Source organism: Haliotis rubra, unplaced genomic scaffold (genome assembly GCF_003918875.1).
Source record: "Haliotis rubra isolate DU_JTF1 unplaced genomic scaffold, ASM391887v1 Scf180, whole genome shotgun sequence".
In the NCBI taxonomy this organism is placed as follows: domain Eukaryota; kingdom Metazoa; phylum Mollusca; class Gastropoda; order Lepetellida; family Haliotidae; genus Haliotis; species Haliotis rubra.
In genome coordinates, this window is record NW_025765781.1 from 1,039,127 (window position 1) to 1,091,117 (window position 51,991).

Below are 51,991 nucleotides of genomic sequence, written 5' to 3' on the forward strand. Positions count from 1 at the left end.
TGGACTCATTGGAAGATAGTTTTGTAACATACTGCACGGAGAGTTTTAATACGGCGATGTTTTAGAGAAGGCTCATCGGCCTCCCCATTAAGACTGTCAACGGGAGAAGTTCGAAATGATCCAAGACAAAGTCTTAGACCTTGGTGATGGACAGAATCTAAAACTTTAAGGTTGCTTTTGCAGGCTCCACCAAATACAATGGAGCCGTAATCAAGCTTGGATCGTATAAGAGCTCGGTAAAGTTAAGGGAGGGTTTTCTGATCCCCTCCCATTTTGTATTAGAGACAATCTTCAGCAAATCAAGGGCCTTCAGGCATTTATTTTTTAAATATTTAATATTTGGTCGAAAAGTCAAATGCTCCTCAAAAACTATACCCAAAAAGTTCGCTTCTTTTACTACTTTAATAGGCGTGTTATCTAGATAGAATTCTGGGTCGTTATGAAGTTTATACTTTCGTCAAAAATGGATACAATTAGTGTTGGATTTTGAAAATTTAAATCCATTTTCCAAACACCATTTATCAATCTTATTTAAGCAAAGCTGCATTTGTCTTGCAATGGTGTGCATATATTTCCCACGACAAGAAATATTAAAATCATCCACAAAAAGTTATCCTTCAATTGAATCATTTAAAACCCTTGCTAAACTGTTTATTTTAATGCTAAATAAAGTGAAAGAAAAAATACTGCTTTGTGGGACACCCTGATCCTGATTATAATAATCAAACATGGTAGAACCCACGCGGACTTGAAATTGCCTGTCTTTTAAAAAGTTTGATATAAATTGAGGCAAACGCCCCTCAATCCGAAGTCGTGTAAATCTTATAAAATGCCGTATTTCCACGAAATGTCATAAACGCTCTCATTTATGAACAACACGAAGCATAATATGCTTTTTCAAGATAAAAAAAGATAGACACTGCGTGTTGATTATTAATGAGAGCGTTTTTGACAAAGGACTCCAAACGCACTAAGTGATCAACAGTACTTCTGTTTTTGCGGAAACCACATTGAACATCTGTAATTAATTTATTGGTTTCTAAGTACCAAACGAGTCGATTATTAATCATCCGTTCCATGGGTTTGCAAACGCAGCTGGTAAGCGAAATAAGTCGATAATTCGAAGGATCGGTATGATCACGTCCAGGTTTAGGGATAGGGATAATTATAGCATCACGCCATGAAGAAGGAAACTCTCCAGAAGTCCAAATATCGTCAAAAATAGTCAAAAGGGTCTCTAAACCTGATTCCGGTAAATGCTTCAGAAGTATGGACAAACGAAGTGTGACCAAGGTCTAGATAATTCTTTTAGTTAACACGAAAACATAAGTTTTGATCATAGTTGTTACGTTGATTGTCGTCTGTGGTTTTGAGCGGACTTAACAGTTGGTTCATATTAACCTCAGAGATTATCTGCAGATGTGAGTGAGTGAGTGAGTTTAATTTTACGCCACAGTCGGCAACATTCCAGCTATATGACGGCGGTCTGTAAATAATCGAGTCTGGACCAGACAATACAGTGAACAACAGCATGAGCATCGACCTGCGCAATTGGGAACCGATGGCATGTGTCAACCAAGCAAGCAAGCCACCCAATCCCGTTAGTCGCTTCTTACGACAGGCATTGGGTTACTGAAGGCCAATTCTAACCCGGACCTTCACAGGTATGTTTGTACATAAAGAATGATAAGACTTTATTCCCTTTTGTAAGCTTTTATTTCCACAAGACGGAAAGAAAGGAGAATAAGAACTTTTAATACATTCGATTCCAATAATAATGTATTGTATAGCAACACTCAGTCTCCCATTCACAATTTATACCCTTTTGGGGAATCGAACCTGGGTCTTTGGCATGACGAGTGAACGCTTTGCTTACTACGAACAGACAAACACGAGCGTCTGCCAAGGTATTGGTGCAAATTGAAAGATGGCATTTATCTCTGTGGTGGACTCTATATCTATCCACACGAAAGCCAAAGTCTCGAAACAGGCTTTGCTGACAACAGCAGTGAAGTGGGGTGACACTCACTAGTGACATAATCCTTTTTCAGATTCTTAACGTAGAACCATTAATACTTGACATAAAGCTCCATTCTCAGTAAGGAAACGGACTATATATCTATGTGGACTAAAGCTGTCCATGCGCAACGGGACTTTTCATAGGTCAGTTGTGAAGGAAATGGAATTGTCTTCCATTTACATGCGGGTATGAATAAATACGTCCGGGTATGATTATTCTTATTTTCCGATTTAACCTGGTATGAAACCGTAGGCATTTAACAAGTTTCGTGGACAAACTGTCATAAAATTGTCGGAAAATGACGAGAGTGTTTTTTGTGGAATACAGGAAACAAAATTCAACATAGGACAGGGGACATCAGACAGTGAATGATAGTTTACGTTACATTGTGTCCCTAGTGGAATGTGTATGAATACACCTTAGGGGATTTGAGTGAGTGAGTTAATACTTAACGCCACATCGGCAATATCTCAGCCACGTCATGACGAAAACAATTTATACAATAAAAAGTGAAAACATTTGGAGGATTAAAACCTGTCGACGATGGACAGTAAAATACTAGAGAATCACAGATGTGAATATGAAACTATCGAGCAAAGTTACAAAATTCAAATTATAAAAGACAATACAGGATAACACACGGGCTATAGATCGCCAACAACTGAAGGTAGATGACCATACTAGGAACCATGGGGACTTACATTTCTTTTGCTACCTACATAGACCCTATCTGGATATACACCATTTACACCGCTGGCGATTGTAGGAAAAGTATTAGGGCATTCGAAAGTCACGAGGATACTCTGTTGGTAACACTTTCTGCCAGAGTTTCCTTCCGGACAAGTTGTATCCTCCGGTTTTCCACCTAGGAATCTTGCATATGTCACACGTGTTGCTCTCAAAGATGAAGTGGGTACATACTGACGACTCTCTGCAGGCAATAGCGCAATAGAAGCCTGATTTAGCAGGGAAAGACTCTATGATCTGCAGAAAGATTGCCTGTGGAGAGTATCGGAATTGGTCGTATATCTTTTCCGCTGAAATACAAGTTTTTTTGATAATCAGTGAGTGAATGTTATCGAACAATTTTCAAGAAAGCAAAGACATCGTTATCGCCCACGATAATGCAGATTGGTAAGTCACCAACCAAGTAATAAGTCACGTTATAGCGTCAAATAGTACTCGTGGATTTCTCTCAGAGATTTCATGCAACCCCATGTTTGTAAGAAAATGTAATAAGTGAGTGAATGTTATTGAACAAAGTTCACGAAAGCAAGGACATTGTTATTGCCTACGATAATGTAGATTGGTAAGTCACTTAATAGCTTCAAAAAATACATGTGGATTTCTCTCAAGAGATTTCATGCACCCCCTTATTTGTAAGGAAAAACAATTGAAGACTAACATCACAGTGAGGTCGTCTATAAAAGACAGAGTTTATGTGATCCGAGAGTTATAACAACTATATATTGGTCTGTGTTCTAGAGGTCAAGAGCGTTTGTGTCATTGGCGCCACTTTGTTAGTGAGGTACATCTACCAGGTGTGCTTTCCCCGTAAGCTGAGATAATATACCCAGGAAATGGAAATAAAAGTTACTGTGACATGAAGCTTGTTTTATTAGCAATCTTGCGAATGACATTTACGATCTGGACCAGAAAAAGAGTGTGTTGAAATGGTCGAAGAAACGCAACCAAGCAGTTATTGTTTGAACTTTACGAACTTTGCAAGAAGCATGACATCTTCGAGAACAATGGTCAGCAATGTCCATTGCAAAAGACAACCTTACTCTCATCATTACCACTCAGTACAGCTTTACGAATTTCAGAATTAAACACAAACACCTCTATTAATCGTCCTAGGACATCCTAAATAGAATAACTGTAGAATATTATAATTGCCTGATACTTATGCCACAACTTAAAAACTACCATTTTCAAAATTGTGATGAATTTGAGTGTGGATGAGATCACTATCTATCAATCAAGTAAAGAAATTGATAGAGATTATAGATTACTCAACAATAATAAAATACAATTTTTATGCCGTTACCATCACAAGAAATTGTTTGTAAAGCGTACATGGAAAAAGAAATACATATTTAAATATTAAGTCTAGTCAATCGTCGGGGGAGTGGCGTCTTATCGTGTTAAGAGTTCGTGTCGCGATACATGGACCCAATATGGATCATCAGATGGAACAGGAACCATCTTGTTATTGACAGCACGTTAGTGGCCATGTTCAATACATCGCTGGCTGCATCTGAAGTACCAAGCACATTCAAAATGGCTCTTATTCGTCCACTTATCAAGAAAACATCACTTGATCCAAATGACATTAGAAATTATAGGCCGGTGTCTAACCTACCATTTCTATCAAAGGTACTTGAGAAGATTGTAGCAATCCAAATCAAAGAACATCTGGAAAAAAACAACCTGATGGAAGAGTTCCAGTCTGCCTATAGAGAACACCACAGTACAGAAACAGCACTCCTTCGTGTGCAAAATGACATCCTTTCTCATCTCGACAATCAGAGAGTAGTACTTCTTGTTCTACTAGACCTGTCAGCAGCCTTCGATACAATAGACCACAGTATCCTTCTGTCTCGACTTGAGAAGACTGTTGGTATCACCGGACCAGCATTGATGTGGTTTGAGTCATATCTAAAAAACAGAACTCAGTCAGTGAAAGTGGGTGAAGCCGTGTCAGAAGAAAGGTGGTTATCATATGGCGTTCCACAGGGTTCAGTCCTCGGACCACTCTTGTTTACCATCTATATGTTGCCACTAGGTGATGTTTTCCGGAACCACTGCATTGACTTCCAGTGCTTTGCAGATGACACCCAGAGCTGTATCGCCTCTAGGATTGTATCACTTCAGGACAAGATAACAAAGCTGGAAAGCTGCATCAGTGACATCAGAACTTGGATGAGAATTAACTTTCTCAAACTAAATGACAACAAAACGGAAGTATTCATTGCTGGGCCAAAGCACTTACAGGAACGTATGACAGAATTCTCAGTCAATATTGGACCTGTGAATGTGCCTGCCTCTTCCCAAGTGAAGAATCTAGGAGTTGTTTTTGACTCCCATATGACCATGAACAAGCAGGTCACCCAAATGTGCCAGTCTTCTCACTATCATCTTCATCAGATTGGTAAACTAAGACGATATCTTTCAGATGAAACCGCCAAAACTCTCACTCAAGCAACAGTCATATCTCGCATTGACTATGCCAATTCACTTTTGTTTGGGATAACAGCTTCCCTGGTTCATCGACTCCAGGTTATACAAAACACAGCCGCCAGGATAATAACTCGTTGTCCTCGAAGAGACCACATCACCCCCAGGTTAAGAGAACTGCATTGGCTACCCGTTGCCAGACGCATAAAATTCAAGTTGCTCACCATTATCTACAAGTGCCTGAAGACCAACACTGCTCCATCTTACTTGTCATCTCTTCTTAACAACCATAGACCAACAAGAACCCTTAGATCACAAGATAAAGATCTGCTTATCACCAGACCATCCAGGACCAAATACGGGGACCGCTGCTTTGAATGTGCAGCTCCCATGCTATGGAACAACCTCCCTATGTCGCTAAAATCCGCCCCAAGTCTACAAACTTTTCGAAAACATTTAAAGACACATCTATTTGAAATGAAATAGACTGAACTGCACAAGCGCCTGTGAGCAGCCTAGCTGGAACTCGGCGCTATAGAAGTAGATTATTATTATTATTATTATTATTATTATTGCGGTGCGGTGCGGTGCGGTGCGTTGCGGTGCGGTGCGGTGCGGTGCGGCCATCGTATAACATGCAACATGGACCACCGCGCCCAAGGGTATGCATTAAGTGGGGATATAGACTATCGTGTCAGGATTGAAATGGACCGTCTTGACAGAAAGGACGTCTAGTAATTAGTCAGGGAGAATATGAATTAACATTATGCCAGGGATGAAATTAGGCGTCGTGTCAAGGGGAACATGGACTACCTTGTCGGGGAGGACATGGACCATCGCGCCAGAGTTCAGGTTAGTTACTGAAGACATGCATCAATGCATCTACTGTCAACAGTTCTAAGAATAGAACATTGAGAATAACTTACGGACACAGTGAGGCACATTGTCCCTAAAATACAAAACCATCTCCCCCTTGATGTTACAGGCTATCCATGGAGGGTTGCCCATATTCATATAGCCTGGTTCGCATTTGAAAGATATCGTGTCCATCCAGTGGGGCGTCTGACGGGAGGCCACGGCGTGAGGGAAGAGAAGATTCGGATCGCCGCAGGTTATATCTGTAAATGTTACCAGAATTCGGTTAACGAAACGTAATTGCGCTGTGTGGTGGTGGAATTGAGTTTAACGTTGTGCTTGAGAATATTTCGCTCATATGACGACGTGCATGCGTATGTATGTGTATGTGCGGCTGCTTGAACTAGCCCAGACTGAAGCTGGTTTTATTGTGCTAGCCCACTGAGATACCATGCCGCAGTGAAGCATGAATACCCCACTCAGACACATTATACTGACTCCGAGTCGACCAGTCCTTGTTGTACCCATTAATGCCGAGCGCCAGCCAGGGACCAACAAGTACCATATTTTAACGTCTTTTGGGATGACCCGGTCGGGGATCGAACCCGCGACCTTCTGCACTCCAGGCGGATGCTCTAACCACTACACCACGGAGGCGGTCAATTGCGCTGTGTTAAATATTTAGGCGTGTGTGCTTAGATGTGTGGTGGTTGTGGTTGGCAAGGGGATGTGGATGTGACCGTTGGTGTGTGAGTGTGGATGTGAGTTTGGATTTAAGTGCGGTATTAGTATGCTTGTGTGTGTGAATGTGTATATGGTTGTGTGTATGGTGTTAGAATGATTGTGGTTGTAGACGTGTGCGTAGATATGTGGTGGTTGTGGTTGGCAAGAGGATGTGGATGTGACCGTTGGTTTGTGTGACTGTGGATGTGAGTTTGGGTGTAAGTGCGATGTAAGTATGGTTGTGGGTGGGGATGTGAAAATGGATGTGGGAGTCTATATGGTGTTAGTAGGATTGTGGGGTGGGTGTTGGAGCAGAAATTGGGTCAGCAAGTCATTTTCGGTCTGGAATGAGTATAAAATGTGGGCGTGAATATGGGTGTAGGGATGGATAATACTTGGTTGTCGGTTTGGATGTAACTATGGATGTGAGTATGGATGAGACATAGGAATTGGTGATGGTTTGAGTAACCATGTGGGATTGGGGCTTGGTTTGGCTGTTGGTGTGGGTATGAGATTGGGTATGAGTGTGGATTTGAGTATGTGTGTGGGACAGTGTGTTGCTATGGGTTGGCATTGATTGGAGTTTATGTTTGATTCTCGAAAAATGCTGAGACAGTGTCCTCCTTTGTACAATAAAACAAAATGAAAATGTTCTGGACATAAACACGTCAATAAACGAATATGGGCATGCCTCGCTATGCAGACTTATTGGGGATGCAATGTGGTAAAAATATGTATAAGAAAAACTCAAAGCATGATTGTTTTTGTCTGTCTGTTTTGTAAGCGAACCCGAAGGCTACTCACTGGCTCTGAGGGAGCAGGTGTATGGGCAGACAATTTCTCGGATGTTGGCCTCCTTTTCACATCGTCCTCTCCTGGCATACACACCGCACTGGCAGTCAGACTCTCCGGATTCTCCTTCAACAAGTATTGGTTTGCAGACTAAACATAGTATATGGTGATTACATTGTGTTATTGTATCCAGTTCTCTCTAGGAGAGGTCCTATTTGCCGTCACTGCTGTGGGAAAGGACCATGAGCTGATGATGAGCCTAACTAGCTGGACTTGGCGAAAATCTTCCGGATCCTCTTTGCTGCTTGTATGCATTATGATAGAAATAATAGTGACAAAGCTATTTCCAATATACATCCCAGCGCCACCAAACTTAATACAAACGTTAGATGATAGTTTTGCTATTTACTGACTGAATTATTAGTTTATGGAAATATTACTTTTTTTTGTGTGTTTTCCGTGACGCATTATTGAAGTGTCTCATGTTGCACACAATGAAGTGGACGTAGATGAAGATAACCATCAAACACATTTTGTACAAAGTCGTATTTCCATAGAAACAGCCAAACATAAAATTCTAATAAACTTTAGAATAGGAAAAGACACATCTGCTGGTTATGATTAACTTATGTGGTAAGTTTGGAGAGCCAAGCATGCATAGTTTCGGTGATATGATCCGGTCAAATTTTGCAGACGGACGGAAGGACAGAATGAACACCGTATGGTGATTTATAATGATGATTAAATACATATTTACATTCTGTCACAGGAACGTATCCAGTTCTTGATGTTTAGTCCACGACGATCTCTGTGGAAGAAGTGACCATTTCCCGTGCTAAGACCTAATCTGATGTTTCTCCATTATCAAGATGGAATTTTAGAAAGGCTAACTGTCTTGACCTGAACTTTTTAGTAATGTTCCAGATGTTATAAAAAAACAAACCCTTTCTGATGAACTGAATATCATAGCTGACAAGCGTATGCCAAAGTCTTCTGCAATTCCACATATTCGAAAAACATGGTTTAACGATAATTGCAAATAAGCTGGAAAGGAACAGAAAAGGGCTGAGCATCATTTCGGTCGACACCCTATGGTGCATAATTTAAACGAATTTAAGATTTGAAATGCTAAGGCACGGCATACTTTCAAACAAAGTAAATGCCAACCCTTGGCAAAGTTATGTATCCAAAATGAATTCGGGTATGCCAATGTCTTAGGTCTGGAGTAAGATCCAAAAACTCAAATGTAAGGGCTCACAATCTCGCATTTACCATCTTAAAGACGGAAACAATTTATTAACTGGTGAACCCGATATTGCCAATACACTTGTCGAAACTGTGTCGAAACATTCTTCCTCAATTAATTATGTACCCAAATTCCAAAATTACCCTAGACACAGCAAGAGAGGAAAACTATTAATTTCATTTCAGATAATGGGGAAGATTGCAATGAACTACTGACCTACATACTGTTCATGAACATGATCTTGATACTGCTACATTAACTGGTAGCATACATGATCAGCTCCTGAAACACTTACCAGAGTTATGCTTAGAGACCTCTTTAGGTATATTTGATGATATTTGGACGTCGGGGAAATTTCCGTCTTTATGGGGTGATGGTATAATTGTCACAATGCCTTAACCTGTACCTGATCATACTGATCCTTCAAATTATCGACCAATTTCACTGACCAATAACCGATTAGTCGGGTACTTAGAAACCAACAATCTACTTACTGCTATACACTGTTGTTTTCCTAATACACAAGCGCCATTGATCATTTAGTGCGTTTGGAATAATTTGCTAAAAACGCTATATTTGATAAACAAATGCAGTGTCTATCTTTTTCGATCTATAAAATCATTGGACATGAAGTGAAAATATGGGATTTTGAAAGACTTGCATGACGGGCAATTTCAAGTCCGAGTTGGTTTTACCCTGTTTAATCATTATCATCAGGTTCAGCCTCAAAGGGGGTTAAAGTACCGTAAAATCATTGTCCTCCTGAGAGGGTACGTAAGTCCTAAAACTTTCAAAGTAAGATATAAATTTACCACATTTTAATCGTAATATTTTAGTTCTTTTAACTTCCGGCTAAATGTTCCTACAATCGCCAGCGGCTGAAGGGATGTTGTAAATCCAGCTAGGGTCCATGCAGGTAGCAAAGGTACTGTAAGTCCCCATGGTCCCTAGTATGGTGATCTACCTTCTGTTGTTGGCGATCTCTAGCCTGTTTTTATATTGTATTGTCCCAATAGTGCTATTAGTTTCAAACTTTCCACGCTAGTTTTAATTCTAATTGTGATATTCTAGTATGTTTTACTGTCCTTCGTCGACAGGTTTTTATATATTATGAGAAATGTTAGCCAAAATTAAAATAACAAGAATACTACGTTTAAAAATCCTGGTTAGTTTAAATTGACTTTCAAAGTTTTGGGACTTACATACCCTCTCAGGGGGACAATAATTATACGATACTTCAACCCTCCTTGAGGGTACAGCCACTAACAATCTAAGTTACTAATCAAAACTACCAGTCATAAAAACATATCTATCTACAGAACATATTTACCAAAATTCATTAATCAAATCAATTTCTTTTAAAAAAGCATGAATTAAATGAAGATGAACAGTATTAAAAAGATCCTTAACAGTTTTAACGTTGAAATATTTATCCCTTATGATGGAGAATTCAACACAGTCAAGCAGGAGATGCTTGTCTGTGACTCTCTCATACAAAACGGAGGATCTTCACCTTTTAACAAGTATGTCTGTGTTATAGGGGAGGTGGGGTAGCCTAATGGTTAAAGCGTCCATTCGTCACGCCAAAGACCCGGGTTCAATTCCCCACATGGGTAGAATGTGTGAAGCCCATTTCTGGTGTTCCCCCGCCGTGATATTGCTGGAATATTGCTAAAAGCGTCGTAAAACCAAACTCACTCACTCACTCACTGTGTTCTATTTTGCTGGTGCAAAGGGGAACGGCAAATTATTAACCGTAACACAGTAATACTACGAGTCAAAATGTGGTAGCGTAAAATTGACTTCGATTACTTTGGGAACATCTTGTAATGCCAGGCATGAATTCATATTAAAGATTATAGAAGAAATATTTTAAATTTAAGCAAACATTTTATGGAATGAAATGATGCTCTGGAAGTTTCTACTTTACTGGTGACTGGTTCTTTTCTGTAAATTGCTGTAACCTACTGTGACAGAGGGCTGGCGTATCACAAGTCCGTCCACATATCTCCCACATCGAGGAGGGCCAGAACAAACAGTTCCCTGACCTCTCTGTTGGACACGACTTTTCACTGTTCAGACAGGACACTGGAAAGGAAGAGCGGAAGTGTTCGTACATGATCCGAGCTGTATGTCACATTAGATTTTCTGGTTCTTAGTCTTGAGTGAGTGAGTTAATATTTAGCGTCACATCGGCAATATTGCAGCCATATCGTGACGAAAGCAATGTAATTTACGTCAACATTAAAATCAATAAATTTAGAACGTAAAAACCTGTCTTCGAAGGACAGTCAAAACTACAATACTAGATTATCACAGCTCTGAATTTGAAACTAGTACGCTATCATAATCATAAAAAGAGACTCGTGACAACAGTACAATATAAATATATGGGCTATAGATTAACAGCAACTGAAGGTTGATCACCATACTAGAGACCATGGGGACGTACATTACTTTTGCTGCCTTCATGGGCCCTAGCTGGATTTACGTCATTTGCAGTAGCTGGCGATTGTGGTCAAATATAGCCCGAATTAAAATGACAAATATACTACATTTAAAGCAACTGGTTAATTTAAATTGACTTTCGATGTTTCGGGACTTCCATACCCTCTCAGGAAGACAATAATTTTACAATACTTCAACCACCTTTGAGGGTACAGCCACCAACAATCTCAGTTGCTAATCTAAACTACCAATAATAACATGTTTACCTATTTACAAACTATTTATCAATATTTATCTAATAATTCTATTTCTTTTCAAAATTCAGTAATTTCATGAAAGTTAACAGTACTAAAGAGATCTTAGTCATGAACGTTCCATGACGTTCACCGATCTTTCATAAATTTACTTTCCAAAATTGCAATCAATATTCACATACATGCCGTACAGCACATATAACTTCATTAATCTCTAAAGAACATTGGGGGATATCCGCTGGATCTAGAGATGTATAATCCATTGCGTACTTTGCTATTTCATTGTGAAGTGACTGCAGTTTGTGCTTTTACCCTTTGTGTGGATCTGTACCGGGAACCGACGTAGTCGTGATACTGCCATGTTTCTCATTTCCCACAATTTGAGTGGGTGAATGAAGATTTTGAGTCACATCGACAATATTTCAGCCATATCGTGACTAAATCAAACTATAGATTTATAGTAATTAAAAGCAAATTATAAGCGCCTGCCAACGAAGGACAGTAAAACAACAAGATATAAATTTAAGACTAGCAATGATGACATCTAAAACAGTTTAACTATAGAAGACGATGCAATAAAAAAACACCATTGAGATCGCCAAGAACTGAACGTAGATCACCATACTACAGTCTGCTTGACTAGAAAGTCTCCCAGTGAACTGCTAACTATATCAGTTTAGAAAGGTAGTTGATGAATATTACGAGGCAAAATGTTCATGAATAACCTATACTCAAACACCTTTTCATCTATACTTGACAAAATAAGTTAGGGACATTGGTATATTTATGATTTAATATTTTTCAGTGTGTTAATGAATAAAAAGATCATTATTCATGATTTCAAAATTTACATATATATTTTTGTCCAGTATATTAGAAATTGTCATGCATCACAGAAAAGTTGTTTAACAAACATGATTGTTGACGGTTGGCGCGGAGGGGCGCACGACAGCAACGGGAATAGACAGGTGCGGAGGGGGGCGTCTCAAAATCTAATCTGAATGATCTGTGACTGATCAGTGGCAGCACAGTCACAGTTAGTTTGACGGAACTTCAGTCCGCAGCTTCAACAGCCAGGAATTTGGGCAAGAAAGCCCAACTACCAGAAAGCACCAGACTGAGGTACTTCTTCATCATCAGAAGAAGACAGATGTCTCCTTTTATTTCCTTTAACTGAATGAGAGTTGTAAGCCATGGTATAGTGATGTGTTTCATCAACCCTGCTCACCATCTGCTATCGAGTGTCAACATGGAAAATGTTGCAGTGGAAACCATCTTGCAACACCAGGGCTACATGGGTTTGTCGCCTCTTACGTGAGTTTTTGCATTATTTAATTCGTCACATCGTTACGTGTACAATATTTCGACATTTACGTGTATAGTAAGATAAGAGTGAGTGAGTGAGTGAGTGAGTTATCGTGGCACGAGAACACTTGACATTAAAATAGAATAAATAGAGAAATTATAAAACCTGCCGAAGAAGGACAGTAAAACAACTAGAATATTACAATTACAACTAAAACTAGTATGGAGAGTTAAAACTGATAGCACTATTTGGACAATACAATATAAAAACAAGCTATAGATCGCCAACACCAGAAGGTAGATCACCAAAATAGGGACCATGGGGACTTACAGTACCTTGGCTACCTGCATGGACCCTAGTTGGATTTACACCATCCCTTCAGCTGCTGGCGATTGTAAGAAATGTTAGCTACAATTAAAAAGACAAGAATGCTACGTCTAAAAATCCTGGCAAGTTTAAATTGACTTTGAAAGTTTTGGGACTTATGTACCCTCTCAGGAGGACAATAATTTTACGTTACGTCAACCCCTTTGAGGGTACAGCCACAAACAATCTCAGTTACTAATATAAACTACCAACAATAAAATATTTCGCTATTTACAGATCAGTCAACAAATCTAATTCTTTTAAAAATTCAACTATTAAATGATAATTAACATTATAAAAAAGATCCTTCAATGTTTTGACATTAAAATACTTATCCCTTGTGATGGAATATTCAATGCAGTCAAGCAAGACATGCTTGACTGTGATCCTTTGATCACAAGGGATGCAAAACGGCGGATCTTCGCCTTTCAATAAATATTCATGAGTATATCTGGTATGGCCAATGCGACATCGTCGCATAATGACCTCTTCAAATCTGGACTGACAACCCAAGTAGGTGTAACCAATGTAGGGTTTTATTGCATGTAATTTATTGATACCTACTTGGGTGTCCCACTTCTTTTGCATTAGATCGCGGATGTATGTTCTAATGCTGGCTTTGTAATCAGAGTATGGAATTAGAAGTGGTGTCACAGATTTGTTGAGTGCTGCCCTGGCAGCAAGATCGGCCATTGTATTCCCAGTAATGCCAACGTGGCTGGGTAACCAACAAAAGACGATGTCGCATTGGCCAGTAGCAAGTTCATTGTACAATTCAATAATTTCTATTAAAAGTGGACGTTTGCAAGAAAGATTTTTAATAGCCTGAAGACACGAAAGAGAATCTGAACAGATGATATATTGTTTATATTTACGGTGGTTATTAATATATTTAAGAGCTGTTAAGATGGCGTTTGCTTCTGCTGTAAATATAGAGCTGTTATCCGGTATTCTAGAAGATATTGTTCTGGATCCAATGACAGTGGCACATGCCACTGCGCCACCGTCCTTGGACCCATCTGTAAATAAGGATTTATATGTATTATATTTATTTCTTAATTGACTAAATTCCTGTTTATACTGTAATTCATTTGTTTCTGATTTTTTAAATGTAGTTAATGTTAGGTCAACTTGTGGCCTAACCAGTTGCCAAGGCGGAGAAGAAATAAGACGGGAAGGAGCTATATGTTCTAGCTCAATCCAGACAGCAGAAAGGAAAGGTTTCACTCATATACCAAGAGGCGGAACAAGAGAAGGCTTTTTGTTATACAGATCTTCATATAGTGGATTAAAGACACAGTTATATGCAGGGTTTGACTCATTGGAATAACGTTTTGTAATATACTGTAATGTTAATTTTATACGGCGTTGTGTAAGAGATGGCTCATCAGCCTCGACGTAGAGGCTGTCAACAGGTGAATTTCTAAAGGAACCAAGACATAGTCTTAGACCTTGATGGTGGACAGAATCTAAAAGTTTTAGAATACTGTGGCAAGCTCCACCATACACGATGGAGCCATAATCAAGTTTGGAACGTACCAATGATCGATATAATTGTAGGAGGGTAGCTTGATCCCCTCCCCACTTAGAATTGGAAACGAATCTCAATAAATCGAGTGCCTTCATGCATTTAGTTTTTAGAGATTTGATATGCGGAAGAAAAGTTAGATGTGAATCAAAAAATTAAACCCAAGAACTTGGCCTCCTTTACAACTTTGATGGGAGTGCCATTGAGGAACAGTTCCGGGTCTTTATGCAGTTTATATTTTCTACAAAAATGTATACAATTAGTTTTGGATTTAGAGAATTTAAATCCGTTTTCAAGACACCATTTATCTATTTTGTTTAAACACAACTGCAGTTGCCGTTCAATTGTATGCATATTTTTTCCACGACAAGAAATATTAAAATCATCCACAAATAATGATCCATCAATTGAATCATTTAAAACCTTGGATAAACTGTTGATCTTGATACTAAATAAAGTGACAGACAAAATACTGCCTTGTGGAACACCCTGGTCCTGATTGTAATGATCAGACATGGTTGAACCCACTCGGACTTGAAACTCCCTATCATTTAAAAAGTTGGCTATAAATTGAGGCAAACGGCCTCGTATTCCAAAATCATGTAAATCTCTTAAAATGCCATATTTCCACGTTGTGTCATATGCCTTCTCAAGATAAAAAAAGATAGACACAGCGTGTTGTTTATTAATTAGAGCGTTTTTAACAAATGATTCCAAACGCACTAAGTGATCGACAGTACTTCTGTTTTTACGGAAACCACATTGTATATCTGTTATAAGGTTATTTGTTTCCAAGTACCAAACAAGTCGATTATTTATCATTCGTTCCATGGTTTTGCAAACACAGCTAGTTAGTGAAATTGGTCGATAATTGGACGGATCCGTATGATCACGTCCAGGTTTAGGCATTGGTACTACTATAGCGTCACGCCATGAGTGAGGAAATTTACCTGACGTCCAAATATCATCAAAAATATTTAAAAGAGTCTCTAGGCAGGATTTTGGTAAGTGCTTCAGGAGTTGATAATGTTTGTTATCAGCCCCTGTAGCAGTATCGTGAGCTTGGTCAAGAGCAGTATGGAGCTCATGAATAGAAAATAGTTCATTATAATCTTCCCCATTATCGGAATTGAAATGAATCGGTTTCTTTTCTTGTTGTTTTTGATATTGTTGGAATTTAGGCACATAATTAGAAGAGGAAGAATGTTTAGCAAGAGTTTCACCTAGATTATTCGCAATATCTGATTTATCAGTAAGTAATTGCTCTCCATGTTTAAGATGATGGACGCTAGATTTAGTACCTTTACCTTTAATTTTCTGTACCATGTTCCATACTTTGGACATGGGCGTTCGAGAATTTATTTTGGATACATAATTTTGCCAAGATTGGCGTTTATTCTGTTTAAAAGTACGCCGTGCTTTAGCATTTAAAATTTAAAATTTATTTAAATTATGCACCATAGGATGGCGACGGAAATAATGTTCTGCTTTTTTCCTTGCCTTCCTAGCTTGTTTGCATTCATCGTTGAACCAGGGTTTTCGAATATGTGGAATTGCAGAGGATTTGGGCATACACTCATCAGCTACACTCATCAGCTGGTCAGTGCATCAGAAAAACATTCGACAGGATCAGGAACGTCAATAAAAAGTTCAGATTTAAGTTTTTTAAAAACCCAGTCAGCCTTTTTAAAATCCCGCCTTGATGATGGAGGAGCATCAGATGGAGTAACGGGAGTTAGTATAGTAGGGAAATGGTCACTTCCACAGAGGTCATCATGGACTGACCATTCGAATTCATTCAGTAGTTCTGAAATGGGGATTGACAAGTCGAGAGCAGAAAATGTTCCAGTTCCAGGGTGTAGATAAGTGCTGGAACCATCATTATATATGCACAGATCATTATCTGAGCAGAACTCTTCCAATAGTTTACCCTTAGCATTAGTAGTTGTACTACCCCAGAGAGGGTTGTGGCCATTTAAATCCCCCATAATGATACAGGGTTTTGGTAACTGATCGTATAAAGTTTGAAGATCAGTCTTCTGAAAGGTTGAAGATGGTGAGATATAAATAGAACATAATGTAAATGCAACGTGCAATGTAAGTCGCACTGCAACTGCTTGGAGATTTGTAGTAAATGTAATAGGGCTATGGATAACATTATGGTTAACTAGGATTGAAAATCCTCCAGTGGCTCTATCACCCGGGGGCGAAAAACAATGATATGCCTTAAAATGACGCAGGTCAAAAGTATCTGTCTGTTTTAAATACGTTCCCTGCAGACAGAGGGCTGATGGTATTAAATCCTGGACTAAAAGCTGCAATTCGTTGAAATTAGTCCGTATTCCTCTGCAATTCCACTGAACGATAGTTAGGCACCCGTGAAGGGCCACCTCCTCGTGGTGGGTGCTGGGTAACGCTAAGAGCCCTTCAACCCCCCCGTTGTGGACCCGGGGGCATATTTGGTCCACCAACCCGTTTGCCGTGGGTTGCGCCCCTGTGTCGGTGGAGGACGGGAGGCTGGTGGTTGAGGGCACTGGTTCCAGGAACAGTGTTCCTTTGCCCAACACACCACTTCGCCCCTTACTTCACCTAGACGGGTGGTTGAACTGGCCCGGTTCAATCAATCGGCTGGTCATGCCAAGCCCTGAGTATTATTGTATTTCCCAAAATACTTCAACTTTTTTAACTTGTTTTGATAAAAGTCTTGGCCTAATTATCTATCACTCGAATTGCAAGTGCATCTTCATCAATTTTGTAATTTGCCTAGAGTCATATACCGAGAAGGCGGTGGCTCATGGGCCAATCTGGTAGATTAATTAATTCTTTAATTCTTCTGCTGGAGTATATCATCCGGGTATCCCTGGTGCTGCAAGTCGGAGATCCACTTGTTATTAGCATTGTCTTTATGATACTCCATGGTGGGTGGGGAGCTCGGATGATGAACCTTATTACCAACAAACATGGACTACCAAACCCCTAACAAAAAAACCAAACGTCCTCTGGATAATGAAGACGAGCAACGGCCTTTAACGCCTGTAGAACATTGGCCACGGTTTCTAGTGATTGAGACAGTTGACAAAACACCTCTCAAGCTGAACCCTTTGCAATATCTAAGGGAGTTCAAGGCATAGCTGGCGAGGTAAAAAACATCAGACGATTGCGATCAGGTTCTTTGCTAATAGAATGCAACAGGAAGCAACAATCCAACAACCTCATGTCAATAGTTTCGTTTGTCGGTGTTCCTGTTTCAGTTACAGCTCATAGAACACTCAATACCAGTAAAGGCATTGTTCGTGACAGGGATCAGTTGTTTACTGATATGACTGAAGCTGACATAGTGTTTGAGATGCGAGATCAAGGTGTTCTGTATGTTAAACGGTTCTCCACACGAAAGAACTCACAAACACAACCTACTAATACATACCTTTTTCATTTTCAACATCGACTGCCCCAACAACAATTAAAGCAGGTTACTGCAATATCAAAGTTGACACTTATATTCCCAACCCGCTGAGGTGTTTCAAATGCCAAAAATATGGCCATGGCGTCAATACGTGTACACGATCTGTCACATGTGCTCACTGCAGTGAGCAAACTCACACAACGGAAGACTGTGACAATGATGTTAAAAAATGTACCAATTGTTCAGGGAGTCACCCGTCATGCTCCAAAGACTGTCCTATCTGGAAACAACAGATGGAAATAAATAAAATTAAATTTTCCAGAAACATCAGTTTCTCTGATGCAAAGAAACTTGTTCTATCTCGGGAAGGCACAGAAACGTATGCGTCTATCGTTCAGATAGCCCCTGAAACAAACCCCAAAGTCAAGACATCATCTATAGCCTGCCAGACAGACTTGACATGGTTGAAATCTGAAGCACCTCAAATATACTCAAATGAACAATCAACTCAAACATCGGATTCACTTTCTGACATACAGACTCTATCACAAGACCAATCATCGTCTTTCACCCAGAATCAATCACCAGCACAAAACCCACAAAAGTCTCACAGAAATATGAAGCAAACCAAAGCAAGAACTGAATCTTCGAAAGGACATCTAAGTGATAGAATTTCAAAGGGGTCAGATAATCAGATCCAACTATTTAATAAGTTTGGATCTCTGGAAAGAATGGATGTGGCTGGAAACGTCGAGCCACGGGCGCATAGCATATCGCCCTCTAAAAAGGTACGGGGTAGATCCCCAATCATTCCACCCAAAAGATAGCTTCCCTAACGAATATTATACAGTGGAATTGCCGAGGACTGAAGACCAACTTTAACGACTTACACCTATTGGTCCAGGACTTTAGTCCATCAGCATTCTGTATGCAAGAAACATATCTAAAGCAGACAGATAATTTCAGTTTACGTCAGTTCAATGCATATCATTCTTTTTCTCCCCCGGGTGATAGGGCTACGGGAGGATCTTCCATCCTCGTACGGCATAATGTACTCCAAAGCCCTGTTTTGCTTAAAACTAATCTTCAAGCCGTTGCAGTACGCATTACTCTGCACGTTGCTTTTACTCTCTGCTCGCTGTATATTCCGCCATCTTCAGCTCTTCAACAGGCTGATATTCAAACACTTTACAATCAACTTCCGAAACCCTGTATTATTATGGGTGACTTTAATGGCCACAACCCACTCTGGGCGGTACAACTCTGAACGCTAAAGGTAAAATACTGGAGGAGTTTATTTCAAACAATGATTTATGCATATATAATGATTGTTCAAACACATATTTACACCCTGGCACAGGAACGTATTCAGCTCTTGATTTGTCAATTACTGATTCTAACCTATTAAATGAGTTTGAATGGTCAGTCCACGACGACCTCTGTGGTAGTGACCATTTTCCCAAAATACTAAAACCTGTAAACCCATCTGATGTTCCTCCATCATCAAGATGGAATTTTAAAAAGGCTAACTGGCCTTTATATGAAACTCTCTGTTCTGCCAAACTTAAACCTGAACTTTTTATAGATGTTCCTGATCCTATAAAAGACTTTTCTTATGACCTGAATATCATAGCTGACTATTGTATACCAAAGTCCTCTGTGGTTCCACATATTCGGAAACCCTGGTTCAACGATGAATGCAAACAAGCTAGGAAGGCGCGGAAAAAAGCTGAACATTATTTCCGTCGCCATCCTATGGTGCACAATTTAAATAAATTTAAAATTTTACATGCTACATCAATTACTTACCGATAAATCAGATATTGCAAATAAACTGGGTGAAACTCTCGCTAAACACTCTTCCTCTTCTAATTATGTGCCTAAATTCCAGCAATATCAAAAACAAGAAGAAAAGAAAAGTATTAATTTCCATTCAGATAATGGGGAAGATTATAATGAAACATTTTCTATTCATGAACTCCATACTGCTCTTGATCAAGCTCACGATACTGCTACAGGAGCTGATAACATACATTATCAACTCCTGAAGCACTTACCAGAATCATGTTTAGAAACGCTATTACATATTTTTGATGATATTTGGACGTCAGGGGAATTTCCTTCCTCATGGCGTGACGCTATAGTTGTACCAGTACCTAAACCTGGACGTGATCATACAGATCCGTCAAATTACCGACCTATTTCACTAACAAGCTGTGTTTGCAAAACCATGGAACGCATGATTAATAATCGACTTGTTTGGTACTTGGAAACTAATAACCTTATAACAGATATACAATGTGGTTTCCGCAAAAACAGAAGTACTGTCGATCACCTAGTGCGTTTGGAATCATTTGTTAAAAACGCACTCATTAATAAACAACACGCTGTGTCTATCTTTTTTTATCTTGAAAAGGCCTATGACACTACGTGGAAATATGGCATTTTAAGAGATTTACATGGCTTCGGATTGCGAGGACGTTTGCCTCAATTTATAGCGAACTTTTTAAAGGACAGACAATTTCAAGTCCGAGTGGGTTCTACCCTGTCTGATCATTACAATCAGGATCAGGGTGTCCCACAAGGCAGTATTTTGTCTGTGACTTTATGTAGTATCAAGATCAACAGCTTATCCAAGGTTTTAAATGATTCAATCGATGGATCACTTTTTGTGGATGATTTTAATATTTCTTGTCGTGGTAAAAATATGCATACTATTGAACGACAACTGCAGTTGTGTTTAAACAAAATACATAAATGGTGTCTGGAAAACGGCTTTAAATTTTCTAAATCCAAAACCAATTGCATACATTTCTGCCGTAAATACAAACCGCATGAAGACCCTGAACTATCTCTGACTGGCACTCCCATCAAAGTTGTTAAGGAGGCCAAGTTCTTGGGTTTAATTTTTGACTCTCATTTAACATTTCTGCCGCATATTAAATCCCTCAAAACTAACTGCCTGAAGGCACTTGACTTGTTGAAAGTTGTTTCAAATTCTAAGTGGGGAGGGGATCAAGCCACTCTCCTACACCTATATCGATCATTGGTCCGCTCGAAACTTGATTATGGCTCCATCGTACATGGTGGAGCCTGCAAGAGCAACTTAAAACTATTAGATTCTGTCCATCACCAAGGTCTAAGACTATGTCTTGGGTCCTTTAGAACTTCACCTGTTGACAGCCTCTACGTCGAGGCTGATTAGCCATCTCTTACACAACGCCGTATAAAATTAACTTTACAGTATATTACAAAACTTTATTCCAATGAGTCAAACCCTGCATATAATTGTATCTTTACTCCACTATATGAAGATCTGTATAACAAGAAACCTTCTCTTGTTCCGCCTCTTGGTGTAAGAGTGAAACCTTTCCTTTCTGCTGCTGGCATTGAGCTAGAACATATAGCTCCTTCCCGTTTTCTTTCTTCTCCGCCTTGGCAGTTGGTTAGGCCACAAGTTGACCTAACATTAACTACATTTAAAAAATCAGAAACAAATGAATTACAGTATAAACAAGAATTTAGTCAATTAAGAAATAAATATAATACATACAAATCCTTATTTACAGATGGGTCCAAGGATGGTGGCGCAGTGGCATGTGCCACTGTCATTGGATCCCGAACAATATCTTCTAGAATACCGGATAACAGCTCTATCTTTACAGCAGAAGCAAACGCCATCTTAACAGCTCTTAAATGTATTAATAAACACCGTAAATATAAACAATATATCATCTTTTCAGATTCTCTTTCGTGTCTTCAGGCTATTAAAAATCTTTCTTGCAAACATCCACTTTTATTAGAAATTATTGAATTGTACAATGAACTTGCTACTGGCCAATGCGACATCGTCTTTTGTTGGTTACCCAGCCACGTTGGCATTTCTGGGAACATGATGGCTGATATTGCTGCTAAGGCAGCCCTCAACAAATCTGTGACACCACTTCTTATCCCATACTCTGATTATAAAGCCAGCATTAGAACATACATCCGCGATCTAATGCAGAAGAAGTGGGACACCCAAGTAGGTATTAATAAATTACATGCAATAAAACCCTACATTGGTTACACCTACTTGGGTTGTCAGTCCAGATTTGAAGAGGTCATTATGCGACGATGTCGCATTGGCCATACCAGATATACTCATGAATATTTATTGAAAGGCGAAGATCCTCCGTTTAGTATCCCTTGTGATGAAAGGATCACAGTCAAGCGCATTGAATATTCCATCACAAGGGATATCTATTTCACATCCAAAACACTGAAGGATCTTTTTAATAATGTCAGTTCTCGTTTAATTCTTGCATTTTTAAAAAAACTAGATTTGTTGACTGATTTGTAAATAGGTATATATTTTATTATTGGTAGTTTAGATTAGCAACTGAGATTGTTAGTGGCTGTACCCTCAAAGGGGCTTGACGTAGCGTAAAATTATTGTCCTCCTGAGGGGGTACGTAAGTCCCAAAACTTTCAAAGTCAATTTAAGTGTCCCTGCTTTTTAATCGTAGAATAAGTGTGTTTTTAATTTATGGCTAGATTTCTCTTCTGTCGCCAATGGCTGAAGGGATGGTGTAAATCCAACTAGGGTCCATGCAGGTAGCAAAGGCACTGTAAGTCCCCATGGTCTCTAGTATGGTGATCTACCTTCAGTTGTTGGCGATCTATAGCCCATTTTTACATTGTATTGTCTTCTTTAATTGGAATGTTTTAGCTTTTTTCGCTAGTTTTATATTGATAGCTGTGATTATCTAGTATTTTTACTGTCCTTCGTCGGCAGGTTTTTTATAATATACATATATTTCATTCTAATATCGCATGTTCTCGTCACGATATGGCTGAAATATTGCCGATGTGACGTTAAATATTAACTCACTCACTCACTCACTGAACGATAGTATTATGATAACCTATCTTTTGGGTGGATTTATTGGGGATCGACCCCGCACTTTTTTGTTGGGCGACAAGCTGTGTGCCCTAGAACGGACGTTTTCGGACACGTCCATATCCTCAATAGATCCATATCTGTTGAAGAATTGAATTTTATTTTCTGAGCCTTTAGGGGCTCTGCCACTTAGCTTTTTCAATGAATCTGGCTTTTTACCTTTGCTTTTAGCGGTTTGTTGAGACCTTACTGTTGACTGAGTGGATGGTTCATGGTCAGAGGATGCCTCCGACTGGATTCGGGATGTACTAGGAAGTGGTTCAGCTGTCTGAGTAGATATGGCAGTTGAAATAATTTGAGGAGAATCTGTTGTAACCCATGTTAAGTTGGTCTGACAACTTGCAGATAATTTGGTGACTGTAGAGTTTGCTTCTGGCGTTCTGGCAATGGAAGCATAGCTTTGTGTTGGTTCTTTGCCTTGACCAACTTTTGGGTGAATTTAATTCTGTTGATGGCCATTTGCTCTTTCCAAATAGGACAGTCTTTAGAGAATGATGGGTGGTCCCCTGAGCAGTTAGTACCTTTTTTTGTATCACTGTCACAATCTTCTGTTGTGTGTGTCTTTCCACCGCAGTGAGCACACACAACAGACAATGTGCAAGTATTCACGCCATGACCGAACTTTTGGCACTTGAAGCACCTAAGGGGATTCGGAATGTAAGTGTCAACAGTGAGGTTACAGTAGCCTGCCTTCAGCGATTTGGGGGCAGTAGGTAAGGAAAAGGAAAACAGATAGGTGTTGGTTTTTATGGTTTCATTATTTTTACGGGTTGTAAAACGCTTAACATACAACACACCCTGATCTCTAATCTCGGAGACAATATCTAGTTCCGACATGTCAGCCAGCAACCAATCACGGTCTCTGACGATTCCTTTGCTTGTGTTAAGTGTTTTGTGGGCCGTGACAGTGACTGGAATGCCGACAAAAGTTTCAAACTGGTGCCTTTTGCCGCACTCAATCAACAGCGCACCAAAACGTAATCGTTTAATAGTCTTCACATCTCTGGCAATTCCTTGGATACCCTTTGATACAGCAAATGGGTTTAACTTCAGCGGTGTCTTATCTTCGGTCTCAAGAACAAGAAAACGTGGCCAGTAATCGATTGAATTGGGCAGTCTAAGTTCGTTGTCAATAGGATCAGTATCAAGATGACGTTTGTTTTTCTTCTGGGGAGTTTCGTAAGCCATAGCTAATAGATTATGGTTCAACATCCGAGCTCCCCACCCTCCACGGAGTATCACAAGGACAATGCTAAAAACAAGTGGGTCTCCGACTTGCAGCACCAAGGATACTCGGATGATATACTCCAGCAGAAGAGTTAGAAATAACTAATCTACCAGCTTGGCCCATGAGCCACCGCCTTCTGGGCATAAGACTCTAGGCAAAGTTAATAATAACATATTTCAAAATCACAAACGTTTTAGATGAACAATGATGCCAAGTCCGAAACTGAAACAATTCCAAATCAAATGTGTGCAATGACATATAGATATATATATAGTCCATACACAGGGCTTGGCGTGACCAGCCGATTGGTTGAACCGGGCCCATTCATCCACCCGTCTAGGTGAAGTCAGGGCCGAAGTGGTGTGTTGGGCAGAGGAACACTGGTCCTGGAACCAGTGCCCTCAACAACAAGAATCCCTTCCTCTACCGACACAGGGGCGCAACCCACGGCAAACGGGTTGGTGGACCAAATATCCCCCCGGGTCCACAACGGGGGATCGAAGGGCGCTTAGCGTGACCCAGCACCCACCACGAGGAGGTGGCCCTTCATGGGCGCCTAGTAAGATAAGACGTAAAGTCAAAGTGACATATGCAGATCTTCCAAAAAGTGAGTGAGTGAGTTGGGTTTAACGCCGCTTTAGCAATATTCCAGCAATATCACGGCGGGGGACACCAGAAATGGGCTTCACACATTGTGCCCATGTAGGGAATCGATCCCGGGTCTTCGGCGTGACGGACGTAATGCTTTAACCACTAGGCTACCCCACCGCCCCAGATCTTACAAAGAATGTTTATACTTGCCTACCTGAACAGTTTGGTAATGTAATTTCATCCCGGGTGCCGTCATGTTTACACTCTGAGTCTCCCCAGGTGTCTTGTCCATTGCATCCTTGGCAGGTGAAATACACTGACTGGTTGTACTTCAAACTTCCCCTCATCCTGTACCCTACCGGCACATCCAATGGACACTCCAACGTTGTCACATTCACTGAACAGATATGAAAATGTATGTATCGAATGTGAAACAGTCATATATAGTTGAACCAAACATGTTATCCAAAATATTAAACGTAAAGCAATGTCCTGAACTGGGTATGTAAGTGATATGCAAAGAGATGTATTGATACCAAGCCTACCGGTTTGTCTCCCTTTCCCTGAAGATGTTTCGCCTAAACGTGTTGACAACAAATACAGGTGACTCTATTAACGACTAATATTTAGACCCTTAGTTAATAAAATATAATAAAAAATACGTTACATTTCCAAAGCTAACACCCATGGTCCTTAGCATGGTGGTCTACCTTCAGTTTCCCCTTTTTGTTTTATATTGTATTGTCTTGCTTTTAATTACATGCTAATACACTAGTCGTTCTACTGTTCATCGTCAAAAGTTTTTTAAATTTCTAATTTTATTGATTTTTAATATGATAATTAATTGTTTTCGTCACAATATTGTCGATGTAATGATAACTATATATATATATATTAACACACTCACTCCAAAGCTATCATTACAGTGACCAAAATGGTTTCCGACACAATTACCTATTTGACTTAATTTCGTGATGGGGTGGTAGTGGCAAGAGATTTTGCACGTCACCTTCAAAAATAGTGTTTGATTATTCACATTGGTACAACGTGTGAAGCCCATTGCTGGAGTCCTCCACCAATACTGTCGAACTATTGCTGAAATTGGCACAAAACCGTATTCACCCACTCCTTAAGGTGTGAGACAATATCAATTCATTCATTCTAAAATCATTCAGGTTTTGGTTCCCACTGATATACAGACATCATTAATGGGATCATAAAACAAACTGTACTCATCTCTCCTTCGATTTAACATTAAGTTGTGAACTGTTCAAATCAATTAAACGATTCTATTCAGATCGGAAATGCAGGGCAGAAGACTGACTGACTGAGTTTGGTTTCACGCCGCTTTTAGCAATATTGCAGCAACATCACGGCGGGGGACACCAGAAATGGGCTTCACACATTGTGCCCATGTGGGGTTTTGAACCCGGGTCTTCGGTGTGACGAGTCAACACTTTAACCACTAGGCTACCCCACCGCCCCCAGCATGGCAGAAGAGTGAAGATAAATATATCAATGGATCAGTACAGCCAGTGATGAAAACAGATGTCTATGGAAAGTGTTAAAAGGTCCTCTCGTACTACAAAAAACACTAAGCATGACTTTCCTATCAGCAGAGTGAACAGTATTCAGAGTTTTGGTTGACCAAATCACCAATCAGATACAACGTTTGGGCAACTAGGACATGTAATCATAGGATTCTGACGTAATGAGACAATGAGTAAATGTATGAATTTTACCTGTGTTGTTGTGTGCATCGGCTTGAGTTGAGATACACTGCAGCAGAAGAACTGAGAGAACAGCGCACACAGCCGACATAGGTCCCATCATCAAAGCCTTTGAGTCATACTCTCAACCACTTTGTTTAGGCTGTTGGTGTTAATTCAATAATAATACAATTGTCACTTACGGTATTTCCTCCAATAAGCGCCCAGGGCTTTTCAACGGAGTTCCAGACCCGACGCATGTTAGAGGCCAGGCGCGTTTGCGCTTACTGGGTCTAATTACCGTAATTGTTAGTGAGCTGCGCTTATTAGAGGAAAGTTATTTACAAAACCAACAGGGATACAACATCAAGAATCGTCTTACAACTTGCAACAATATCGAATAATCCCTCAGAGACATGTCACAACTGCACACACAACTATTATAGAAACCATTATTCAGTCACAACTCACCAGGAATTCACACAAGGGAGTCTCCATTCCCACTTGGTGTTAATTCAGATGTGACACATACATCTCTTCAGTATAACTCGTACGGATCGAACTGCTTGAAACTTGAAAAAACCGGATGGAAAGACGTTGGTAAAGTCGGAATGAGACCACTGTACTGATTCCTCGACTTGTTTTGCAGTCGCCAGCTACCAGTCTATGAAACTGACAAGTATTACGGAAGAAAGATTTCATGTGCCGTTGAGTTAACACGATCTTCTTTATGATGTATTGATTTTTTTCTGAAAGGGGTTTCATTTGACAAGACACCAGCTCCACAACTTGGTTGTTGTGTCACGCTTCCTCCTCCCCCCTTTCGAGACCGCAATGTGGAGATAATTCGACTCTTCTCCACTTGCTTCCTCCTTCATCTGAAATAATATCACGCAGATATAAGTTACGAAACTATTTCACTGCACCTTCGATGACAATGTACTCTTCAACGCACCCTACGACATGGGACGTTGCGGCACCTTTGATGGAAATGGACGCTTCAATGCACCCTACGACATGGGACGTTGCTGCGCACCAGACGTCGTGGGACGTTGCACAGAAACCATGTAACTACACAAGGACGTGAACCTGGAGAAACAAAAACAAGCCAACACACATAAGTAGAACAATAAATATTGATGACAACAAAAGACTCATGTTTGAAACATTAAAACTTTACCTGCGGTGTTGTGTGCATCGCTTCACTACTTGTATTAGTCATATTGAGCACACTAGATTAACAGTCTCTGTAGGAATATACCTCGGCGATTATACCCTATATTGGACTCTTGTAGCTGTCAGTCAAGCAACGGGCGGTGGGGTAGCCTAGTGGTTAAAGCGTTGGCTCGTCACGCCGAAGACCCGGGTTCGAATCCCCACATGGGTACAATGTGTGGAGCCCATTTCTGGTGTCCCCCGCCGTGATGTTGCTGGAATATTGGTAAAAGCGGCATAAAACCAAACTCAGTCAGTCAGTCAAGCATCACTGACAATATATTGAATAGCTGTGTCAGAACTAGTGGTGTGACAATTCATTCATACGCATCGATGCATCGATCCATGGATCGCCGATACAGTGAATCGATACAAAGTTTTACATTGTCGTCTATCCCGATACGATACTTCAAATGGGCCATGATGCATCGATGTTTATCTTTAAATATTGACGAATCGTGATATCTGTCAAGATATACTGTTTTTAAAATCAGCTCAAACTTCATTCTATCATGTGACTGCACTGACTGCATCCAGCAACATGCAGATATTAAAGGTGTTTTTGATCTATGTTTTCCGTTTATAACAGTATTATGTTTTACTTATTTTGTACTTGTTTTTAAAAAGTGTATTATGTGACTTTTTTCAAATTAAAGTTTCATTTAAACATTGCTTTTGTTTGGATCTTAAGGTATTTTATAGTTGGTGTTAAAATGAAAGGTTTTAGTATGGTGATACGTATCATATCGCCACCCTTATATCGGGATTTGTATCGTATCGCAGATTCAGTGCACAATACTTTGGCAATATATCGTCGTAACTAAACTGTTAGTATCGTGATGTACCGTATAGCAGGTTGTATGCCAATACCAGCACTAGTCAGAAATGTACGTATGTGTATATTGGTATGGATTCTTACTTGAAAACAATACCCCCTAAAGATGTAATACTAATAAGTTATATGGTATGATTAACTTATGTGTGGAGAGTGCATATTCTCACAATCAATTAGTTTTTAAAAGCATTAGGTCATACCTTAACATTCTTAATGTCGCAACCCTATCTAGCCAAGCTCGCCACTTACTTCGTGTCACACCAAACGCATTTTGTGTATTTCACAGTGATATCGACCCGTGAATATCTGGGTGAAAAATTGATCTTTCGTAACCCATGCATGTCGTAAGAGGCGACTTACGGGATGGGGTGGTTGACACATGTCATCGAATCCCACTTCATAGATCAGTTCCAATGCTGTTGGTCACTGGATTGTCTGGTCCAGATTCGATTATTTACAGACCACCGCCATATAGCTAAAACAATTGCGTGTGGTGTAAAACTAAACTCACTCACAGTGACATAATATATACATATGTGTGTATATTGTTACGAGTTGATTTACAAATTGAAACTATAAAGTTAATTGTGAACCAGTCCCTATAAGAACTACTCTAAGTCCCCATGGTCCCTAGTATGGTGATCAACCTTCAGTTGTTGTCGATCTATAGCCTGGTTTTCTATAGTTAAATGTTTTAGATTTAATTACTGGTTGTACGTTTCTATCGGTGATTATCTATTTATTTTACTGTCCTTCATCGACAGGTTTTTGTAATTGAATTACAATCATTATCAATTTATAACTTTTTAAGTCACGATATGGCTGAAATATTGCCGAAATGACTATAAGTCTTAACTCACGCACCATAAGAACTATGTCTGAAGCCAACAAAGAATGATGATGAAATGAGTTGTATTCGAAAATTGACTCATTTCACAAATCAATACAACACAATACACATCTGAGAAATATGCTTAATCAACTTGGACAGAGTTACTCCTGGATGCAACAAGCAGCTGGATATATCAGGATTTTTCTTTCTCATGTCAAATCTAGACTTACAGACAGGTTCACTCAGCAGTTTTTTAGTGATCTACAAGCAAGTAACAGGCTGACACACTACAGGAGGTTCAAATCTCAACTAGAACCTGAAAAATATCTTCTTCATATCAAAGATAAGAACTTGAGCATTACACATGTTTCGCTCTTGGAACTATAAACTTGAAGCAGAAGTTGCGTGATGGAAGAAGATTGACCGACATGAGCGATATTGTAAATATCGTTTAATCTTTTAAAGCAGATAGAAGTTGAAGATGAGACCCATTTCTTAACAGTGTGTCCTTTGTATGAGGAACTAAGGTGTAAATATTTCCCATGGATGAGAAGTAAGCATAGATGCATTGAAAACTTCACCAAATCTATTAATAAGTTTCCATTTGAAAGCTCAAAATGCATTGTATCTGCCACAAGAAAGAGAAATCACTATTTATCCAAGCAAAGCAAAACCTCTGGCTGACAGTCTTTTCAAGGGAGATAAACATTTATATCAAAAGTGACTAAAGCTATCCCAAATGTAACATGTTACAGTGACTAAAGAGTTCATAAAATATAGTGATTCTTAAAGAAAATATCAATATGAAATGTCGACTTTGCAATGAATTCACAGAGACTGTCCAACACCTTGTCAGTGGATGCCCTTCCTTGGCACAGACAGCATATCTTAAACGACATGATGGCATGGCTCGTTGCTTTTACTACCGTCTCCGACATGCCTGTGGCTTTGACTCCGAGGTCCATCCATGGTACGACCCTGAACATGTCCAGGGCGTCATGGAAAATGTTGCTTTCAAACTTCTGTGGAATAGGCCCATATACAGCCTCAGAAGAATTCCTGCCAACAAACCTGATCTTGTCCTTTTTGATAAAGCCAATGAATTTATTTATATCATTGAATTTTCTGTCCCTTTTGACACCAATGTAATTGGCAAGACTCAGGAAAAGCATGATAAATATGCGGACCTGGCCTTTGAAATGTCTCGCTTGCATCCAAAGTACACTGTCGCCAGGCTCCCCATTGTTCTCGGTGCCCTTGGTTTGGTACCTCCCTTCTGACACTCTGGGTAATGCAGAAGGCTGCAGTGTTGGCGAGCCTTCATATTCTCCGGAAAGTTCTTGGTGGGTTCGACTAGGCAGCGTTTCCTGGGAGAAGTCCCATTCGCTGTCTGGGCTGCGTGTAGAGGGGGCAAGGGCCCTGAGCTGATGATGAGCCTTACCAACCTGACTGTGCCAGGATCACCTGAACCCTCTCTGCTGCATACAATCTTTAATCTGTAAAACAGAATAATATTAATAATAATAATAATAATAATAATAATAATTGTAGATCAGGAGAGTGCCCGGGTTCTCCACCGGGAGTACAGCCCTTCTGACACTCTGGGTAATGCAGAAGGCTGCAGTGTTGGCGAACCTTCATATTCTCCGGAAATGTTCTTGGTGGGTTCGACTAGGCAGCGTTTCCTGGGAGAAGTCCCATTCGCTGTCTGGGCTGCGTGTAGAGGGGCCAAGGGCTCTGAGCTGATGATGAGCCTTACCAGCCTGACTGTGCCAGGATCACCCGAACCCTCTCTGCTGCATTTTCATCTTTAATCTGTAAAACATAATAATTGTAATAGTTTATTTATAATACGCATATTTCCATGCACAATGCATGCTCAAAGCGCTGATGTCAGGACGAAAAGGCTTTTTGGAAAAGGTGGGTCTTTAGCGATGTTCGAAAGGTTGAAAGTTCTGTCATTTCTCTCAAATGTTGTGGGAGATGATTCCACTCTGAGGCTGCAGCATAAGAGAAAGTTCTTTGACCAAATGTAACTTTCTGACTTTAAGAATACACAGACGATTATGTTTCTCGGAGAGGAGGGATCGTGTTGGTTTGTATGGAGAAAGGAGGTAAGACAGATATTGAGGTGCAATTCCAGATAGACATCTGAAGGCGAGAATGCAGAGTTTAAAAGTGATGCGCTGTGGAATGGGCAACCAGTGGAGGTCTTTCAACACAGGGGTGATATGAGATGACTTGGGTGAGAGAGTGACTATTCTTGCTGCCGTTGCAGTCTACCAATCTGGGATTTTGTTGCACCAGCAAAGAGGCTGTTGCAATAATCTAGTCTTGTCATCACCAATGAGAGGAGAAGGATTATAGCTGACTCCTTTGTGAGAAGCTTTCGAATGTTTCCAATGTTTCTGAGGAGTAGGAAGCATGTCCTGCACAAGATGGTAATGTGCTGGTCCAATGACGGCTCTGGATCAACAGTCACGCCAAGGTCCTTAACACTGTTAGATAGTGGAACAGTGGTTTCGCCAAAGTGACACTCGGCCATGTGGTCTGTTGCAGAATGCACGTCAGTTTGGATTTGGTTTGAAGCTGTTATGAAGCTGGGTGTCATCTGCATACAACTGTCGCGAGACTTGAAACTGGTCAATGAGAGTCCCGAGATCCTTTGTGTATAGTGTGAAAAGGACCGGTCCCAGTACAGGTCCCTGAGGAGTGAGTGAGTGAGTGAGTGAGTGAGTGAGTGAGTGAGTGAGTGAGTGAGTGAGTGAGTGAGTGAGTGAGTGAGTGAGTGAGTGAGTGAGTGAGTGAGTTAAAATTTAACGTCACATCGGCAATATTTCGGCCATATCGTGAGGAGAACAATTAATTTCATGCATAGTAAGCAACGGTAAACTATAAAAACCTGTTAACGAAGGACAGTAAAATAACTAGATTATCACAGATTCGAATTTAAAACTAGTAATTAGGTCCCTGAGGAACACGACATTGGAGATTATATTCCATATTTTGCTCAAAGCTGTTTGAAATGTTCTCTAGTGTTCTTCTTCACTGTTTAAATATATTGCATTTGTATTATTTGTTTGTATTCATTCACCTCTATGTAAACATTTTGTAAAAGGAGGTTTGTCAGAAAAACATGTGCTTTGGGCTGGAGGCCTCTATGACCGTAATACAAATCTTGAATCTTGAAAAAGAACAATACAAAGATATCACTGTAACATTACGAAATATAGTAATATAGTTTTGGAGGTAATATAATACAAGAGCACGATATAGCAATAAAGACCGAGTTACTTAACAATCTATCATCATTTTGTTTTGAATTTTGTTAAGTAACTTTTATATTTTTGAGACAAACGTTATGAATCCTTTTTCCAGAGTCGGTCCGATCTTTTTATTACTTTCTGCGATGACATGAATGTTTGATCACGAACCGATTTATAGTTAGATTGTGATTCATCGGTATAATTTTGACCAAAACAGACTATAGTTGAAACTGTTGCAATGACGCAGTGATTCGTTTTGCCTAAGTAGTATGTTTCGTGTGCCAAGTGAACATTTGTCATGTTGTAGCGAGGTAACTGACAAGAAATATTTATGATTATGTGCTTTCAAACTACACATTATATACTGAGTCGAAAAAGAAACTTCACAAAATGTAATTTGAAAAAGAATGAATAATTTTTCTCTGATGATACATCTATATATCCGAAATGGGATCCCTATCTTTCGACTCTAGAAAAACGTTAGCAAAACCCACTTAAACCCATCCATTCGTCGTGCAAATGATGTTAGTGCCAAATCAGGTTTTGCACGTGCAGTCGATCACGTGATCTTCGCATCGAAGTTTTCTTCATATACACGTGTCAAGAATTGAAAAAACACTTTTAAACCACAGTTCTAACGGTACTTGAAATGATCAGTTATTGACTTCGCAAGAGCAATGGGATGCAGCCGTCGTACTGTGTATGGCTTGCGAGGTCGTCTACAACAAACTGGCACCACTTCTGATCGCCAAAGGTCGGGTCGTCCACGTGTGACGTGCTTTCTGTGGGAACAATCGTTCCCGACTTCTGGTCATCCGTGGAAACCTCACAGCTGCTGCTTACCGCGACCAGGTGCTCACCCCCTGAACTCGTTCCTTTCATGGCGACTCATGGCCCAGGTCTACAGTTCCAGCATGATAATGCTCGGCCGCATACCGCGATGTTTACATGAAATTTTCTTCAAAACGCTAGAATCAACGTCATGGACTGGCCATCGAGGTCCCCTGACCTTAATCCAATAGAGCACGTTTGGGATGCACTTGGGAGAAGGTTTCGTGGTCTTAGGAACCAACCTCAGAATTTGCAGGAACTTGGCGCTGCCTTGCAAGAGCAATGGCGCAGAATCCCCAACCACGTGTTCACAAGCATCAGGCAGTCGATGAGGAGACGGTGTTTGGCAGTGGTGAATGTGCGGGGCGGCCATACACGATATTGAACTGAGAAATTTCGAATTTTTATTTCTTGTGACTTGACATTCTGTAAACCCATGTTTTCGAACGGCGGTGTAGCCTAATGGAACTGATTATGGCACTGTCAGTGTATCGAGTACATCACACAGATCTCAGCAATGGCATAATAACAATTTAACCATCTTTCCATCTCGTGTTCTTTTATAGTGCCCTGAAGAAAGAATGTGAAGTTTCTTTTTTGACTCAGTATATATCTCCAGCACAATGCAACATATCTCAACAGGATAGGGTTTTTATTCCAAAGATTCTGTGATTGATATAAGGTCCAGAAAAGATTTGGTTTCAAGCCTTAAGAGTCCGAATTTGACATAAATATCACTTTCAATCACAGAGTATTCATATCTATCAACGTTTTTAATCGTGGAATGTTTGTACTTTTTAGATAAATGGCTAACATTACCTACAATCGCTAGTAACTAAAGGGATGGTATCTAGCAAGAGACCCTTGCAGGAAGCAGAAGTATTGTAAGTCCCCAAGGTCCTAGTATGGTGGCTTAACTTCCGTTGTTGGAGATCTCTTGCCAATTTTTTTCTTCTCGTTAAATGTTAGTGTATCAGTTTGATTTTCCTTGATCTGGTTTTAAGAAATATGTGATAACTTAGTCATTTTACTGTCCTTGTTTGAATGTGTTTTGTAATCATATGTATTGATCATGAATTTAGAACTAGTTTTAGTTACGACATGTCTGAAATATTGCCGATGTGACTATACAGTTTAACTCACTCACTCATCAGTGTGAGGACGCATTTAAGAAATGCAAAACTATGATAGCCAGTTCTGAGGTGATCATTATGATCCTTCACTTTCATTACGGCTCTGCCATACAGCTGGAATATTGCTGATTGCGGCGTAAAACTAAACTGAAAACCATTACGGCTGGCGTGTGACGCCTCTTCATATGGTGTTGGGGCCGTGCAGTCATATGTGATGAGTGATTGATAGGAGACACCTATTGCATTTGCATCAAGTGAGTGAGTGAATTAATTTTACGCTGCTTTTAGCAATACAGTGAAGCGTCGTTAATCCGGACGGTTGCGTTTCTCAGCAAATTCGTCTGGATTGCAAATAGTCCGGAATACTGAATCAAGACCCAAGTTCAAGCAAGAGTTGCTTCCCTTACTTTTACAAAAACGACACGAATCTGGATAAAACAAATAAGCATTTAATGTAAAGCTTATAAAACAATGAATAGCAAGCACAACAATAATCCATAATCATAGCAAAAAGTCTTTCATTGTTGTTCGTGTTCGTTTAACCTTTAAGTCCACGTCACCGCATCTGTCTGTCAAAGTACATTAACCAATCACAAAATAGCTCACTTGTCATCCACGCCTTTGTATTGTAGTGTCGATGTACATCATCTTTAGTCGGAAGATTTTAATGTCTAATTAAAAACAACAACCCTTAATAGACTTTTCTCAAAGGTTAACAAGAGCTCATCTTGTCAACTCCATGACACCGAGTTTTTATTGTTTATGGCCAGTTAAGTAAACATCGCCGTGGGGTGTTGTTATGGTTCGTGAACACGACTAACAGTGTCCGGACTGTGAAGCAATTTACTGTTTATTTTGCTGATTGGTTACAGCTACTTACCGTCCGGTTCCGGTAAACGAATTTCCGGATTATCGAGGCAACTTAAATAGGCATAGATTGGTTCCGCTAAAATCGTCCGGGAGGGAGACATCCAGATGATCGGAGTCCAGACTAACGGGGCTTCACTGTATTCCAGTAATATCACATCGGAGGACATCAATGGGCTTAACACATTGGGCTTAACACATTGTACCCATCTGGGGAATCGAAGCCAGTTCTTCAGCGTGAGGAGTTTACGCTTTAACCACTAGGCTACCTTACCGCCCCGCACTTGCAAAACCGGTTTTGGTTTCTGGAAAACTATGCACTCGTGTATGTCGAAACCTAAAACTGGGTTCTGAAACTTCGAAACCATCTCCGAGGCAGGTTTCGCAGTTTCGGTTTCGTGTTCTCTCACAACAAACATGGCGGAAACGATCTTGGTGGCAAAATAGAGCAGCAGTTTCTGTACCAATAATGATAAAACTCAACTGAGAACTAGGATAATATTATTGAAAACCCCAGTCTATTGAACATGACTATTTTATGTAACTGGTATACATATAATTACTTGTAACAGTATAATTACATATACGCAAATATTTACTTCCAAAAGCATCTCATCTCTTTATTATTTGTTAATTCCCTGATAAAATGACCCAGATATATTACCTTTGGCAATGCTGTCATTCAATTCGTTCCTCATAGATAATAGCTGAGACATTTAGTTTGTATCGATTTTGAAACCGGACGGTGAAACCATCCACTCGTTTATAAAACTAGAAACTAGTTTCACTTTGAAACCATGTATCCGAAACTAGACACTCGTTATAACAGGAGAAACCAGTTTGAGAAACCAAAACCAGTTTCGCAATAATCAAACAGGCCCTCAAATTGACCGAGAATCATTAAGTATCATATTTGGTGAAAAACGCTTTGACAAGTACATATATGTACATTTAGTTTTACGCCGCTATATGGCGGCGGTCTGTAAATAATCGAGTCTGGACCAGACAGTCCAGTGATCAACAGCATGAGCATCGACCTGCGCAATTTGGAACCGATGACATGTGTCAACCAAACCGGCCAGCCTGACCACCCGATCCCGTTAGTCGCCTCTTACGAGAAGCATGGGTTACTGAAGGTTCATTCTAACCCGGACCTTCACGGGTCGACGTTGACCTGGAGTGCCGTTACCTTGGTCGAACGTCAACATTTTAGGTTTGTTGGTTCCGGTTTAATAGTCTGATGTGAAACATTCAAACGTTGTGTTGTCTAGGTCGTCTTTGAATACAACCCTACAAAATGAGAACTTTCGATATAATGTCGCGCCGTTCCACAACAGCCAATTTGAACAACTGCCGCTGTCTTGTGCTGACGTGAGCAATGAAACTAGACGTGAGACTTGTTGTCTCAAGTTTACGCAGCGGTGATGAATAGATGGTCCAAACAGCATGAAGATAATGCTCTAATGAAACATTTCTAAACATTTCTTGTGCAAAGTCAGTGACCCCTTCAGTGACATTATACACCTTGATTGAAATGGTCGGGAGTTTTTGCGTTTCAAGTCGGTGTTCCCACGCATTCACCTGCAGGAGACAAAACCTACGTATACAAACAGTAGCCCAGTAATTCATGAAAGACAATCTGCAATACACATCTAAATAAATCAGACTGTTAGTCACGGAGATATCGAGTTGCTATGTACACAGCTCGGAATACCATTGTGAAAAATCGTATAAAGTTATTAATACTTTACGTGTATACGGTGTTACAGAATGGTATTCCGAGCTGTTTACATAGCAACTCGATATCTCCGTGAAACATATTCAGTTCTTTAGAGGGAAGTATTTTCAGGTAAGAATCTATGCAATATAGATATAGTTCTGGCAAGGCCATTTAAAAGATTGTCAGTGTCGGTTGACTGAGAGCTACATGAGTCCAATATATTAATATATTTTGCCCAATATGGCTAATACAAGGTATGAATACACAATGCCATTTATAAAGTGGTCAAATGTAACATGCGTTGTATTTAGGATTATCCTTTCTCAGTGAAGTACAGATTCTATAGTACTGTCGGAAATAGAAAAAAACTGTGTTTAGGCTATAACACTGTATCCCTAAAAATTACACAATTGCAAATAGCATATGTTTAAATAACCCACATCGGCCTAACTGGGCGTTCAGTGGGATGCGTAATAGGATATCCAGAAAAGCATGTTTACTCGTAAAATCGGGCAAAACGTAGAAAAAAATACGAATAGCTGCTGAAAACAATAGATCAGACTATAGATGGCAATTAGGTCGCTCAGCACGGTATGACGACGGACCATCGACTCACCTGGCATGATACCCGTAGAAAAGCATAATCAGTCATTGTATTAAATGTCTCAAAATATATAGGTGGCATGACAACCCGAAGATCGACAGGACTGGGTATTGTTTGTAAATTGTTATGGCATGCTGTTTACTTCCCCAGTTTAATTCCCCTGAAGGATCATCTTATCTTACCTGATACCTTTATACCCCAGTCTGACCCCAAACCACCGACTCCGACACCCGTCCTTCTTTTTATAGTCATAGACTCCATGGTAGCTACATCCTTAATAGTTTCAGTTTTAAAGTTATTATTGTTTTTTACGTTAGCTATCGTTTATAATGAAGCTAAGTCTAATTTCAAAATGGGTATTTAAAACGTGTCCTTTGTAATACAATATCATCGCCCTCTAATTTGCATAAAGCCATTGTCTGTTCCAAATAAGTCGTTTTGGACTTAGAAAAAACCCTGCATTGCTCATTTCTGCCCTATTCTCTCCTGAGTAAAGTCCAATTGTTACATTTCCTAACTCCCTGCCACTGAGACTATAGTTAGGCCGAACTTAGTTTAACAAATATTTCACACTTTCACATATTAATTACATAAATTGTACATGTAAATGTGAAATAACAGGTTTTTTTCTATTTCCGACGGTACTTAAGTACTTTTGTGTGGTTGAGTCCCATCTGGAATGGGAAACACAAAAGTCAGCCGCCTAACCCGCTCAGGCACCGCGACAAAACTGGTAGTCTAAACCACCGACTTGGTGAACCCCTCTGATAATTGTAAATTGGCACGGCTCCCACGACCTAAAACTATGAATACCCAATGCCATTTAGAAAGTTGTCAAATGTAACATATGTTATATTTGGGATTACACTTTCTTAGTAAAGTACATTTTTGTGGAAGTCGCGGTGGCTGAGCGAGTTAGGCGACTGACTTTAGGTGCATGACTGAGGGTTTGGGTTCGAATATCAGATAGGACTCAACTCAACAAAGGTTCTAGAATCTGTACGTGACTGTGAAAGTGTAATCGCAATATAACATATCTTAATACAGGGTATATTGAGTTAAGCTCGTGCACACAACACCGCAGCTACACTTTAATGTATCAGACATGGATCTTTGGTTTTCATTGACGAATATTGTTCTACGTGTGTTTGTTTGCTTGTCTTTGTTTGGAAATCAACGATTCTCCTTGTGTAAATACATGACGTTCTGAGCAACGTTCCTCGGCGTCAGGTGCGCCACAACGTCACATGCTGTAGGGTGCGTTGAAGCATCCAGTGAAATCGAAGGTGCAATGAAATAGTTTCGTAACTTATATTGACGTGATAACATTTGAGATAAAGGAGGAGGTAAGTGGAGTACAGACGCATGACCCACTCTCCACATTGCGGGTTCTTAAGGAGGAGGAGGAGGAAGTGTTCTGAGTAGGTCAATGGCGTTTCCGTTGTTAGTATATCTCTACACAATTTAGAATAGTGTGAGCCTTCGTTGGTCTTCGGCAACACATGCTTGAAGTAACAGGCGACTAACGGGATCGAGTGGCTTAGCTCGCTGACTGGGTTGCCATGTCATTGTATCCCCAATACGTAGATCGATGCTAATGCTTATCACTTGATTGTCTGGTCCAGACGCGATTATTTACAGACCGCCGCCACATAGCTGGAATATTTTTGTGTGTGGCATTAAACAACCAACCACCCAACCAACCAACAAACCAACTAACCTATCGTATTGATTTCCAAACATAGTTACTTTTCGGGTTCAATTTACTGCATTTCTTTCTTGGTTTTTAATTCAGTTGGTTGTTATACCGACTGATTCCCGACTTTCTAGTTTCAACTTGGGGCGGTGGGGTAGCGTAGTGGTTAAAAGGTTGGCTCGTCACGCCGAAGACCCGGGTTCGATTCCCCAAATGGGTACATTGTGTTAAGCCCATTTCTGGTGTCCCCCGCCGTGATATTGGTGGAATATTGCTAACAGCGACGTAAAACTAAACTAGTTTCAACTTGGGAATCAAACACGCAATACAAAACAAAACAAATACAAAAACGTTATTTGTCTGTGGAATGTAACAAAATCGCTATTGTACTGCAGCATAGTCACTGAGGGAGATTTAAATCTATTGGAAATACAAGGCTGATATTGTCCCTCTGTATATAATAGTACCCCTATTTGCAGTTTAAGGTGCAGCTCACAGAAGATGAGTATGCTTTTATTCTGTTTAGTTGTTTTATGCAGTTTATTGAAGTAAATTATTTTCCAAACAGTGAATAATTCTGTCTTCGCAAAAATGTAAACCGTATTGAAATATTAAGATAAAATATGTCCATTTCTGATCATCTACTTAGAAGGAAATCTACCAAGTTTACTGCCCATGTATTGAATCCCTGTTCCATTTATGATGACTGCTGCGCATATTACTAGAAATGATTGTTGACTACTATGTGCCAGAAGGGGCGATCGCTAATTACTATGTACAAGGTTTATATTTATTATCTGTATTTGTATTGAGTTGATGCTCCATTTCTTAGAATGTGACATGGTAATTGTTGCCTCTGTGATCGTTGCTGTGGTTGCTATGTTATAACTGTTGACTTTCTAACATGTAGGAAATGACGTCTTTCCTGCTGACAACCTTAGAATGTGACATGTTAACTGCTGAGTCGATGGCACATTTACTTGCACACGATAACTGTTGTCTTACATGTCTTAAGATATGGAAAGTTAAAATCCCGATTACCCCTATCTTGGGATATGACCCAATTTCTGATTCATTGCATTTGGGCGATATGATGAGAGATATAATTATAAAACCGCGTTGAAGATTGACGTAAATCACGACGTGCACACAGGTCTGTGCTTGTGCGCGTGCGTGTGCGCGTGCGTATGCGCGTGCTTATTGCCTTGAGCCAGTCCGCACAAACATTTGGAAGTCTAACACGGATACAAACTGTATTATGTCAGCAGCCCTTTTTATCACCTCAGTAACCAGTGGAACGCAGGGAACAAATAATGCCATCTTTTAACATGCATTGCTATATTTTGTATTTTTAATATATTTTGGCAGAGGATCAAACCACAGATCAGGCGTACTATCCACGTGACCATGAAACAGTCCATTTCGACCATTTGTAGATTCAGCATAGCATATGATGTGACGCTGAAATGAAATGAGGGGTCAAGTTATCAAAGGCAAAAACAAGTTTATAAATCAGTAAATAAATAACGCTTAATCATAGAAAATGCTGGACTCGCTTGGCATGTCTAAACCACAGTTGATCACACGACCCACTTGTGTACAGAAACCGGAACATAACCTATATATCAGCAGTGGATATTACATCCGGACAGTGGAAGCAGATACTCAACACATTTCCTATATTACAACAACACAATCTCTTCTGCGTGTATTCAGAAAGTGAACGTGAAACTCCAATGGTCAACATGGGCGCTGTAGGAGCTTTTGTGATTGTACTCTGTGTTGTAATAGACGTCCACAAAGTGAGAAGTTCGGACAGTTCGGTTATTGAATATCTTTTGACTGTCAAGTTGGAGACCTGGCGTGGGGGAGGTCACGAAGGAGATCAAGAATCAAGTACTGAATGACACTGCCCGGTCTCGTGAACATCAGATGAAATACTTGGAAAACATGTACTTAATAGAGAAACAAGAGATCCTGGACTTAAAAAAGAGAGTTGATAAACTCGAACAAGATAACTCTTTGCTGACGGAAACAATAGTCCAGCTTAACAAGAAAAATGAAAGAACAGAGTGTTCATGTAGCACATCACCAACAGCTGTGATCCAAAGAAACAGAGGAGTAAGACTGGCTGTTGGTGAATTCAGGACTGGGGACATTTTAGTGATTGACACTGCCAGTGACGCCCGATGGACGTTAAAGACCCCCTTCAGGGATATTGGGCATGGCCTATCACCCAATCACAATGACGTTATATACGGCCACAAGTACTGATCGCAGTGCCATTCATACAACAAACTTAATCAGCGGAAAGACAGAAAGGTTTAAGAAATGTGTGCACTGCTTTTCGTTGCGGATAGACACGAGAGAGAATGTTCTTTATTACATAGAGATGGTTAGACGAAGAGGGAAGTCCTACGTAGTGCGTGCTCCGCTTAACCATACGAAGAGCAACCCGTTAGTGGAATATCCAATAAGCCAAAAGCCATGTGCAATCACTGTTGACGACGTTTCAAGATGTGTGTTTGTCTATCTCCGGGGTGGGGAAAGGATCGAACAGATTGATTACACAGGCAAAAAGATCGGAGAAATACCACTGGACCCAATAGTCAGCGACGAGGGCGTCACTGCCACGCTTACCTTGGATAAGACAGCCCGCGTTCTCTATTACAATAATGCAGATGAGATATGGCAGAAGAGGCTGGATGAAGATGAGGATCCCGAATATCTGGACACTGCAGAATGGTTCAAACCCTCTTCGATGGTAGTTGTCGGCAAGACTCTTGCTGTAGGGTTTTGGGATACACGACAGGTAACACTGTGGTCTGAAGAGGACAGTTTCCAGAAGTGGTTTGACCTGGGACCAGGGCCCGAGACTGGTTTAAAACATATGTGCATCTTAAACTAACGGTAAAGAGAATGACATACTTGGAACAAAATCAATCTGTGTTCTTTCCCATGTACGCGATGTTTGGTAATGTGTGCACACAAGGATTTGATGTATAACAATTATGTGTAAGTAACAAATTTTATAAATTTCCTTATTTAGGAAAATATGATTTGCCATATATATATTGTGGGACACAGTAGATAAGCATGGATAAAGTTTCTGTTTGCAAAACTGTATTCTATATCAACACTTTGGGGGTCTGTAGCAACATATTATGTTGGTGTGGTTATTTTATTCACTTCGATTTAAAGTTTTGTTAGTTTACTCTTTGATTTGGTGGGGTAAGCTGGTAGTTAAAGCGCTTGTTGTGGGTCCTGAGTTCAATTTCGACCGGTTGGTGCACTGTGTGAAGCTCATTTCTGGAGTCCCTCGACGTGATATTGCTTGGCTATTTCTTAGACATTTTCTACTACATTCTATTTAACTCATGATACCTTCCATCAATTTATTCAAATTCACTGAAGTTATTTTTTACATTTCTAATTTTTCTTTTGAAAATATACGAGGGCATTAACTGAAAATAAACCGATTAATATCCATGACGAGTTTGTTATAAACAAATAAATATTAAAAACCAAACATCTATGGTTAATTCTATTGATTCTGCTGATTACACTCATTGTTTGTGCAATAATATGAACTAGTGATGCGGCATCTTTGCGCTATTGCCATGCCGTCTGTTAGAAATCAGCGGTCAATACGTTTGAATGTTTCACATCAAACTATTAAACCGGAACCAACAAACCTAAAATGTTGATGTTCGACCAAGGTAACGGCACTCCAGGTCAACGTCGACTCGTGAAGGTCCGGGTTAGAATGAACCTTCAGTAACCCATGCTTGTCGTAAGGGGCGACTAACGGGATCGGGTGGTCAGGCTGGCTGGCTTGGTTGACACATGTCATCGGTTCCCAATAGCGCAGATCTATGCTCATGCTGTTGATCACTGGGGTGTCTGGTCCAGACTCGATTATTTACAGACCGCCGCCATTTAGCTTGCATGTTGCTGAGTGCGGCGTAAAACTCACTCACTCACTCACCCAGGTCAACGTCAAGAATTAGGAGATAAACCGTACTGTGTTTGGAAATTAGATGAATGTTAGACCGAATTGATAGTCTCTAAATTTCATTTGAAGCCGGAATGATTAATTTAGAGACTATCAATTCGGTCTAACATTCATCTAATTTCCAAACACAGTATGTTTATCTCCATTCTACCATAACCTATTTAACATCGAACTCCCTCGTCCTGCGGAAGACACTGTGTAATCCCGGCATGGGACGAGAGGCGAATTGAACTCGTTTGTGAAGGGAGTGGTAGGTTCCGTTCGTATTTTTTTAACATTGCAACATAAAAAATATTCTGTCCAAAGCAAACAAACTACTGTTTATTCAATGAAATAATGTAACACCTAAGAGCTTGGTTTTTATAATCATAACTCCACACGACCGAAACCAGCCTATTGTTTTGTGTGCCGTGTTACTGTATCCCCCTGGCCACACTATAATGGAATCGTCTGACCTACTTATTTTCTTGGAAGTAGACAGTTACGCAACAGTTTGAAATGGCGGACGAGCCAGTGTTTACATTTTGCGAAAGGTTGAAATTCGAAGTGACAGTGGACTTGACTTGACTGACTGTCGAACCTGAACGCTGCAGAATCGAAGAAAAGATCCTTTTCTGATCGACCTATGACCTGTAACTCATCAAAGACTGTTGATTTTTATGACCGGCGAGTGTCGATCATGATTTCACGTACGTGCCTCCACCCCGGCATGCAACGAAAGAGTGACAGTACTGCTTTGTGTACATGCGACTAACTTGGGATTCCTTGGAACATTGTTTTCATCATTTGGGACTGGATTGTGGCCAAGCTTTTCAAAGTGTACGAACATAGCAGTGTAAGCCTTGCGGGGAAGGTGGCAGAGAGCGGAATTCTCATGGTTCAATTTTTGACATTTTGAACCATGCAATGGGACATGATGGAGTATGAGTGGCAAATTTTGTGTTTTGCCTGACCGTTATCTTGCAAATTTCCCATTCTAAACGGAAACAAATATACCAATTACCGGGTAGGTAAATGCTTACGAACGTTTTGCCGCACAAACTGGGAAAGGAAGGGATGTATTTTTACAAGGTTTTCTGATTTATATGTGAGATATTGTTTGTTTATGTTTGGGGCTGTGTATATTGTTATTGAGTTTGAATACTTTTATAATAGAAGGTAATAATTATGATAGTGAGGTTCCCTGATAATTGTGGAGGAGACATCGTATAATTGTATTTTTCGAGTATTAATAAATGTTTCCGCTGCATTTCCATCACGTCTGTTGTGTTGATATTAGTCATGTTTGAAGTAGTGCGGCAGTGTTGTATACGTGCGCAGTGAAGCGCCGTGAAATCAGACGCATTTTCAATCCAAATTGAATCAATCCAATCTGATTTTATGGATTGACCAATCAAATTCGAGCATTTCACGTAGCTATGGTAGAATACGGAACAGACTGTTTTAAAGCCTGGATCTGCAAAAATCGAGTTCAATTGACGGAACATTCGAGTACTATAGCTCCCAAATTACGGTTTTTTTTTTTTTATCTATGCTTCCTATGTAGCTAAATGTTTTGACGTGAAATGTATGTAGGGTAATAGCTGTATAGGGTATAACAATTTTGCAGAGAGTTTTCTTTAATACGCCCTATAACAGACTGGGTCTATTAACCTCGTTAAACACCAATTCTTTCATAGAGAGCTAAGACTCCGCCAGTGACAATGTATACATTGATGCCAGTTTTTGTTAGGCGCTATGACATGACAGTATTATTAGTGCTACCACCCGTCAGTGACCTTGATGCCACTATTTCCCTTTTCTTTTTATCTCGTTTTTATTTCTCGAGACAGAACTTAAGGAAACAGTGTCAAGAAATGTTAATACACATAACTCCAATAAATAATGTTTTGTATGGTTTTCCACAGAATGATTGAGTGAGTGATTTTCATTCTGTATCTGTTTAAACAATATTCCAGTAAAGTCAGAAGGGGGAACACCAGGGATCGAACCTGGGTCTTCCACGTGACGAATGAAATACGAACAGGCCTACACGATCGTCTGCCAAGATATTGGTACCATGTGCATTGTTCTACCATGTGCATTGTTAGACTATTAACACGTTGTTAAAAAGTGTCGCATATCACAGAAAAAGGAGAAAACCCACAAAAGTCGATTAAAGGTTTTATGCACAGCAGCGCCAAAGGTTGGAGACAGGCTTTACTGACAATAGCTGTTAACTGTGAGCGACACTCCCTACTGTCACATTACGTGATTTAATTTCGTTTCCTTTACTGCACGGTAATACTTTTAGTCAACTGAGAGTTGTCTCCCTTGGTAAACAGTGCGCCAAGACATGGCGAATGTAACTTGATCTTGAAGATTAAACTTTTAAGTTTAATGGACATTCACGTCATCTTTTCGACCAAGGACCAAGCAAAACACCTACCATGACTTACATTCGAACGGAAGGCAAGTTGAACGGTTGACTTTGTACTTGTTCGTGTTTAGTACATACACTAATCAGCCTCAGATCTTAAAAGTAGAACCAGTAATACTTGACACAAAGCTGCATTTTAAATTATAGTCTGGCAGAAATCGTTTCGTGACGGTCTTTGGTGGTCACACACATCCTGGGGATAATCGACAAAACATGTTTATTATATACATTAAAAAAGTAGGGGATATCCCATTTTGCGAGCATAACACGAGCCAATGCCAATGCATGTGAGAAAAGTAATATATACTCATAAAATTGAATAAGGGAACACATGAAGGTACAAGTGTTCCTTTATTCTTTTCCAGGTTTCTTCACAAGGTATGTATTGCACTGTGAGTGAAATTCTGGAAATAAATAAACGAACACTTGTACTTTCATGTGTTCCGTTATTTGTTTCCATGAGCACATATTCATACAGATGAAACATTTCCAAAGGAATGGAATAAATTGTCACATTTTCCCTTAATTTCTATTCATCATGTTTCCTCCTTGGCTTCATCATTTGCATTTTATTAATCTTGTAAATCCAATACCCCCTACGTTTTTGGATGGTATATGTGTACTGTGACAGCATTACATTTGGTGAGACAACAACTAAAGCATGGAGCTGATGTCTTGTCAAGTGAAACCTCTTTCACAAACAAATTAATGCATCTTAAAAACATCGTTTTGAACACAACAGTTCAAGAACTGTCATTCGTAATACTTGTCAGTTCTATACACTGGTAGCTGACGATTGCAAAACAAGTCGAGGGATCAAAGAACAACGGACACGTTTCGACTTTACACATGATGACGTTAACTACCCACAAACTGAGGACAGCGGGGGCAGTATTCTAACAAAAGTCTTAGATTTTTTTAAGTTTTGTCTTAAATGTTTAAAATTTGACTAAGCTAAGTCATAAACTTCAGTTCGTTTTCATGAAGTGACTTTGTAAAAAATAACTAGCTCAGTCTTAGGTTAAGTCGATCAGAAACTTAAGTTGCATCGGTTGCTAACTGGAAAAATACCAGCAACGGAAAACGTCCGGTGGAACTCTTTAATGCAAGAAAATAACAAGTGTAGAAGTAAGCACAGCTTACATACCCACTTTGGGACATGGAAATGACTGATATTGATATATATAATGTGACAAGCATCAGCAGCTCACAAGACTTCTTGACTCTACTAAACTGTATATACATGTTAGATAATAGTTCTGCCATATACTGATTACAGTAATAATTTATGGGAACATTATTTTTTTGTGTTTTCCGTGGAAACCTGACATACAATTGAACTTGTTGCACACAATGAAGTGGACGTAGATAAAGATTGTTATTTTTAGCATATGTATAGTTTCGATGATATGCTGTGGCCAGGTAACCATCAAACACATTTTGCACCAAGTCATGTTTCCATGGAAACAACAACAAAACAAATTCTGAAAAAACTTTAAAATAGGAAAAGGCACATCAATGGATAATGATTAACATGTGTGTGAAGTTTGGTGAACCTAGCATGTAAACTTTAAGAGATATGCTCCGGACAAAACCATCAAACACATTTGGCACCAAGTCGTGTTTCCATGGAAACAGCAATGAAACAAAATTCTGAAAAAAAATTCAGCGGGGGTATAAAAAGTGATGTCAAGTGGGGATTCCCTTTTGTCATCATATCGCAGACGACAACAAAGCGATGAAAATGGCAGAAACTGAGAAAATCATTGCAAAGAAAAGAAAACCGAATTAGTGTTTGTAAACTGACCAAAGTTACATAGAGTTAAGCCAAGCCAACAGCAGGCTTAGGATTTAAGTAAACAATTACACGAACTTAAGTCTAATACTTTTTGTGAATATGACTAAGAAAAAAACATAAGTCTTAAGTAAAAACTAAAGGTTTTATTTGGATCTTAAGTCAATTTTTAGAAAATCCTTTAAAGAATACCGCCCAAGATGTGCAAGCCTTTTCAGAATACTTTAGCAACGTCTTTCCTTGCGCCTTTTCAAGTTTGCGCTGTTCGATCCGTGAAGTGAGTGAGTGAGTGAGTGAGTTAATATTTAACGTCACATCGGCAATATTTCAGCCGTATCGTGACGAGAACATTTGATGTTGAAATGAAATACATGTATATTACAAAAAACCTGCCGACGAAGGACAGCAAAACAACCAGAATATCACAGATATATATGTAAAACCAGTAACTGAATCCAAAACATTCCAACCATAGGGGACAACACAATATAAAAATGGTCTATAGATCGCTAACAACTGAAGGTAGATCACCATACTAGGGACCATGGGGACTTACAGTACATTTGCTTCCTGCATAGACCCCAGCTGGATTTATATCATCCCCTCAGCTGTTAGCAATTGAGATATACCTAGCCATACATTAAAATTACACATATTCTACGATTAAAAAACGGAAAGTTGAAATTTACTTTGAATGTTTTGGGACTTACGTACCCTCTCAGGAGGACAATAATTTTACAGTACTTCAACCCCCCTCGAGGATACAGCCACTAACAATCTCAGTTACTAATTCAAACTTCCAATCAAAAATATTTAGCTATTTACAAATCAGTCAACAAGTCTAATTCTTTTAAAAAGTCAACTATCACATGATAACCAACATTATAAAAAAGATCCTTAAATGTTTTGACATTAAAAAACTTATCCCTTGTGATGGAATATTCAACACAGTCAAGCAGGACATGCTTGACTGTGATTCTTTCATCACAAGGGATGCAAAACGGAGGATCCCCGCCTTTCAGTAAATATTCGTGAGTATATCTAGTGTGGCCAATGCGACATCGTCGCATAATGACCTCTTCTTCATATCTGGACTGACAACCCAAGTAGGTGTAACCAATGTAGGGTTTTATTTCATGTAATTTATTAATACCTACTTGGGTGTCCCGCTTCTTCTGCATTAGATCGCGAATGTATGTTCTAATGCTTGCTTTATAATCAGAGTATGGGATAAGAATTGCTGTCACAGATTTGTTAAGGGCTGCCTTGGCAGCAAGATCAGCCATTGTGTTCCCAGAAATGCCAACGTGGCTGGGTAACCAACAAAAGACGATGTCGCATTGGCCAGTAGCAAGCTCATTATACAATTCAATAATTTCTACTAAAAGTGGATGTTTACAAGAAATACTCTTAATAGCCTGAAGACACGAAAGAGAATCGGAAAAGATTATGTACTGTTTATGTTTAGGATGTCGTTGAATATATTTAAGAGCCGTTAATATGGCGTTTGCTTCTGCTGTAAAAATGGAGCTGTTATCTGGTATTCTAGAAGATATTGTTCTGGATCCAATGACAGTGGCACATGACACCGCGCCACCGTCCTTGGACCCATCTGTAAATAAGGATTTGTGTGTATTATATTTAGTTTTTAGTTGATTATATTCTTGTTTATATTGTAATTCATTAGTTTCCGATTTGTATGCCCCCGCCATAAATATGGCAGGGGCATATAGGGTTACCCTCGGTGTCCGTCCGTCCGTCCGTCCGAAACAGGGAATGTATTCTATCCACTTCTCCACCATAACCGCTCTGTGGAATTCAATGAGTGAGTGAGTGAGTTATTATTTAACGTCACATCGGCAATATTTCAGCCATATCGTGACGAGAACATTTTACATTGTAATCTAATATGTATATATTATAAAACCTGTCATCGAAGGACAGTAAAGCGACTAGAGTATCACAGATATATATATGTAAAACTAGTAATTGAATCTAAAACATTTTAACCATAGGGGACAACACAATCTAAAAATGGGCTATAGATCGCTAACAACTGAAGGTAGATCACCATACTAGGGACCATGGGGACTTACAGTACATTTGCTTCCTGCATGGGCCCTAGCTGGATTTATATCATCCCCTCAGCCGTTAGCAATTAAGACATATCTAGCCATACATTAAAATTACAAAATATTCTACGATTAAAAATGGAAAGTTGAAATTCACTTTGAATGTTTTGGGACTTACGTACCCTCTCAGGAGGACAATAATTTTACAGTACTTTAACCCCCTCGAGGATACAGCCACTAACAATCTATGTTACTAATTCAAACTTTCAATCATAAAATATTTAGCTATTTACAAATCGGTTAACAAAGTTAATTCTTTTAAAAAGCAATAATTAAATGAGGACTTATATTAGTAAAAGATCCTTCATAGTTCGGGATTTGAAATAGATATCCTTGTGATGGAGTACTCAACACAGTCAAGCAAGAACATGCTTGACCGTGATTCGTTCATCACAAAGGGATACAAAACTCGGAGGATCCTCACCTTTTAATAGGTACTCATGCGTATATCTAGTAGTATGGCCAATACGACATCGTCATAATGACCTCTTCAAATCTGGACTGACAACCCAAGTAAGTGTAACCGATATAGGGTTTTATTGCATGTAATTTATTGATACCTACTTGGGTGTCCACTTCTTTTGCATCAGATCACGGATATAAGAGATCTTATAGCAGCTTTGTAATCAGAGTATGGGATAAGAGTGGTGTCACAGATTTGTTGAGTGCTGCCTTGGCAGCAAGATCGGCCATTGTATTCCCAGAAATGCCAACATGGCTGGGTAACCAACAAAGACGATGTCGCATTGGCCAGTAGCAAGCTCATTATATAATTCAATAATTTCTAATAAAAGTGGATGTTTACAAGAAATATTTTTAATAGCCTGAAGGCAAGAAAGAGAGTCAGAAAGATGATATATTGTCGATATTTAGTGTGTTTTTAATATACTTTAAGGCTGTTAATATGGCGTTTGCTTCAGCTGTAAAATAGAGCTGTTATCTGGTAAACGAGAGGGGAGATTGTTCGGGATCAATGACAGTGGCACATGCCACCGCGCCACCATCCTTGGACCCATCTGTAAATAAGGATTTGTATGTATTATATTTATTTTTTAATTGATTATATTCTTGTTTTATATTGTAATTCATTAGTTACAGATTTCTTAAACTTTGTCAGAGTAAAGGTCAACTTCAGGCCTCACCAATTGCCAAGGAGGAGAAAGAAAGACACAGGAAGGAGATATATTTTCCAGCTCAATGCCGGCAGCAGAAATGAAGGGGCTAATTCTGTGCCCAAGAGGCCGGAACAAGAGACGGTTTTTGTTGTATAAATCCTCGTAGAGGGATTAAAGACACAGTTAAATGCAGGGTTAGACTCGCTAGAATATAGTTTAGTTATGTATTGTAAAGATAATTTGATACGACGTTGTGTTAGAGAGGGCTCATCTGCTTCAACATATAGACTGTCAATAGGGAGAGGTTCTAAAGGACCCAAGACAAAGTCTTAGGCCTTGGTGGTGGACAGAATCCAGTAGTTTTAGGTTGCTTTTGCAGGCTCCACCATATACGATGGATCCATAATCAAGTTTCGAGCGGACCAATGATCGATATAGTTGGAGGAGGGTAGCTTGATCCCTCCCCACTTAGAATTGGAAACGACTTTCAACAAGTCAAGTGCCTTCAGGCATTTAGTTTTAAGTGCTTTAATATGTGGTAGAAACGTTAAGTGTGAGTCAAAAATAATACCCAAGAACTTGGCCTCCTTCACAACTTTGATAGGAGTGCCATTTAGAGATAGTTCAGGTCTTTATGCGGCTTATATTTTCTACAAAAGTGTAGACAATTAGTTTTTGACTTGGAAAATTTAAAACCGTTTTCAAGACACCATTTATGTATTTTATTTAAACACAGCTGTAGTTGCCGTTCAATAGTATGCATATTCTTACCACGACAAAAAATATTAAAATCATCCACAAAAAGTGATCCATCTATTGAATCATTTAAAACCTTGGATAAACTGTTAATTTTGATGCTAAAAGTGTGACAGACAAAATACTGCCTTGTGGGACACCCTGATCCTGATTATAATGGTCAGACAGG

General features: G+C 39.6%; 1 protein-coding gene across 2 annotated transcripts; it reads right to left on the minus strand.

Annotated features, from left to right (window-relative positions):
* Positions 1-2,505: 2,505 nt before the first annotated feature.
* On the minus strand, positions 2,506-26,936 carry LOC124273427. Of its 2 annotated transcripts, XM_046708695.1 has the most exons (6): positions 26,625-26,933; positions 25,097-25,279; positions 10,785-10,904; positions 7,583-7,696; positions 6,127-6,318; positions 2,506-3,057 (listed from the first exon to the last, which is right to left on the minus strand). In XM_046708695.1, the coding sequence occupies exons 1-6, from the start codon at positions 26,713-26,715 to the stop codon at positions 2,795-2,797; spliced, it is 963 nt and encodes a 320-aa protein (XP_046564651.1). In that variant the 5' UTR covers positions 26,716-26,933; the 3' UTR covers positions 2,506-2,794. The 2 variants fall into 2 exon arrangements, with proteins under 2 accessions (XP_046564651.1, XP_046564652.1); XM_046708696.1 differs by lacking the exon at positions 10,785-10,904 and having other exon boundaries at positions 26,625-26,936.
* Between the last annotated feature and the right edge of the window lie 25,055 nt (positions 26,937-51,991).

Coding starts and splice junctions, on each gene's coding strand:
- LOC124273427 (XM_046708695.1), bottom strand. CDS start 26,715: ATGATGGGACCTATGTCGGCTGTGTGCGCTGTTCTCTCAGTTCTTCTG. Junction 10,905..25,096: donor TACATTACCAAACTGTTCAG/GTAGGCAAGTAT, acceptor CTTCCTTTCCAG/TGTCCTGTCTGAACAGTGAA. Junction 7,697..10,784: donor TACGCCAGCCCTCTGTCACA/GTAGGTTACAGC, acceptor TACTTGTTGAAG/GAGAATCCGGAGAGTCTGAC.